A 72,089-nucleotide genomic window follows, 5' to 3' on the forward strand; every position below is an offset into this window, starting at 1 on the left:
TTAATGGAGATTTACATATTGTTGCTAATGTGGAGTTTTTTATTGCTGGTGTAGATTCACTAGTTGTTGTTGTGAATGCGGATTTAATGTTGAAGTGTTATGTTTAGTTTGTTCTTGGGAGTGAGCATGCTAATTGGATGGTTGAGATTCTGGTGTTTGATAGAATGATGTAGATGTGGATGATGTGCAGATTGGTTTTCTTGTCCTTGTTGGAGTGGAAGCCTTTAGTGAAGATAAAGATGGTTGTTTATCTTTCTTGGGGCATCAAAGTGTGGGACACACTTTTCTATTTACCTAGGGAGTCTGATTTAGGAGCATCTTGGGTTGACATGTTATCTTGCTCATTTGTGTTCGTTTGACCATTTGTTGTCGAGATACAGTCATTGCCAAGTTGCAAAATTTTTTGAGTGCTAGTAATTTTGCAGTATAAGATAAGTTGAAGTTATCCCATGTCATGTTAACAATGAGGTTAGCATGTTATCCCATCTCACTCTACAGTGTGTGCCGAGTAATCCTTCATGTATCGAGTGTTCCTGTTGATGCTGAGTGTCAGCATTTTGGACACATGTTCTATATTTTATTTCTTAACACAAGTTGATTTACGAGATTAATTTTGATCATGATGTTTATGATTAGATCTTGTCTTGGGATGAGTGTAGACCATATTTGGGTCAGCCTTTCTATTTTGTAATGTTCTAGAATGTTTTGTAAGTCATTTTGGAAAGTATAGATAGGGGGTCTTGTGAGTATTTTAGTAATTCATTCATTTTAAAGGAGTCAGTTTGGAGAGTAGATGAAGGGTGAGTTTTCCTGAGTCTATGGATAGAGTGCCGAATGTGAGGCAGTTTACAACAAGATTGTAGTAGAGTTGTGAGTTTGGATTAAGGAATTAGTGGCTGTAGTTTAGAAACAAGGAGGTTTCTTGGTGTCTTGTGAGCACAAGTTGAGATCTTAGAGGTTTCTACCAAATTTCTATTATGTTATAGATCTGGGCTAGCTTGGGTTTGGATTGGATCTTGAGGGATCTGTAGAACTGATATTGTAATTGCTGTTGTATTTGGTCATAACCTGGAAGGCCTTACAACCAGGCATATTGCATGTAAATAGTTATTATATAAATAAAGAATTGTGATTTGGTATTGGATCTTACATTTGTCTTGCTTTGTTGTTGTGTTTTTGCTGTGTGGTTATTGGTTGGGGCTAGGACATCTCCTTGGGGGATTCTCATGCCTTGCACTACATTAGATCTAATAGTCTCAAAATATTTTAATAGAGTAGACCCCTTACAAGGCATATCATTAGATATGGTCAAACATTGTAACCCTAACAGGTTAACTTTATTACTATAGTGGTGAATATTTGTGGGTGTCATCGCCACCCCAATTTTACCTCCATTCTAAAGTATTTTTGGGTAACCAAAATCTTTGTGCCATTTGATTACTTTTCATGCATGTGAATGATAGGTTAGATCTATATACTATTATAGTTTGATTTTATAAGTTATGCATGCATAAGAAATTGGATATAAGATGAATGTGGTGAATGCATTATAGAATTGTTGAAAAAGCTAAAGTGTTATAGATCTTGATTCCCTCCCCCCCCCCGCCCCCCTCTCAAAATCTTGGTGTCCAATTAAGACTTGTAGAAATTGGTATTAGAGCTAAGTTCTCTTGGAAAAGCTCAACAACTTGGAGTTTAGATCTTGGAAATGGAGGCTTTTAGATTGGACAAAACTATTGACAATCAAGTGATTGGCATCCAATTCATACTATAGAAACTTGAAACAACAAGACAAGATTTGAAGAAATCCCTAAAAAGGAGAAAGGAATTGGCTATTTAGGATAAATAGTATCATTATGGGAAGTTGAAACTGAAGGACTATTTGAAACAATTAATTTAAATGACACAACATCTATAGATCTACTAGAAAAGAGTAGACTCTTGAATGAAGAAGTCAAAGGACTAAAAAAGGAACATGAGATTCAATTAGTAAGGTTATGTGAATTAACTAAGGAAAAGAAGAAAGGTGAGGAAGACAAGGTTGTCACTAAGAAAGACAAAAGGATAATGTAAACTAGACTTGAATAAAGGATATCTGATGTACAAATGCTCACAAACACTCAACTTAACATGATGAATCAAATAATGCTTGCAAATTAAGAGTTGAATAGAAAGGATGTGGAAATAGAAAATCTGATATCACAAAAGGACTTACTGAAAAATAAATTAAAAAATGGAAAAGAACTTGTGAAAATATTCAACAAGCCAAATAGAGCAATAAAATACTTTGAAGAACTTATGAGGTCATTTGGAAACCTACTATAATAGGGCATTCATTGACTGAGGAAGGAGAACCATCCAAGAGTGGAGAGATGAGAAATGAAAAGACAAAAGACAAACCCACATGTTATCACTATGGAAAACTTGGTTATATTGCAAACATCTTCCAAAGCAAAAATGGTATGCAAAGTCCTAAACTTAAGTTTTCTAGTTATTGTTTTTACTGCAAGAAGAAAGGACATCAAATACATTAGTGTAGGTCAAGAATGAAGAATGTATCTATTACACCAAGATTTGAAGCTATTGTTACAATTTTCAAAAGTATGGACATAGAGAATATGAATGTAGATCACATAAAAAACCCTACTAGACTAATCAAAGGAAGAACCATGAACCTAACAATGTATGTTCCAAATGTCACAAGTTTGGACATTCAAGAAAACATTGTAGAACTCAAGTGCCAACAAAAAATCACAACACCAAGGGTAAAGGAAAAATGGACATTGATTAAACAAGGAAAGAAATGAATCAAACATGGAAGAAAAAGACAAAACATTACAACATTTGGGGTCATATTGTGATGGCGGTGTAATTTGTGGTGATTTTTATTTTTTTTTGCAAATGTCCCCAACACTATCAGAATACCGACATTAGTGTTGTGATTGCGATGCCCACATGAGTATAAAAAAAAAATAGAAAGTATGACATAAACCATTCCCCATTTATTTTGATTGTGAGAGCTGAGTGAAAAAGAGGGTGGAGAGCTCTGAACGTTGTCATGTCCTTGTGATCGGTGTATTTTGTTGTTGTGCCCTTGTGATCTCTACATTTTGTTGTCATGCCCTTTCTCTGTGATTTCATTACCGTGCCATGCCCATGTGATCTTCATGCCCTTGCTCTATGATTTTCTTCAAGTGGCTATGTAAATTTTCTTTTCTTTTCCTTCTAAACATGTATCTCTTAATATTTCCTTATAAACATGTATATCGTTATATATACATATTAGCACAACAAAATTGATCTAGTTGCATACATATTCCATAATCCAAATAATAAAACAACAAAACTCACTCAACCCACGCTAAGGGACTTACCTTAAGATCATGTACAAAAATAATGCAGACTAGGAAAAATGGGCAGAGTTCACAAGATATTTTACTAAAACATATCATAGCAGATATTTTTAGAAAGAAACAAGCCATAACCCAGTTACATGGGCCTAGTTGCTAATTAGCTGGGCTGATTAAAAATTTCTATAAAATTATCATCAAAATAGGTATAATAAAATGAATAATCAACTATTCCTAGCTAGAAAAATAAAATACAGTTTTCAAATGTGATAAATTGCATATGCATATGCATGACTTGCATGCCAAGCATGAAGAACATTCTTCAATTTATAATGAATGGTTGGATATAAAGGATCCATACACTAACCCAACAATGGTAGCCAAGGATGTAAGCATCCACGTATTGGTACACTCTCCCTGTGAGGATCCCAAGTATCTACTATTGTTATTAATTTGGGAATCACTGTATGATCTAGAATGTTATGAAGTATTGAATCCGGTAGTAACTTATCCCATGTCTCCAAAAAATGTAGCATAGGTTTAGTGTCGCTTGGCTCCTTGAAATTTGTAGAAACTATTCTCACTGCTAGGAGAATAACACTAGTGAAGAGTTGAGTGTAAGGAGTTGAAGAAGCAAGTTTTGATTCTCTATAAATGCCATAATCATGAGGCTCATTCCCTTACAGAAGCCTCTGCCACAATGAAATTACCTCTAAACCATGCAAAGCATGTTGAAGTGGTTCCCAACCTTGAAACACTCTTATAAGAAATGGATACTTGGGATCATCACAGGGAGATTGTGCCAATATTTGAAACACTCTTATAAGAAAATGTAGATGCAATACATGAAAAATTGCACAACTTGTAGTCCTCCCTATATTTGGACTACAAATTCTAGAAGATACTTGCAAGTGATTCCAATGTCATAGTACCTACCGTAACACTTTCTTAGATTCTATCTAATGGCTTCCATAATATCCTCTATGTTGTCTAGTCTCTTTCTAAAGCCACTCCTTCTCCTTTTGGCATATTGCCACAGACTCTCTCTCATACCTTAAATTTTGATTATCAAACTTCTAAATAGCTGCCTCTACCATATCTAAAATCAACTTCACATTGTGTTGTGACTCTGGCATGGGTGTTTGATTATTGGTAGATTTAATTTTAGTATTCAATTTTTCAAGATTGGTCAACACCCTCACTTGCAAATCTCTCATGTCAAGCACTTTCTATGTTGTTTCAACACCTTGTTCTTGGTTTTGAGCTAACAGTTCTTCAGGTGTATTTTCTTGTAAAACATTAATTTTGTTGAACAATTGTAAACTCTTAGAAAGTGCATTATTTTTTTCATGTATGTATGTATATATGTATGTATGTATGCATATACACACATGTATATACACACACATATCTCTGTATCTATGTATATATATATAGAGAGATCTTGTGGATTGTGGATTATGGATTATTAAAAAAAGCACAACATTAATCATTCTCCATTTGTTTTGATTGATTGTGGAGAGATGCGAGAAAAAGAGGGTGGAGAGATTCAAAAATTGGTGGAGATCAGTGGAGATCTAGGATTTTATTGCCATTCCCTTGTGATTGTTGCATTTCATTGCCGTGCCCTTGTGATCTCTGTGCCCTTTCTCTACGATTTTGTTGTCGTGTTGTGCCCTTGTGATCTCCATGCCCGTACTCTATGATTTTGTTTCCATGTCATGCCCTTGTGATCTCCATGCCCTTTCTTTGTGATTTTCTTCAAGGGGAGAAGAGGTACCTATGCAAATGTTGTTTTTTTAAAACTTATAAACATGTATCTCTTTATATTTCCCTTAGTAAGGGAATAGAGAAGCTTCTCTTTATGTATATGTATACATACATATACACACATACATGTGTGTCTATGTATGTATGTATGTATATATAGAGAAGGTTCTCTTTATGTATATGTATGTGTATATATACATACATACACACACAAACATGTGTGTCTATGTATGTATGTATGTATACATATAGAGAGATCTTTCTTAAGGTTCTTATTACATCTTAGCACAACAAAAAAATTGATCCAACTACATACATATTCTAGAACCCAAATAATAAATCAATAAAACTCACTCAAACCGTGCTAAGTGACTTACCTCAAAATCCTGCACACACATAATGTAGACTTGAAAAAATGGGCAGAGTTTACAAGAAATTTGACAAAACATATCATAGCAGATAATTTTAGAAAGAAATGAGTCATAACCCAATTAAATGGGTCTAGTTTCTAATTAGTCGGGTTGATTACAATTTCTTGTAGAACTGTCATCAGATTAGGTACAATAAAATGATCAATTAGCTATTCCCAGCTAATAGGATGAAATATAGTTTTCCAAGGTGATAAAATTGCTTATGTAGATGCATCACTTGCATGCCAAGCATGAAGCACATTCCCAAACTTATAATGATTGGTTGGATATAAAGGATCCATACTGATGCAGAGGTAAGGGTGGTGGGAATCAAAACTAAGTTAATTCCATTTAAACCTACAAGGGAAGTACAAGGTTCCCCAAACCCTCTACAAAGAAAAAAACACACAAAGATCTCCAACAGCTCCCCAATGATTAGAATGGGTGCCTTAGGAAAAATAAGGTGAATTCAAAAGGTTCAACCAATTTTTAGTCCTCAAGTAACATCCAACACCCAAATCCCTCAAACTATCCTAGAGGCTTAATGGATTTCGTTGTAGCCCTACAATGACACAAAAGTGAACATTCCTCTCAAACTTTCCAAAACACTCCCCAAAAAAATGGTGGATTTAGATACCCATTGAGCCATACTACAACATATCGGAAGGGTTCCATGTGTGCCTTTGGACCATAACCTATTGTTACCATATTGTGGCTCAAAAATGCATGAAAATAGGACAATTTAATAAAGCAACTACAAGTTTCTTGTATTCCCAAGACCCCAAACTATGTATAATCTCTCCTTATGTTGTAAATGTTCCAAATCCAAAAGGAGTTAGTCCCAAAACTTTTGTAACCGCAAAAGCCCCAAATTAGTCTCAAAGGTAGGGTTTTCTAAATCTCTACCTTCCAAGCACCTTTATACTCAATTGAAGGTTGTTTCACCTTGCATAAAAAATATGAAATCACTTCCAATCATTAAACAATGACCTATAATGTCCATAACTCCTACTGCTGCTCCATAACCATGAATTTATTGCTCTTTACTTCACAAACTCCAATGGTGATAATCAATCCTTAGAAATTCTTATCAAAACATTGTTAGATATGATTTGTACACACTATCACAAGATCATTCCAAGAGAATCAAACTCCTACATTCATGGAATGATCAACATTTCAAGTAGAAACTCAAACTTGTTAATGAAAACAATGAAACCATTAAAGCAATGACAACAAAATTGAAAGGAATGAACTCACAAATATCAGTAGATTAGGAATTGATCAAATAATATGAAAAAAGGATTATGAGATCATTAGACTACAAGAAATCAATGATAGTCAAGCCACCATACATCAAATGCTTGAAAAATGAAGTTTTTATTGGCTCTCTTTACACAATCTATACAATTGATCAATCCCAATATTGCTCTCTCCACACAATACCTCAAACTTGACTTAATAACATTCCTTACTATGTCCTTGACTCCATGAAGAAGTGGTGGAGGTATGTTTAGAAAGCTGTTATCAAGTACATAACTTTGGACCCTAGGTTTGATAGAGCTCGTACCCACCACTTTGTTATTTTGGATCATTTCTGGCATAATGCCAAAATTTCCTTTCCATATTATCTTTTAACCTCCATGAGCAAGGCGGTGCATAGCTTCAAAAAGAAGCCCATTGCTAACCCAGCTCTGCATGAGGGGCTGCTGCTACTTATCCACGAGCACTTCAAGGCTCAAACTATAAGCATCACCCCCCCTTAGGTAGAGAATGTGGAGTCTAGTAGTTCTAGTTACTCCTCTGACTCAGATGAAATATAGAGCCTCAGCTCTGAGAAAGGAGGGATCTTTTCATTGGGGAAATCTGTGACTTACCAAGCTAAAAAATTGCCCTCCCCCATAACCCCTAGTAGAAAAAGCCCTAGGAATCTCAGGTAGAAGCCTCCAGAGAAGGCTACAGAGGGAGACAATGATGATGATGAGGAGCCAGAGTCTGAGGAGGTGGTTAAGGAGACGCAAGAGGAAATTAAGGAGGAAAGTGGAAGGAAGAAATGTAGGAGGGAGAGTTTGGAGGAAGTGCACTCTCAATTTGAGGAGGCATCTGTGCTGCCCCTTTCTCCTGTCCATCTCCATCCTGAGGAGCAGAAAGAGGAGAAAGTTGGGTATGTGAAAGGGGAAGTGTAGACCAATGATAAGAGGAAAGCATGGATAAACTTCAATGTCAAGACTTCGAAGATGGGCATCTTCAGGGAGGCCATGAATCCCCAAACAACGGCTAGAAGAACTCATTGACCTGACGATTGTGGCTATTTCGGATAGAGCCAAGAGATAGGGATGAACCTCTTGAATAATGCTCATAACAGTATGATTGACAATTTTAGATCAATCAAATGGCTTTTCCATGAGCTGGAGGAGGTCAAAGATCAAGTCAAACATATTGAGGCAACAAGAAAAGGGATGGATTCTAACAGGAGGATGAATTCGATTGACAGGCTTAGTCTGGCAGAAAAAAGGATAGATAACCTGGAGAACTACAACCACAACCTTGCGAATTAGATGTTCTCTTTGATAAGCTCCATTAACAACAACATCATCTCTCTTATGGGCTAGATCAAAGACAGAGAAATGCAGGAAGATCAGGAAGGCAAAGACAGGGTTGGAGCCAAAATAGAGGATGACTCTGCAAAGGACAACTCCATTCCTGATCAAGACCAAGGGAACCAAAGGGTGCAATAGCTGGAAGTCAAGGAGAATCAACTGGCCTTTGAGGCTGCTTAGGTTATGCAAGAGTTGGAGCAAAAGAACGAGGAATAACTCTCGCCTACTCTTTTGTTTCTTGTTGTCTTTTGGCTTTTTGTTTTGGCTTTAGGCCGTGGCTTTGCCTATCTTTTTTCCTGGTCTTTTCTAAAAACTCTACTTTTGTGCTGGGCTTTATACTTATTATCAACCTTTGAACTTATACTTTTTTGGTTGGGCTTTCATGCTTATTATTAGCCTTTTATGTTTTAACTATTAGGTTTCAGTTTTCCTGTAAAACCTGTTTATCTAATAAAAAAAATTCCTTACAACTATGTTAACATATTTGGATCAATTTTAATGCCTAGTTATGCCTAAAACTCATTAAATCTAATCTCCCCCCAAAATGGAACTAATAGTTGGGCTTCAAATATTTGAATTCCCCAACTTACAATTTATTGAATAAAACAACTAATTAACCCACTAAACTTTCCTATTAGGTCCTCCAGACCAATTTAACCAATCCTAAACCTTTCTAAGACTCCTAAGAACCCAGTTAACTCTAATATTCCATTATGCCCATATTTCATTATCAAAGATCCTAAGGTTCTTAGCAGGCACTTTAGGATTTATTACATTTTTATCATCTTTAAAGCCTTTTAAGGCCACGATTGGCTTCAACAAATGCCAATTGATTGGTTTAAACTCCTCCTTGCCTCTGATCCATCTTCTTTTTTCCTCTTTAGGGATCCTCTCATTTCCTAATTCTCTTGCATCACAAATGTTGGCCCAACAATGGAAGCCAAGGATGTAACCATGCATGTATTGGTACAGTCTCCCTGCAAGGATCCCAAGTATCTATTGTTTCTATTAATTTGGGCATCACTATATGATCCATAATGTTATTATGTACTAAATCCAGTAGTAACATATCCCATGTATCCAAAAAATGTAGCATATGTTTAAGGTACCTTGGTTCCCAAGAATTTGTAGTAGCTATTCTCACTACTAGAAGAATAACTTCAGTGAAGAGTTGAGTATAAGGAGTTGAAGAAGAAAGTTTTGCTTCTATGTAAATGCCATAATCATGAGGCTCATTCTCTTGCAAAAGCCTCTTCCACAATGACATTACCTCTAAGCCATGCAAAGGATGTTGAAGTGGTTCCCAACCTTGAAACACTCTTATAAGCAATGACAAAGAAAATGCAGATGCAATACATATATTACTATTATTTATGTATATGTATGTATGTATGTATGTATATATATAGAGAGATCTTGGCACAACAAAAATATTGATCCAACTACATACATATTCTAGAATCTAAATAATAAAACAATAAAACTCACGTAACCCATGCTAAGTGACTTACCTCAAGATCTTACACAAAAATAATGCAGACTAGGAAAAATGGGTAGAGTTGACAAGAAATTTTTCAAATTAGAAAGAAACATAGCATAGGTTGTTTTCATGTATTTATGTATATATGTATCTATGTATGTATGTATGTATATATATGCATATATATTCATACACACACATATCTGTGTATCTATGTATGTATACATAGAGATCTTGTGGATTGTGGATTATGGATTATAAAATAAGAAGAAAACATGCGATTAATCATTGCCCATTTGTTTTGATTGGTTGGGGAGAGTTGCATACAAAAGAGGGTGGAGAGCTCTAAATGTTGGCGAAGATCGATGGAGATCTATGATTTCTTTTCCATGCCCTTGTGATTGTTGTATTTCGTTATCATACCCTTGTGATCTCTACATCTCATTGCCGCACCCTTGTGATATTTGTATATAGATGCATATATATATATATATATATATATATACATATGCATGCATGCATGTATGTATGTATATACATATGTATATATGTATGTATGTATATACATACACACACACACACACACACACACACACATATATATGTATATGTATATATGTGTATACATACATACATACATACATACTCACATATATGTGCGTGTCTATGTATGTATGTATGTATATAAACAAAGAGATCTTGGCACAACATAAAAAAAACAAAACTCACTCAACACGTAGCATGGCTATAGATGCGATGACAATGACTATTGGTAAGTAGATTCCTTTTTCTCTCCCTCATTTTTCATGTTTTTATTTCACTTGAACTATTATTTCTTATGGGTCATTTTGTAATATTATATTCATTTTATATAGTAGGCAATGAGGAAATTCTTGGATGTGCCTATGTTAGATGTACATGAACACTAAAGAATTTTGATGAATTGCTCATGAGAAATGAAGATAGACTTCCCCTAAGAGTAGCCCAACTTCTAGGTACTTTAAAGATTGATCCTTTCTTAAAGATCTTATATGTTATTAGGGAATTTCGATGTTGTTGGGGGGGGGGGGGGGGGGGGGGGTTCGTTCCAAATGAGATTCCACCTTCACATGGTTGGCCCTGATTAGTAGAGAATATTAAACTATTCTCAAAACTAAGTGAAGCTCAACATTAACCTATGATTGCATGAGAGCTAACTATGTGAATCTCTTGGTTTTAGGCAATGCAAGAGGAGTCCATAGTTCAATATGCAATCTCAATTCATATGCATACGACATTAAGTGGAGCTAAAAAAACAATAGGTTTTCATTTTTGTTAGAGGTCTTCAATTAACTATTTTAAGTTATAGACCATCACCAACATTGTAACTTTGACTCTTGCAACTAGAGTCCTAATGTTCATGATGGTCTATAATTTTAAAAAATTACTAGACCTATTAAATAAATATAATCATGCTGCATTTATTTAGTTCCACCTATTGTCCATGCATATAGAATGTAGCTGCATGTGCATTCTTGATTTAGAGTGGTAAAATCTAATTTTGGATGTGATGAAAAAATGACATGCACTAGAAGATGGGAAAATAATGTCACTTTTGTAGGTTTGGAACTTTCTTTTGTACTTTAAAGATTGATCCTTTCTTAAATATTTTAGATGTTGGTTGGGGGGGGGGGGGGTGGGCAAATGAGCTTCCACCTTTACACAATTGGCCTTAATTACTAGAGAATATTACACTATTCTCAAAACTAAGTGAAGCTCAACATTAACCTATGATTGCATGGAAATTGACTGTGTGAATCTAGAAGATAAAAATGGTTTTAAAATATAACATCTCATTCAAGCGTCATAGCCATCACTAAAATTGGGGTCAGAATGGTTGAAATACATGTTAGGATTAGCCTATGGTAGCTGCCTAAGATAATCCCAAATTTTGTCTCTCTCCCCTGTTGTTTTCCACGTGCTTCACAACCCCCTTCAAAGTAGAAAAAATGCAACACACTACCTCTGAATAAACATTTCAATCTATGCTTTTGATTTGTCTTTCTCTGAATCTAGATGGCGATAACATTTTACTCAAAATGGAATTGTTGTGGATGATATGGGTTCTTCATATATAGTAATTCTCTTTGCACACACACTAGTGAAAGAAATGTTTTGGGTTTATGATTCTTGTACACTAGCTTGGAAGGTGGTAATTCTTTGAGATAATGGTGTTCCTTTTAATGGTCTTAATCAAATTATGTCAAGAATTTTTTTGGATGTGGTGGTTAGTTTCCAAGGAAAAGGAAAGGAAATATAGCGGCATAAGATGTTTGATAGGTACATATGGCTCTCCAGTAGCAAGAGGACAAAAAAAGGCTTGAACATGTAGCCATCTCACTATAACTATCCATTCCATTAATTAGTACCTTGATATAATTGGTCACTTATATAACTTCTTGTTGTTTAACTTCTTGGTCACATCTAGTAATCAAATTCAAGGGTAAAACATGAATTTATAGTTTAAAAAAAAACAATTCAGTTATCCATTGTAATTGCGATGACACATTTTGACAACTAGCCATCACTTGGATGACACAACGATCACAATTACAATAGCTAGTTTTGACAGTTCAACATCACTTCCAAATCACAACTATTACATGGATGTTGCAATTGTGATGACATTAGTATGACCTCTTGCCCCTTCCTTCTTCTAATTTATGATAGTTTTATCCATCACAATTATAAGAGATGCCCTTATCGTTAAAATTGATGACAACAAAAGTTTGATGCCCATCTAATGGGAGCCAATTCATGGTTCTATCACTTGGATGATGGGTGACCATCACAATTGTGATGTCCTACCATTGTGATTTGGGTCCAAATGTAGTAGTGGAAGAAAAGGAGGTAAGATTGCCCAATCTAATGGAGAAGGTGATCACATCATCTCAAACCAAATGAGAAAGGTATGAATGGAACTATATATCTTATGATAAATCTTACATTAGTTCCTAACATAAAATATGCTAAAGTTAATTTTTGCATAAGTAAAGGTGCATAAGAATAAATTTATGAAAGGATTAGTGAAAAAATCCATTTGTACAGTTAGTACCAAAAATTAGTAAAATTGTTTATATTGACCAAACATTACAATATAGACCAAGTAATTATGAAGCAACTAATGTATAGGTTGAGTTAGATGGAAGAGACCGAGTTGTATAGTAAAGATCTAGTTTGAAGGCACAATGTCAACTGAGACAGTTAGCTTCTACCTACCTTAGTACATAACATTAATGGAGAACCCAAATCAAGAAAAATGAAGTATATATCAAAATTTGAAGGCATTGTCTCATACCTTTCATATAGAATTTGAGAGCACATACTGATTTGAGAAAAAAAAAGACCCTAAGGAGATTTAGGAGAAAATCTAAGACGAGAAGATTGATCGAGTGAAGATCTAAGTTGTACCGATTGATCCAGAGGAAGAAAGTCTTTGAACCTTAACAAAGAGAAAATGGAAGATCATCCACAAGAAAGAGTCAAGGAGTATAGGTTAGTAAGATTCAATTGGTGAGGAGTGACGCTTGTCCTCCACCTAAATTTCATGCTATTCTTGAGATTGTAATGAAAGGTGACTCAATGGGCGGATTATCTTCGATACTAGCCAAGGTAATCATGAAACACAATGTGTGGAGTTGCTTCATGTGTAAGATTGGAGAAGTAGGTGATTATGAAATTTGAGAAGCTTATGAGAAATTATGCGACATAGGAGTTTTGAGGGAGGAATTCAAAATAGTTGAGAGAAAAGGGTTAACTCGTGCCCTAAAGTTTCCAAGGAATTTCAAGATCGAATGGATCAGGGTTGTGTTGAGCAAGATCCATGATATGAAGTTTGGATACACAATGGACCATTTGAAATAACCAAGAAAATGATTCACAAGGTTACTGGCTATCCTACACTAGACAAGAAGAAGACAATGAGAAGTCTGAGTTGTGAAGAAGTTGAAGCAAACATAGGTGCCAAATGGAATGGATGAGGGTTGTCCATCACAAACATTCCAAATCCATTAATTGAATTTTTAGTGAGAGTTATTTCTCACAAATTATATCAATTAGTATGGAATATAGTCATAAAAATCATGAATATGATCTTGTCAAGTTACAAAAGCAACAATTAGTAGAAAACTTGACAACCATAAAAAGGAAAAGAATTCAATGTGCAAGTTTGGTTTAATTACAATGTGTATTTTATTTTATGTTAAGAAGTATTTTCTTGGTATTAGAAACATCATTTGGGAGCAAGGAAAACTAGAAATAAGGTGAATCAATGAGTATATAAGTCAATTAGGAGAGAATTTTAAGAATATCATGGATACATATTTTGAAGAATTTAGACAGAGAATGAGGATGAGGACGAGGATAACAAAAGACTTGATAATGAAACATTAAAATGATGTATGTTTCTTGGTAGACATAGATAACACATATGTGCAAGAAGTTAAGTTGAGTCATAGTGAATAACATTCAATTAAGAAAAAGAAAGTGACATAGTTAATGCAAACATTGTTGCATGATTGAAAGAAGAAATTGACAATAAAGTAGAACCTTTTGGTAAATATGAAGAATCTAAGGAAATAATTACCATAGATACCGAGATAGCTTCCAAGGTAAAGAAAATGAAGAAAATAATTGAAGACCTAGAGGCAAAGCTAGGCACCCAAGGCAAGAGCAATGAACCTCTACAGATTACACAAGGTCTTCGAGAAGATAAAGAAAAGGATAGTGGTGATAAGGAAGAGGAAGACGAAGGAATCAAGGGTAAATCCATAGTTTCTATCAAATCACCTAGCAAGAAGGCTAAAACAAATGCAAAGAAGCTAGTGGTGACACCCCTCTCTCCTCCACCACCTAACAAACCAAGAACTAGGGCAACAACTAGTGTCAAGTAGTTTGCAAAACAAAGAGTAGTAGAGATTACTGAGTCTAGCAGATCCAAACCAAAAAGAAGAAGATTGGTTAAAGGACCACCAACAGGGAGAAAACAAACCATTGATGAGGTATGTGCTGCCCTAAGAAAACCTTTAGGCTTAGCTAGTTTTAGATTCATAAAATATGACACATTGGATAATACCAATAGAAAAAAAGTTGAGGAGATCATGATAGATATGAAAAAAAATCATAAGTTAGCTCCAAATGAAGTAGATAAGAAGATACCTATAGATTTATATAATAGACTTGTTAGAAGGTGGCAATGTGTAGAAGAAGAAGAAAAAAACATTAAAACTAACACATTAGCCAAGCTTATGCCTGATCTGTCACAAGAATAGAAGGATACTTTTTTGGAGAGATACAAGAACAAATTCATTGGACTAAATTCAAAATCTTTATGATACTAAAAAATAAGAATGAGGTTGTAATTCATCAAAATGAGTTATTTTGGAAAAGTATTTTTGGTCTCATAATAAAAGAAAAGATATTGAGATAGTTACTATACAATATGATGAGAGTGATGAAATGAGTTTAGGTGTAGCAAGTCCAAAAGGCAGTATGTCACCAATTCATGCTAACACCCTTGACACTCTAGAGATGCCCTCAAATGTAGACAAGGATGAACAAGAGGAAGAAGAAACATATAAAGAAACTAGTGTAGACATTCCTACCTGATGTGATTAACAATTTTTATCCTATTGAAGCTGATGACAGATCAACCCCACAACTCCCAGGAATCACCTGCATGCAAACACTTGTCATAGAAAGAGAAGCAAAAAACTATGGAGGCTAGAATTCCTAGATCCACAGATGAGACATTCTTGATGAGAAAAAAGGAGATTGCTACTATCAAAACTAAATGAATAAATTATAGAGAGATCAATCCTTATAAAAGGGGATTAAAACCCTAATAGGGTAAAACCTAGGTTGTATGATAATAATTAATAAAAGAATTAATTATTATATGCCTAAATTTTAGCTTAAGTAAACTAGAGATAATAAGTGACTTAATAAATCAATATGATTTAATTAATAAGAAAATACTTTAGTACTCTAATAGCTCTTTCCCAAAGTTATCTCAAGGTCTCCTTAGTTAATACACTTGACCAACTAGGGCTTTTATCTGTTGGAGTTGAGGAAAGCCAACTCCGAAGACGCCCAAAATCACCTGCATGCAAAACCTGTCAAAGAGAAGCCATAGAAGGGGAGGAGCATGGAGCACAAGCAAAACCCTAAACGGACATGAGAGACACCATGAATGCAAACATCGGAAGAAATGTATTTACAATGAGAAATGATATGATGTTGTTATATTACAATGAGAGAGAGCCCGAATATAAAGAGCTCCAAGAAGCTTGTAGAACAAGCTGGAAGGAGGTAGAGGACAAAAATGACAACTCAACACATATCCACAAAAAGTGGAATATGCTAAAAAAGGAGCAAACTCCCGAGTTGTCAACAACTAACCACTACATGCATTAAATACAAAAGTATTAAATAAATGCATGACCTAAGTAAGCTTAAGAAATAGAATAAATAATTAAATATTAATTATTTACTCTAACATTATCCACCCTAGGCTTCTTAGGACTCTAAACAATAGCTCCTAACCATTCAATTGGTTCACATCAATAAGGTAGAACAACTTGCTTGCTAATCTCCATCACCATAAATAACCTTAAATGCTCATTTTGACCTCCAAATGGGTGGATGGATACCTTGAAATTTTTTTTGATTCCCTTCAAGCTTCCAAACCAAAATCTACACTAAAACCCAAATCGAATTCCAATCTACAAGTGAAAATGCACTCAATTGCTCATAAAAAGACTCCTAGAATTAGCCCTCCAAATACACCAAAACTATAATATCTTGCAAAAATACTTAATAAAGGGTAAAAAAACCACCATTCTAGATACCCTTTTCAGATACCTTAAGGATTTTTAGGGTCAAAGATTACCAAGTTGTCTGTACTGTATAGGCACAAATTTAGCCTAAAATCAAGGGTTGCAAGGGTTTGTATGTTGTTTGATGGAAAAAAATGATTTTCACCCCTTAGGGCATCCACCAAAACTTCCCACTTGGCTTAGGGTTCCACTGCTCCTTCCTTCAACACATTTCATGCTTAGGTTTAAGTATCGACACATTCAACCACACCTATCTGCTTTGCAACAACGTGTGATGCCTAACCAAGTTGCTCGGACTTGCCTAGGGCATCACTACAGTAGCAGCTCTTAAAAATTCCAAGGCCCCATCTCCATTTTACAAAATATACATGGAGTTATGTTCCAAATCCCAAGATACTGTACTATACCGATAGTGGGAGATGGCCCTATGACTCCATTCTTGCAAACAACCTATTTCAAAATAACAGACTAGTAGAAACCAAAATAATTATTTTAAGCACACCAAACTCTGTAAAACAAGAAAAAATGTAGAAAATCTTAAATCAATTACCCCTAATTCTTCCAACACAAAAATTAATGAATCTAATATGTACACATGTCAAGAACACTCAAAACTCAAAACTATTATTGAAAACATGTTTGCTCAGTCGTACAGTGGCAAACCTACTTTCTCCAACCCCTTGGATAGGTTGAGAATGGCCTTATATAGGCTTCCTATGAGTGCTCCCAAATATTTCAGAAATTTGAAAAAATTTAACTAAAAAATTTCTCCATTGTAAGAAAAATTGTCAAAAAATTCTCAATGACAACTTTTGCAAGTTTGAGCAATTTTTGCAATTCTAAGCATTTTCTGCTCAAACTTGCTCCAAATGATACCAAAACATGCAAAAGGATTTAAATGATTCAAAAACATGTAACATGGTCCTTCAAACAACTATTTGACCTTTCTATCCCACAAAACCCAAAAATGCTCAAAATAGGCTAACTAGCAACATTGAGCAACTTTGTCTATACAACCCCATTCGAGGGTAAGATCACCCCATGATTCACCTTGTGGTGTGGCTAGCATCACTATAAGACAAAAACTAAAAGGGAACCCTAGGTCTTTCTTAGGAAGCTAGGTTCCCCTACACCACTACCAAAGGCGAAGGAGGACCAAAAATGTTAGAACCTCACATTGAGATAAATAAGGAGGAAAATAAAACAAAGTGAAGTGCTACTATTGTTGTCTCTATAATTGAAATACAAAAATGATCGAGTGGCAATACCCCCTAACCATCTCCCAAAGCAGTGTAGAGCAACAACATTTCTACACCTCACACAATGAGAGCAATAAAGGACCTCTCTCCAAATATTGAATTTAGTTTGGATGAAGTGATTGAGATGCCACAATTAGATTTGGAAAATATCAGTCTTGAGAAAATAATTTTGTTGAAAGAGATTTTGGCAAAGAAGAAGAAATAGGAAGAGCCAAGGAGAGAACATCAATGAAAGTAGGTACTACATGATGTTAAAGACATTTTTGTTGAAGCATTTGATATTCAAAATTTAGATTGACAGGCCCCAATAATTTCACAAATTCTAAATATTATTGAAGAAATAAATGTCAGAGATATTACATCCAATTAGAAATTGATGGATTGGTCTACGAAGAAATTTGAGAATAAGGTTGTAGACAAAGTTTATAAAACAATTGTTGAGCATAAAATTCAACTGTATGAATGTGTACAACACACAATAGAACTAGTTCATAAAGTACAACATCTATAAAATATTTTATGTGATGTGCCAAGATTCACTAGTGGTCTCCTAGAAAACATCAAGAAGATTTAGGCTAACATGAAGACAACAATAAAAACTATTTTGCAGCTAGATGGATCTAGCTCCAAACACTATAATAAGTTATTGAATGATCAAGGAAAATTGGTCAAGCTTCAAGTAGCTGACAACAACACGAGATCACAATTGATCTCCATTCAATCCAAGTTGATACCTCATTTGGAGGTTATGAAGAGAGAAATCAAAACAACCCAAAATCTTATCAGTGAAGATCATAATCTTTTAGTGGCTGAAAGTGTAATTGGTTTGGTAGCTAGGCTATAGTTGCAAAATCACACTTTGGAATAAGAAAAAACCACTTGGGATCATGCCCTTGCTATGATCACTCAAATGCACAAACCTTTTATTGAAAAATATGGTTTGAATCCACCTGTTAAACCCCAACAATAGCCTTAAGTGACAAAAACAAGGGGAAAATGGAATTGTAATGATGATTACATATCTTGAATGATGAAACTAAGAAAAGAACAAGGGAATATAATGATAATAAAAAGAGTTTAGAAGGAAATCAGAGTGTAGAAGGAAAATAGGGTATGACACTGAATGAATCAAATTACTTAGATTCATGTATATACATTGTTCATTATTATTATTTTTTGACATAAGACAAAGTTTTTGTAGTTCTATTTTGAACTAAGTCATAGGATTAGGGGGAGTACTCATATTTGTAATGATGTAATCATGACAAAGTATTTTTCCCACTAATTTCAAAGGGGGAGATTGTTAGTTTCCCTATATATTGTTATTTATTAGTGTCAATAACTTAGTCATATACTAGGTAGAGTTAGATGGTCATCACTACGATTGAGCTACTCTACATAGGTTGAGTCACATAAAGACTTATATATAAGCTTGTACATACTGAGCTCTATAGTAGCTGAGTAAGTTTATGGTCACTGAGTATTCTCAATGTAAGCCAAGTCTAATGTTAACTAAGAAGCTTGAGCATATGCACGTTGAGCTACATAGAAGGTACCAAGCATAATAAAGATCAAGAATTAGCAACATATACAATGAGTGCTGAGTGTCAGAAATAATAATTACTGAGCAACATAGAATTTACATTCAAGTTAGGAATGATACAAACTTTGAGGTAAACCATTTCAAGCTGACATGAACGTGATATTTAATACTTGTATTTCTTTTTTTATAGATAATTTTACATTTTTTATGATGTGGATCATAGATCCTTATGTTCTATGATGAACGAATTAGATGGAGAGGTGAAACAAGGAAGCATCTAGAAAACTCTTTATAAAATCTTTAAATAGGGAAGAACTTAACACGATTTTGCATGACATGTATAGTATGGCGAGGAGTATGATACAAAGGAGTATATAAGCTATTCATGTGATTCAAGTGTGAATGTGAAAACATTGCAAAAGAGGCAAAGAGTTATGTTATTATAGAACAAAGCAAGTGATGTAGTTGAGCAGTAAAGGATAGAAAAGATTTATTAGATCATAGATTAGATCAGATTGGAAAGAGGAGATCCAACATTAAATTTTTAGATAAAACCAAGGATCAGGTATTGAATTAGTTTTAATAGATTGAGTCAGGAAAAATCTCTTAACAAAGTGGTCTTAACAAATCTTTGCAAATCTCCTAATAGATTCCTTACTTTATTGTAAGTGAGGTCCTCTAATAGGGTGAGATCTAGAAGTCTGAAAAATCTTTTAGTAGGATAGAACCCACACAGGGTAGATCATTGGATATGGTCAAACACTGTAACCCTAACAGGTTAACTCTATTATTGCAATAATGAAGATTTGTGGATGTCATCCCCACCCCCATTTTTACCTTCATTCTGAAGTGTTTCTAGGTAACCAAAATCTTTGTGTCATGTGATTACTTTTCATGCATGTGAATGATATATTAGATCTATATGCTATTACAATTTGATTTTATAAGTTATGCATGCATAAGAAATTGGATATGAGATGGTAAATGTGGTGAATGCATTATATAATTGGGGAAAAGGCTAAAGTGTTAAAGATCCTGATTCACCCAAACACCCCCCCCCCCCCCCCCCCCCCCCCCACAAGTATCTTGGTGTCCAATTAAGACTTCCAACAATTTACTTCTTCCATATGATCATTCATGGGATGGTCAATGGAAAGTGAATTATGAGTATGTGTATGAGGAAAATAATTATTCTAAGAGGCTAATTCATGGGCTTTAGGATGATGCTTCTAAAAATGATTACAAGCATGCCATTTATATTTGGTTTTAATATATAGTTGAGGTGTTAATAACATCAATCAATGTTGGGTCTATTTGAAAATTATTAGTAGGATTAGATAGAAGGAAGTGTTGGCATAATTGACTAGTAGACTCAATTATTAGAAGTGTTGTCATTGATGTCAAGGCACAAGATGAAGCTGAGACTGATAGAGAGGACCAACTGGACAAGTGCATAAATATGTGACTCTATTTCAAAAGGGTGATCAAAGAAGAGAAGAAGTATGTTCCAAATAGAGGCAATGAATGAGGTGATAAACCTTAGAAAAAGTATGCTAAGTGAAATTCGCATGAGAAGAAGTATGCAAAGTAGAAGGGAAAGCAAATAGACTAATGAGTTAGTTTGGACAAGTCAATAAGGTGAGCATGGAGAAACATACCCATGACTTCCTAGTCATGTAGAGGGTAGTAGTGCACTCAATGTTGCATTCACTACAACAATTTGGGGTCAAATTGCAATCATAATTTGTGATGATGGTGTTTCGTATTGATTTTCATTTTTTTTTCAATTCTCTTCGATCTTGTCGCAATGATGATGGTGGAGTCACCCTCACGATGCCCCCACAAGCATAAAACAAGAAAAAAGAAAAAGAAAACATGACATATATCATTTTTCATTTGATTTGATTATGGAGAGCTACACATGAAAGAGGTGGAGAGCTTCGAATGAGGGTGGAGAGGTGTGAATGTTGTTGTGCCCTTATGATTGGTGCATTTGGTTGTTGTGCCCTCATGATCTCTGCATTTTTTTTCCATTCCCTTGCTCTATGATTTCATTGTCATGTCGTGCCTTTGCTCTATGATTTTATTATCATGTCATGCCCTTGCTTTGTGATTTCTTTGTCGTTTGTGCCCTTCTGATCTATGTGCCCTTTCTCTACGATTTTCTTCAAGGGGCAAGAATGGGTACATATGTAAATGTTTTTTTTCTTTTCCTTGTAAACATGTATGTCTTTATATTTCCTTCTAAACATGTATATATTTATATTGTCAAATAGATCTCTTTTAAGGTGCTTATTACATATTATCTTACAATAGAAATAATGATCCAGCTACATACATATTCCAGAATCAAAATAATAAAACAATAAAGCTCACTCAACCTATGCTAATTGAATTACCTCAATATCCTGCACAAAAATAATGTAGACCATAGAAAATGGGCATATTTTGCAAGAAATTTTACAAAAACATATCATAGCAAATATTTTTAGAAAAAAAAAAAAGCCATAACATAGTTGAATCAATCTAGTTATTGATTAGCTAGTTGATTACAAATTCTTGTAGAACTTCATTAGATTAGGTACAAATTCTAGAATCCAAATGATAAAATAATAAAACTCACTCAACCCGTGCTAAGTGACTTACCTCAAGATCCTGCAAAAAAGTAATGTAGACCACGAAAAATGGATAGAGTTTGCAAGAAATTTTACAAAAAACATATCATAGAAGATATTTTTAGAAAGAATCAAGCCATAATCTAGTTGAATTGGTCTAGTTGCTAATCAGCTAGGTTGATTACAAATTCCTGTAGAACTATCATAATATTAGGTGCATATTCCAGAATCCAAATAATAAAGCAATAAAACTCACTCAACTCATACTAAGTGACTTACCTCAAGACCTTGCACAAAAATAATGCAAACCACAAAAATTGGGTAGAGTTTGCAAGAAATTTTACAAAAACATATCATAGCACATATTTTTAGAAAGAAACAAGCCATAACCTAGTATAATTGGTCTAGTTGTTGATTAGCTGGGTTGATTACAAATTCCTATAGAACTGTCATCAGATTAGGTACATATTCTAGAATCCAAAAAAAAAAGAAAGAAAAAAACTCACTCAAACCATACTAAGTGACCTACCTCAAGATCCTACATAAAAATAATGCAGGCCATGAAAAATGGGTAGAGTTAGCAAGAAATTTTACAAAAACATATCATAGAAGATATTTTGAGAAAGAAACAAGCCATGACCCAGTTAAATTGGTCTAGTTGCTGATTAGTTGGGTTGATCACAAATTTGTGTAGAACTATCATCAGATTAGGTACAATAAAATGAACAATTAGCTTTACCAAAAATGATCCAGCTGCACACATATTCCATAACACTAGCCTCTACATCATTTTACTTAGGGCCAATTTGGAAACGGGAATACAACTGGAATAAGCATCTGTCTATTCTTGAAATCTCTAAATTCTCTGTTTGGGTGCAACAGTTAGGAATTGAGAATAAGCATACAATAGGAATACATATTCCATTTGTGCCCAAAAAAATAAGTATCTCAATTCCACCTAAATAGGTGGAATTGGAATACTTATTCCTATTCCACTTTTTTACTTCGTTAAAAAACAAAAAAAAAAATGAGTCCATGAAAATTGTGCTGCTCATTTTCCTCAATATTGGTGCTCAAGCTTCCACTCATTTTCCTGATACTTTTAGAACATCACATGGGTTATCACTTGCATTGATGTTGAAGCTTTACTTTGGGGTCAAATTCGCCATTATAGGTCCTGAGATTTTTTCTTCTTGTTTGATACTAAAGATTATTGTTTTTAAGCCCTAACGATATATTTGAATTGAATGTTGTGAGGGTTTATTGCTTTTCCAATTTGAATGGATTGGTGGAAGTTTTAGGAAGTACCAATAAGTCCTCTTTGGGCGTGGACTACATGCTAATTCTAGATTAACGTATGTAACTATTTTTGTTGATTTCAGAGTGTGTATGTAATTAAAAGGTTAGTAAATTATACATATTGTTCATGTAAATTTTATTTGTTGATACAAAATAGGAAAGTTATTTGTTTCCATCTATGTAAATAATTATAATGTCATAACAAATTTTTAAATTAATGTAGTTCTTGTCTTTGGAGCTACCACACATACATTTAAATTAGATATATTAAATCCAATTGTAGGTGAGGTAATAGGATTTAATTTTAATTGTGGTGACTAATTATGTATGAAATGATGAAGAAATAATACTAGTTTGATAACTATCTTCTTGTGTGACTAATTATGCATAAAATTATGAATAAATAATACTAGTTTGATAACTATCTTCTTGTGTGACTAATTATGTGATAATTATAGTGCTATCCACATTTTGTGCAATCTAGTGGAGCATCAAAGGATTAACTATATTCAAATTAGCATGTTCACTATATTTAACAATTGATTTGAGATGAGAGGATTTCATTGTGCAAGGGTACCTAAGAAGGTATTTTTTTGTGCAACCACTTTCCTTAGTGTTATCCTAAGATGATATGGGCTTTTCTATGCATCATAAAAATGTGGAGAAAGAAATTGAAAATCTATTCTACAAAATATAACAATAGAGAATCAATACATTTGGACGAAGCAAGGATTTAGGTTAGTTGAAGGATTTAGGAGTGCATCACTTTCATGTCAGGCATGAAGTGCATTCCCCAACTTATAATGAATGGTTGGATATAAAGGCTCCATACATTGACCCAGCAATGGAAGTCAACAATGTTGAAGAATAAATTCAGTGAAGAGTTGAGTCAAATTATCTCTAAACCTCTAAACATTTTGAGAGCCATTTTGTGGTCAACATTGAGGCCCTTTCAAATGATGATCAAATAGGGCCCTAAGGCACAAATGTCTTGGAAATTAATTTGAGCACCCAAGATCATGATTAAGGACTTCAAAGTCATGAGGATGAACTAGTTGAGATTACCTCCCTAACATGGCTATCAAAGTGAATGTGATGGGGGGAAATAATGATAGTCCAACCCATTAGGAGTTAGCAAGATAGATCTAATATCAATACCATGTTCTTGCTTCTGAGTTAACAATTCTTCAGGTACATTTTCTTATAAAATATTATTTTTTTGGAACAATTGTAAACTCTTAGAAAATTCATTCTTGTTTTCTATTACCATTGATAGGCTTCCCTTGAACAATACAAAAATGAAGATGCATAAATACATCAATTTTTCTTTCAAAACCATATGTGTAGATATAAACATTAAGTATACCATGTCCAATATTTTGTCAAATATACACATTAATTACACCAAAATTTTCTTTCAAAATCATATGTGCAGATATAAACATTAAGCAAATGATGCTCCTGATGCAAATGATGCTTCTACCGATCATGATGATCATGCAGAGGAGGAGGATGATGATGATGATTATAAAATTTTACTATTTATAATTCATATGTGATGCTAATAGTGGATGTAATTTTGAGTATATGTATCATGAATTTTTTAGCTAACATAAGATGATTGATTTACTATTGCAGAAACATGAAGCCCTTTCATGAGCATCACACATTGGCTCATGGATCATCAAGTAGAAATCAATACACCCCGTAGAGATTCAAGTCTTTTACTATTTGTAAAATATACATCTCTCTCATTGCCACCTATCTCTCTTATTTTGTGGAGTCTAGGTACTAGTGAATAGGTATTTGTTAGATTTGTCTTCCTCAAATAAGGAAAATGTAGGAATGGAAGAAGATTGTGAGAATTTTAGTATGTCAAAATCAAGGTGATTGACTCGAGGTCAAAATATCAAAAACAAATTCAATAAGCACATGAAATTTTTTCATGTTCTTATGATGACGGGAGTGAAGGCGACTTTAATGTGCCCTTTAGGTACAAACATCTACAGAAATAATGGCTCCTCAATGGAATTTCTCCAATAAACACTAATTTTTGTGTTGGAGAGAGGATATATCACATAACACCATCCTAATTACATGGTTTAGGCCTATTTTCCATGGATGGCATAAAGGTCTCTTACAAAAAGGTTGTTGAATTAATGGAGTATGTCAGACCTTGTTATGATTACAGTAGTTGGATGCATATTGTTAGATAAAAAAAAAAGTATGTGTAGGTATACACTTGTAGTAAATTATATACAACACAAAGTTAGTGAACAAAGTAAAACAATAGCTATATACATTGATGGAAGGTTGAGAGCATCAAGCAATATTATAGGTTTATAAATAGTACACAACCTGCATCAACTAAGAAGCCACCCAATTGAATACTTGAGGCGTGCGAGGGAAATCACATATTTTTATGTGTCATTAAATAAATACGTGCAAGTGAAGACCTTTTTATTTATTACAATTTTAATTGCATAGATACAAACAAAGCTACTATCATGGGAGAGGTGGTACATACTATGCACATTTAAAATTAACTCCAAGAAAAAAAAGATAAACACACCATTAAATTTGTATTTTTTTTTGCTAACTTAGAATAATAAAACTATTGGAACAATTGATTAATTCTCAATTGTCTTTGATGTTACACAAAATGCCATATCATCACCAGTCAGTGTATGTCAAGCTCACTTGAGCATTGTAGATAGTTCTATTGTGTCTGTCGAGCATTCCAGAGTTTGCCTAGTTTAGAAAATAGTATCTACCAAGTCCACTTGGGCATCAAAGAAAAGGCTTGCAAAAGTTGAGTGTTAATCAAGCTCACTTGGTTAATGAAGGAAATGTTGGGTGAAACTAGTGTTAACCAAGCCCACTCAGTTACCAAAGGAACTTTGCGAATATGTAGTGTTGATTGAGTTCACTTGGTTAACATAGGAAAGTCATTTCTAAGTTAGTGTCCACTAAGAAGGGTCGACTAACAAAAGATTTTATTGTTTTGGCATATTAAGTTCAATTGATTTATCTATTGGTTCTATCTGACTAAGGAGATGAATATTAATTAATCTAAGTTATATTCTAGCTGACTTGATAATATGAAAGATATAAATATAAGGTCAAGTTGAGAAACAAAAAGTGTGAATGCATGGAAGATAATTGAAGATTTAATGATGCTAAGAGAAAGAGAATCAAAAGAATAATAAAAATATCCTTGTGAAGCTAAAAAGATATATTTGATCAAGAAGGATCAAGTATAGAAGCCAAAATTGAGATATTTAAGTAGTAATTCAGTTGCATCAGAAGTTAGGTCATGTCATTATTACTCTCTAACCATTATAGTAGTGATCTAAATCTGTTAACAGAGTTGTCTAAACAACTATTTATAAATACTCTAACAAGGTGACATTTCTATTGAATTGTCCAAAGACCTCTAACAAAGCCACTCCTAATAGGGTGATTAAATCCTCCAATAGGGTCACACCTAACAATGTGTTTTGTAACCTTTACTAGGGTTGGCTCCTAAAAGGCCTCACTTCAGAAGAGTGAAAAATAGTAATTAGTTACAATTGGTGGTTTTTCCCAAATTGGGTTTCCATGTTAACTCTTGGTGTCAAATGTGTTCATCCTATTTTTCTTATATGTTTGTACCTAAGTTAAAATAATAGTAAACACAGATAATATCTTAAGATTTGCATGTTAAGTATTTGCCGAGCATTTTCAATGTTTATTGAGTTACAACATTTTCTTTGTGTTTGTCAAGCTTCAATAGAGTTTAGTCTTTAGAAGTTATTTTGTACTGACATCCAAGGGATCTAGGATTTATTTTAGTAGTAACTGATTCACCCCTCCCCTCTCAATTACTCCTCTTATATTTCCAACAATTGTTATTAGAGCTTTTGGTGCTTGGAGAGAAGGTTTCAAGGACCTAAGCTAAAGATTAGGATGTCTTACAGAAGAGAGGTTCCCAAGTTGAATTGAGATAATTTTGTAACATGGCAATGACTTATGAGGTTACATCTGGCAACTATAAGTGATTTAGGCTGTAAGTATCTTGATACTAAATAGAAATCTTGTTTTATGGCTAAAGATTTTCATAACAATGAGGATGAAATGGTGTATATTGCTGTAAAAGATGAATCTGATGATGAAGGAGATGAGATGGCACTTATCTCTCATGTTAGCAAAAATGATACATGGATTATTGATAGTGGCTGCTTACATTATATGATTGGAGACAAAACAAAGTTTTAGCACAAGGAATATTATGATGGTGGTAGTGTGAGATTTGGAAATAATGAACTTTGTTACATAAAAGGAAAAGGATGTATCTCATTGACCAATGAACTTATATGTGATAATGCTTATTGGGTTGAAGGACTAAAACATAATTTACTAAGTGTGGCATAGTTTAATAACATTGGATTCAAGGTAGAACTTATGAATCAGAAGGCCAAACTATTGGATGGAAAAGGAAATCTGATTGGATCTAGAAAACAAACAAAAGGTAACCTATTCTATCTAGATCTCAATGAAAGTTCATGTTTTATTGCTCAAGTAAAAGAAAGATGGTTATGGCACAAAAGATTATGTCATGTAAAATTTGATAATCTAGTTAAAATAAGTATAAAAAAAGAGAGTAAGAGGTATTCCTAGCTTGAGGAAATCTGATATGGGTCTATGCAGAAGTTGTCAATTTGGTAAGATGGGAAAAACTAGTTTCAAAATTAAGAACTATCATTCTTAGAGCTTATGCATACAGAATTATGTGAACCTATTGGAATAGAGAGTTATAGTGGAGCTAAGTTTTTCATTCTTTTTTTTGATGACTATTCTAGAATGATGACTGTAATGTATATAAAAGAAAAATCAAAAGCTTTTCAAAAATTCAAGTGGTATCTGACAAGAGTAGAAAAAGATACTAGAAAGAAGTTGAAATGTTTGAGATCAAATAGAGGTGGTAAATTAATTTCCAATGAATTCAATGAATTTTGCATTGAAAAAGGAATTAAAAGACAAGTATCAACCCTTGGTACACCTTAGTAGAATGGTATATCTGAAAGAAGGAACAAATCCATCATGGATTGTGCAAGAACACGAATGATAGAAAAGAATGTTGCAATCAAATACTGGAAGGAAGCAATCAACACTATTACATACTTTGAACAGAGTACAGCTAAAGAAATACTCAAACCAAATACCTTATGAACTATGATATGGATACAAACCTAATGTAAGTTACTTGAAAGTATTTGGTAGAAAATGTTATATCTTGAAAGAATCTAGAAAAGGTAAATTTGATTTCAAAGGCAATGAAGGCATATTCTTAGGGTACTCCTATAGAAGCAAAGCTTATACATATTTGAATTTGTCTACTCATAAAATCAAAGAAAGTACACATGTGATAATTGATGAGTTTGCAAAAAAGAGTGAAGAAGAAAGTAAAAATGAGCTTGAATATTAAATAAAATTTATTTACTATGAATTTGATACCCTACTAAATCTATTTAGTAGACAAGAAGCTTTACCTCCCAAGTCCCCAAAATCTCCAATAGGGACCGAGTTGCAGACAATACAATTGGAGTCATAGTCTGAAGGATTTGAGTCACAATTAGAGGCTAACGAGCTATTATTAGAGAAAACCAAGTCTGATGGACCCAAGTCATAGACAAAGGAACCCAAGCTTAATACTGAAGTTCATGAAGAAATTAGTGAAAAAAAGCCAAATCTAGAGAACTTGTGATAGCAAGATATGTCAGAAGGCATCATGCACCTGACCAGATCATTGGAGACAAATCAGATGGAATAATGACAAGAAACAAATTGAAAGGTATATGTTTGCTTGTTGAATTTGAACCTAGAAATGTTAAAGATGCTTTGGATAATAAAAGTTGGATTGAAGCAATGAATGAGGAAATAGAAAAAATAGAAAAGAATAAAACCTAGACTCTTATTCCTAGACCTAAGGATAAAAATGTAATTGACACTAAGTGGGTATTCAGAAATAAGCTAGATGAAAATGGAAAAGTTTTTAGAAGCAAAGCAAGGTTGGTATGTAAAGGCTATTCTCAAGAAGAAGGTATTGACTATGGTAAAAATTTTACTACAGTTGCAATATTAGAAGGTGTTAGAACTTTACTAGCATATGCAACCCACAAAGGATTTAAAGTTTATCAAATGAATGTAAGATCTACATTCTAGAATGGAATTCTTGATGAGGAAGTCTACATTAAACAACTTGAAGGTTTCGTAGATCCTAGCAAAAGAGACATGGTTTGAAAATTACACAAGGCATTATATGGTCTCAAGCAAGCTCCCAGAGCTTGGTATGAAAGATTTCATAACTACTTGGTACAAATTGGTTTTCAAAGAACAAATGATAGCAATAGTATGTATATCAAATAAGGATTAGAGAAAAAGATTGTGTTGGTAGAAATATTCGTTGGTGATACTTTATTCACAGGAAATGATGACTTATGCAAGGCATTTTTAGAAGAAATGAGTAAAGAATTTGAAATGTCTATGTTTGGAGAGCTAAAATTCTTTGTTGAATTGTACATCCAATAGAAGAAAGATGGTATCTACATTACTCAATCTAAATATATCAAGGAGATACTTAAAAAATTTGGAATGGAAGATTCAACACCAGTTGAAACCCTTATGTTTACTGGACATAAACTTTCCAAAAATGATGCTTCCAAAGAGGTAGATTAGACTACATATAGATCAATGATTGGAAAATTGTAGTATGTAGTGCATATAAGGCTTGATATTGCATTAGCAGTTGGTATGGTGGCAAGATTTTCAACAAATCCCAAAGAAATTCACATGATGACAGTCAAAATAATCATGAGATATCTAAAAGGTACTGAAGAATATGGTTTATGGTACAATATAGGAGGTAATTTAAATTTAAAAGCATTCATAGATGCTGATTGGGCAGGGAGTATTGATGAGAGAAAAAGCACTAGTGGTGGAGCATTTTTCTCGGTAAAAGACTAGTGTCTTGGACAAGCAAGAAAGATAATTGTATCTCTCAGTCCACAATAGAGGCATAATATGTGGCAATAAAAATCAATTTTTCTAATATTGTTTGGTTCAAACAATTGTTGGTAGGTATGAAGATAGAGATCAAGGATCTAGTAGTTATATACTATGATAACACTAGTGCAATCAATATACCAAAGAATCCAGTAATGCAAACCAAAATGAAACACATTGCTGTAAAATATCATTTCTTAAGAGAATTGGTACAAGAGAAAGAAGCAAGGTTGAAATATGTGAATACAAAAGAACAAATTGTAGACATATTCACCAAGTCATTACCTAAGGATGCATTTTTGTATCTAAGAGGTAAGTTAGGGGTCATTCCCCTATTTGAAGCTCACTTAATGAAGTTTAGTGATGCATCAACTAGAGCATGTTGAAGATCAATTAGTTGGTGCAATATTGACAAGGGCATATTGCAAATGAATCAGTACTTGAGGTACATTGATATTCACTGAATATTGTCTTTGACATGAGATGTCAAAGAGGGAGAAGTTTTCTATCATATCTCATAGAAATTTTGTAAACAGAAAGAGATAGAGATATAAAAAGGGAGAATAAACTTGGTTTGATACCAAAGAAAGAGTTTTGTATGGAAAGAAGTTGTAGCAAAAAAAAGTTTGCTAACAGAGGGGGAAACTAAAGGCAAAAAGAGTTCACACTGATAGAGGGAGTTCTCATGGATGAGAATAAAAATAAAAAATAAGGATAATTCCTTACTTTATTTTTGCCTAAAAAATATCATTTTATTATGACATGTTGTGTTGCCATCAATGCCAAAGAGGGAGATTTTTTGAATAACTGATTAATTGTGTATTACCTTTGATGTTACACAAAATGTCATATCATCACCAGTCAGTGTATGCTAAGCTCACTTGGGCATTGAAGAAAGTTTTCTATGTTTGTCGAGCATTCCAAAGTTTGCCTAGTTTAGAAGATACTATCTACCGAGTTCACTCGGGCATCGGAGAAAAGGCTTGCAAAAGTTGAGTATTAACTAAGATCACTCAGTTAATGAAGGAAATATTGGGTGGAAACAATGTTAATCGAGCCCACTCAGTTACCAAAGGAACTTTGTGAATATGCAGTGTTGATAGAGTTCACTTGGTCAACACAGGAAAATTGTTTTTCAGTTAGTTTCCACCGAGTAGGGTTAACTAACAAAGGATTTTCTTGTTTTGGCATATTAAATTCAATTGATTTATCTATTGGTTCTAGCCGACTGGGAGATGAATATTAATTATTCTAAGTTATATTCTAGCTGACTTGAAAATATGAAAGATATAAATATAAGGTCAAGTTGAGAATTAGAAAATGTGAATGCATGGAAGATAATTGAAGATTTAATGATGCTAAGTGGAAGTGAATCAAAAGGATAAGCATAATATCCTTGTGAAGCTAAAAAGATATATTCAATCAAGAAAGATCAAGTATACAAGTCAAAATTGAGATCTATAATAAGCAATTTAGTTGCATAAAAAATTAGGTCATGTCATTGTTACTCTCTAACCATTGTAGCAGTGACCTAAATCTCTTAATAGAGTTGGCTTAACAACTATTTGTAGATCCTCTAACAAGGTGGCATTTCTAATGAATTGTCCAAAGACCTCTAACAAGGCCACTCTTAATAGGGTGATTAGATCCTCTAACAGGGTTACACCTAAAAGTGTTTTTTGTAACCTTTAATAGGGTTGGCACCTAAAAGGGTTGGCTTCAGAAAAGTAAAAAACAATAACTAGTTGTAATTGGTGGTTTTTCCAAATTGGGTTTCCACATTAAGTCTTGGTGTCAAATGTGTTTATTCTATTTTTCTTATATGTTTGCACCTAAGTTAAAAAAATAGTAAACACAAATAATATCTTAAGATTTGCATGTTAAGTATTTGCCAAGCATTGTTAGTGTATATTGAGTTACAACATTTTCTATGTGTTTGTCGAGCTTCAGTAGAGTTTAGACTTTAGAGGTTATTTTGTATTGACATCTAAGGGATCTGGGATTTACTTTAGTGGTAATTGATTCACCCCTCCCTTCTCAGTTACTCCTCTTATATTTCCAATAAACACGTGTTTTTAACATGTCTCAATAATTTTTTTTGAAATGAAAGGGTACGACATGGATCAACACCCACAAGATCTACATGATGATGATGGTTCTTCTTCCTGATAGGTAACACTCACTATTGTTGTACAAATTAGATACCAAAAATATGTTAATGCGTATTTTATATATAGAAAAAATAATATTGCTCTCACAAATCAATGTTAATTAGGACAAGGGAAAGGAAAAAGTAGTCTATTGCCCCACTTTTTACCCTATAACCATTTTTCAAAAGTGGAAAATTTTGTGTCTCAGTTAAGCCTATGTATGTCTAGGTCTAGTTTTAATTCCTCTTAGGTGAAAAGAGTCTCAATTAGATTTTTCATCTTTCCCTTCTCCCATATTTTATAGTCGGGTGGTTTTCTTTGATGTTGTGAGTTTACGGGTAGCTTAGTACCTAATTGGATGGGAATTCTTACAACATGAAAAAGTTATTCACAAAGCTAGGCTTGTTCGTGGCTTATCATGATTTTGATGAAAGAAGGAAGCTTGCAAAAAATTGAGCATCACCTTCTCCTCGGTGGGTTTTCTACCCATGAAGGCAATTTCTCATAAAAAGCAACAAACGAGGCTCATGGATCGATGTAAGAAGATAATGAGCTACCTTATCGAAAATCCCTACTTTCACTACAATATTGTACCTTGGGAGACATTCAAGATTCATCATAGCACTTAAAATCATCTTAGGTGAAAAACTCAAAATTGACTTCTCCTCGGCGGGCTTTTGACCCATGAAGTTTGATTTTTGCCAAAGGAAATTGTAAAGTAAAGGAACAAGAAAGTGGGCCCCTTTTCAACTTTCATAGTCCTTTTAAGCCTTTTTGAACCCAAAGGAAATATTAACTCAAAAGATAAAGTTTAAAGGAAAGCATGGGTAGAAAAATGAGAATTGTCTTCTCCTTGGCAGGTTTTGTACCCATGAGGATGATTTTTTGCATTCAAGAGAAAATCAAATTTGTAAGTGGACTGGGCCCAAAAATTACACAAAAAACATCTTAAGATGATAATGGAAACAATCTAACCATTGTGGGAAAGGTATACTGAGCAGAATTTAATTAGGCGGATATTTCCTTACAAGGTACTCTATTCATAATTCTACGAAACTTAATGGGAAATGGAAAAGTAAGTATGAAAGAAAGGAAAGTTACCATTGGGCCAGTGAAAATAGTGAAAAGACACCAAAATATATGTTGGAGCTCCCACATTTACTGTTTCAATGGATTTATCCTTTAATTCATTTGTGTGGAGCGAATCCTGAAGATCAACAGATGAATTGAGACTCCTATATAGATGGATACATAACAGTTGTTCAAAAGACCACTTTTTCTTGAGCTATTATTCTATTGAATTGCACAACACTTTCAAATAGTTTGTATTTGTGAATTCAATATCTTGTTCTTCACCTAGATTCAAAATTTCAATTTACTTCGTTCTTAGATAGAATGGAAACTAGGTTTGTGGCTTTTGATGGGCTAAATGGAATCAAGTCCACATTGCAAAATTTCACAAATACTTCACTCCATTTTTATGATATGCAAGATTTACAAAGGAGGCTAAAGTTTGAGCTAATTCATCTCATAATTGAGAAGCTCCAACAAAGTGGACTAGTAGAGGCAGCTAATTTATTGGTGGTAGTCTAAGCTCCAAAATTGATTTATGAATGCATAAATCACTACAATTTGGATACTAGACAAATTTTGTTACCTGATCATATAGTATTAATCTCCATTGATAGGAAAACTATGGTGAATTGCCTCCAAGTTCTAGAATGAGAGGATTTTTTAGACTTGACTGTAGGAGGAGCAGTCTCTAAGTTCTCTACAAAGAAGATGGTGTGAAGGAAGGAAATTATATAATCCTCATTTCAAAAACCATGGAGCATGAAGAGTAAGGTCCCCAAAACTGTATTTGGTACTAATCTCAAAATTGAGATTGTAGATATTTTGGTTCTCCTACATAGATTGAAAGGTGAGTTAGAGACTCTAAATCTCATTATAGAGTATTTCTTTTTGGTGCAATTTATTTGTTTAGATACACAATATATTGATTGGGCTCATGAGGTAAGTAAAAATCTTTCTAATGCTCTCAGTGCCACGAAGTTCTACAACACTTTCTATATGTCTTCCTTTTTTGATTTACATGCTAGCATCTCTATAGTTATGGCCAGGCCTTCCAAGCATAGAGAACTTTCCTAATTATGTGAAGTATTATGATTTCTATCCATGTTTGCAATTGCAAAATATTTATGCAAAGTATATCAAATTTAATGATGCATTCACAATGAGAATTTGCAGGGAACTCAAGGGAAGCCCAGAGAGGAGATTCAGTTTGGAGGCAATGGTGGCTATTAGTAAGTTTGAAAGCTATTTTACCCATTTCTCATCTTTCTCATATTTGCATCTTGTAGCTTTTGATGGATTCCCCTTGAAGCTACCTAGGTATCTAAGGGACATGATCATGCTGATAGAGATCATGAGGTAGGCAGTCCAGGTGAATGTGCTAAGCGAAAGCTTGAAGAAGAAGGGATATGCGATCCATATGAAAGTAGGAGCTTTCAGTTGTGAGTCCTGATCTAATGCAAAGAATATGCTCAAAGTGTTCGAGATGAAATACAAATTGGAGATGTATGAGGTCTTGAGACCTATGTTTGATCCAAATAGATATCATGGGGAGGTTTTGTAGATTGGGAGTGTGATCAAACACATTACCACTATTGAAGATTATTGGGTGAATTGTAAAGATGAATTTGAAAATTGAGATCGTGTTTTCATCAAGCTCATAGCGGAGAAAATAAAAACATATAATATGAATCTTAATGTTGAAGGCTTGGAGGATGATGGGCAATATATGTTTAGTAATACATATCTGACTAAGCTAAGAAACACTCCTATTAGTTCAGAGCCTTATGAGAATGTGGAAGAAGATTTAGACACTATGATGGCTTGAATCATCAAAAGAACTGGGAAGTGGGTCAAATGGATAGCCAAAAAAAGCTTGAGTAAGGGCACAATCACTCAAGCTTCTCCAACAACTACAACTCCCTCTTCCTCCCAGAGTGCTACACTAGGTGTACCACTAGCTATCACTCAAGGACCAGCTCAACCTTCAAGAGGAGGTGACCAACCTCTAGACAAGAGAATCCTCATAGCTAAGACGTGTCATGATGGCTCCCTCCCAGTTATTTGAACCCAAACTGATGCTGAGGAGAAGAAGATAGAGGAGCAAAAGGATAGTGTTGTTACCTTAGTTCCCTCTCATCATGTTACACCAATCCCCTCTCCTCATGTCACCCTAGTCCCTTCACCTCATCATAGCCCAGTTTTGCCAGTAAGTGCTACACTTCTGCAACTAAGTGGCTCCACAGTACAGATAATAGATTTAGGAGATGGAAAGAGTAGTAGTAGTGAATCTACTAAATCTAATGAGGCAACAAAGATAACCTCAAGGGTGGATAAAGGCTAGAACTCTTCCAAGCTCATTTCTCAGGCCCAAAAGAATCCCTTCTCTTCAACTACAATGACAATCACTCTAGTCAAGAAGAAGATGTTTAGGATAGACTCACTTGGAACAACCTCCAAGGTGATAGGCACCGATTCCTAGTCAAAGGATACTTTGGAGAGAAAGAGTAAAATGAAAGATGAAAGGACCCCCTCCAAGGATACCATATCCCCTACAATTTGTTCTAGATCTACATTAACCAAGGTGAAGAAAAAAAGGAGATTATTTATACTTGGGCAAGATCTAGAAATAGGACACCTAACAATGGAGATAGCCAAGCCCAACAAAGAAGGAAGAATTGAAGATATGACTACTGATGATTTTACTCTACATTTGGTGGACCTTGGAGAGGCCAAACATGACATCAAGGTTGGTTTGTAGAATTTAACCAACGAAGTAATTGAGGGACAATTGGAAAACCTGAAGTTGTCAAAAGTTAGGATGAAGGCTGAGATAAAAGAGTTGAATAGATTCATTAGAAAATTGGTCACTCCATTGGCAACTATCTCCAAAGTATCAAAAATAAGAAATCCTACAACTGCCGATGTTCAAGCCCTTATCTCTCAACTTGAAGAAGATAGGAACTTTGGCCAAATTGGTAAAGACTAGATTGGGAAGCTCAAATTAGAGGGAGTCTCTATTATAGAACAAATTGGCAATGTTATCTTAAGATTAGAAATAGAGAAGGATTACATCTTAGAAAATAGTAGTACTTTGGCCAAGGAAAGAGTGAAGAGCGATGATTGTATCTCTCTTCTGAAGATGATCATTAAAATGAAGGCAAAGTAAGCTATTGAAGAAAAAGTCTTGCCAAAGGTAGATCAACCTCTATTTGAATGGCTTTAAAGCATGCAGTTCAAGTCAAAAATGATCTTATTAGTAGAAAAAGGACTTAAGGAAATAGAGGATAAAGTGAAGAGGACCCAAGACAAAGGATTTGAACTCATGAGGGGACTGCATATAGATTCACAGACTAGTGGCCAAGGGAAAGTACTCATTGGGATAAATGTCATGAAGGAGAATTTCTCTAAATTCTTAAATAGTCTAACTAATGTATCTTCTAGTAATCAAAATAGAGTTGTTGAACTCCAAAAACTAAATGGATGCATACACATGGCCACAGAGGAATTGCCAAATCAATTGAATGCTATGAAGGAGTTGGACATGGAGCATTCTAAGTAGCTCTTGTGATACACCAACATACACGTGCCTAGGCATGAAGAGCTAATCCCAATCATAGATGCTACTAAGGCCTATAGAACAAAAGTAGAAAAGGGGAAGCAGACAAAGTGATTCACATTCTGCTCCCTTTTCACTTTCTTATGTAATTATTGCAATACGATAAATTAGTTTCTTGACATTTGTCATTCTTTGAGGAGATGAATTGATTTGATTGAACTTCTTTTGTACAGGTTATCTCTGAATCCCATATGTATGAAAATGAAAGATTAATAAAAGGTCAATGAATTTTTGGTCTGAAGTACTTGATGTTGTAGAGTCAATTGAATGGTATTTTGTATCAACTATTTTCTGTTCCATTTCTATTAGTTGTTAGTTATATGGTTTCTCTTTTATCTAGATTGAAGCAAGGAAACAACCAAGTTTCATTCCCTTGTTTTGAGGTAGCGAATGAATGTGATAAATAGTGTCATTGCATGTTCAAAGAGGAATCTCTTAATTTTTTTTCCCTTTTAGTTAATTTCTTCTTCTCTGTAGTTTAGATTCTAGTTAATTTAGTTCAGTATTAGTTGTTATGCTACTTTAAGTCATTAAGCTTTGTGAGTTCATAAGATGTGTGGGTTCATAAACTTAATCAATTCTTCAAAAATTTTTTTTTCCTGAGCTAGATCCCATTTAGGTCTTGGTCAATTTTACTTCTTCTCTTCTTGGGTCAAAAATACACCCCCATATTAATTTTATGAATAAAACATAATTAATTGCAAATCCACCATAGGGAGTTGTACCTATTAATTCAAAGAAAGGCCAATCTATCCAAAAGTGGCTTTTCAACTGCTTGTAATAAGATATTGTTCATAATTTGGGCATTCAAGAGTCATAATAAAAAAAGAACAAATCTGTTTACAAATAGATTTTTGGTGACTTTGTTAGGGATACGTATAGTCTCTTGACTAATAATCCTATATCATAAGGAAAAATAGTACTACCTCATGTGAATATTTTTCTAGTGCTCCAACCTAACCTTGGTTTTCAAGATGACCAAGAAGACATAATTTCATCCTTTAATACATTTGTTTGGAGACATAGGAGGTACATTGAACATTACAGGAACGCTAGCCAAGTATTGGAACAGGAAGAAAGAAGAGCCAAAGCTTTAGAAAGAGTTGTTCAAAGGAGGGACATACAAAGAGAAAAAAGACAATTGAGACATGAATCTCAAAGAAAAAACTAACCTAGCACCCTGGAACAAACAAGGTTCCTCAGAAGTACCAAGGAACAGGGTGGGCAAGACCCTATTTTTGATAAACTTATAGAGCTTGGTTTTCCCATCCTAGACTTTCTAAAATGGAAAGGTGAAAAGAAAAGTTGAAGTAGACCACCTTCCCCTATTAGGAATCAAAGAGCTTCAAATACTACGTGCCAGGTATTGGCCCTACACAGAATCATTGCTCTCCCAGTTATCAATTTCCTGCCATACCTTGCCAAAACATTTATGGTTGCTCCATGGGATGCAACAATAGGACCATCAGCACTAACAACTTATCATCCACTCCTAGCTAGTTCAAGGAAGAATTTCCCTAAATTTTTAGGTGATGGGAAGGTTTCACATGAGGATTTTTTCGTAAGATTATTTTTGTAAACCTTGATAGAAAGTGCACCAGACTGGTTCTATCATCTGGATGATGGCTCGATCACTAATTGGGATACAATGAGAATGGCCTTTGAGACAAGATTTAAGATTGTGGAAGATGAATATGTCTTGTTAACATAGTTGACATCCATTAAAAAAAAACCTACCATGAGTATGAGGGATTTGGTTACTAATTTCAATAAGATTACTAGTAGAATTCCAACTATTGACAGGCCCATAGCTGATAATCTGAAAACCTTCTTCATAAGTGTGATACCCCTAGATTTCAATTATGACTTGAGAAGGGAACATCCCACAGACTTAGCAGACACACAAAAGAAGGCAATTGAATTTGAATATGGTTTGATTTCTATAGGAAAATGCAAGCGAGAAATTCAAACTAAAGGAAGTTCCAATAATACCACATCATCTGATGAAATGATTTAGAAACTATCAAATGAGTTGGTAGCAATAAAAAGGAAATTACTTGGATTCAACAATTCCTACTAGTGGAAGTATCAAAATTTGCCAGGAAGGAACAATGATGGAAAATATCCGCAGCTTATAGGCTCACAACCCAGGTTGCCAATTGAAGTAGCACCAAAGAATGGTAATATGTGTGTCTTTTATTTGACAACAAATCATGATAGTGAAAGCTGTCTAGAAACTACTCGTATGATGTAGTTATTATCCACCAATGAGCTGAACATTGTAAGTCCTTGTCCAAAGTTAGATTCGTACTCATATGTCAACTTTGGAAATTTATTTTTGGAATATGAGTTAGATTCTGAAGAAAAGGGTGAATGCTACACAACTATTGATGGAACTTCATACACAGTATTGAATCAAGGTCAAAGGCAAAATAATCAATCCTTAGTCCTGCTTACAAGAATGATCCTAGTCCTTTAGAAAGTAATGTTCATGTTCATCAAGGAGTATCTACATCTCAAATAGGTAAGGATAAAATGCCCTCTAATTTCATTCAATTATGTGAAGAATCAAAAAATTCATAATTTTCCCCATAGATTATTTGAAGTCTCATCCCTTTGAGTTGAAAAGGCTAGTAGATGATTGTAAGGGGAACGCTACAAATTTAAATCAAAATGTGACCACGAAAGAGAGGGATGAAACTTTGACATCAAACTTGTTTAATCAAGAGGATTCTACTATTCTAGCAACCTCTCTTGGGAAAAAACCCAACCCATTCTATATTTCATTGTATATCAATGGACGCAAACTAAGAAATTGCATAATAGATTCAGGTGTGTTAGACAACATTATGCCTTATTCTGTAGCTAAGACCCTGGGTCTCAACCTCACTAAGGTGTATGGTGTATATGAGCAATGCTAGTATGCTAATAGAAACCAAATTTAAATAAAGCTTCTGCAAACTAAAAAAAATTCATAAACTTCAAGATAGACTAAGATGATCTCTCAATTGAGAATATGAGCCATTAATGGACTCTCTCAATGAGAAGCTCTCTTTTTGAGTGGCTTTGTCTAAATAGATAGGATGCATGCTCAAGCTTATGCTTCAAAAAGGGCTTCAAATGGAGTTGGAATTTGGGTGTGAGTGTATGGTTTTGATGTAAAATCTCTTCTTAAAATGGCATTATGACTTTACTTCATGGATTGTGTTAAAATGGCTTAGGAGAGGATTCCTTAAATAGGCAAAGGGCTTGAGGGATCAAGGGCTAGGATGCAAGGATGGGAAAAAGCTTATGGTAGGTTTAGATTGAATGAGAGGAGAGCACATGGATTGTGCTTCCTTACAGCCAATCAGAGAGTGACACATGTCACAGGGTGAGAGGATGGAAGAAAGGGGAATGATGAGTCAACAAAGGAGGCTCAAGGGATAAAATCTTCATAAAGACCCTCATAATGGCTTGTAAGAGTAATGAAAGGGCTTGGAAGAGTCATTTATGGCCTAGTGGGCTTCATTAAGTTTTATGGTTGGGATATTTTGAGGGAGATGAGAGGAATTTCGACTTGGGCTTGATTAGAAAGGTTTTAAGCTTGCTTAGGATTGTGAAAATGATTAGAGGATGGATTAGGATGGTTTAGGATTAGCTTAGGGATAGGCGAGTGGATGGCATTTAATGAGGGTGGGTGAAGCAGGAGATATTTGTTAACTTTGGCTTGGGTTAGTAAGTCTTAACCCATGTTTAGGGAATGTGACAAGGTTAGGAGGGGATTAGGATTAGGTTTAAAGAAATCTTCTAGAAGAGTCTAGACTTTGGATGAGGATAAAGACTTTCTAGAATAGTCTAGAACTTCCTAGGATGAGGATGAAGACTTTCTAGAAGAGTCAAGAACTTCTTAGGATGAGGATAAATTAGATTTTTAGGAAATAAATAAAGTTTTATTTGTTTCAAGGGTTTGGGTTGAGGAGATATTTATTAAAACTTTTTTAATAAACATGAGGATTAATATTTAATCTTAATTAAATATTTTGAGTTGGGATTAGGGGTAGGAAATGATGGGATTAGCCTTTAATCAAAATTAAAGAAGGATTAGAAGATTTTGGGAGAGGTTAGTGGTCTTAAGAAAATTGGCCAAGTTTTGGGCAAAAAATAATTTTTTTATTTATTTTGGGTTTTTTGGTCAATTTATTAATTAAATAATTAATAAATAAGGAAATAATATTTAAATAAGATTTAAACATTTTTGGGAGGGATTCCTTAATTAAATATTTTTAATTAAGATAAAGGGATTTAATGGCATAAAAATAAATAAATAAATAAAATAAATAATTAATTAATAAATGATGATGTCATCAGGAATTTTTTCAGAAAATAAAAATATTTTATTTTCTAAAGGATTTAGGTGTCTACATATGGAAGAAGTTATTCTATGGATGCCAAACAGGTTCCTTTGCTTGGACAAATTAAAGATGCTCAAGTAGCTTTAGCTTCTCATCCAGAAAAGAAACTCTTATTGACCATTCTAGTGGTAGATATTCTAGCAAGTTATGGGCTTCTCTTAAGTAGGAGTTTTTGCCAAGATCTAGGAGGAGAAATAAAAGTAGACTGGTCCCAAGTAGTCATACCCATAGGGAATAAGAAAGTTAAATAGGAACCTAAAGAAAAGGCAAAATTTACTATGTTAAAATTAGATGACCTGAAAGCTCAAATCCTCTACCAAGAGCTAGAGTTCAGTAATTACATGTTATTTACTAAAGACATTCTAAATGAGCAAGAAACTAAAGATTCAAAAATGAAAGCCTTAACTAGTGAAGAACAAGAGTCATCATCTATATGGACATTGGAGTTTGATGGAAGTTGTCTCATCAGGATTTGGAGTAGGTGTAGTGTTAATACCCCCTAAAGGAGAACCTGAACCCATGGCCTTCAAAATGGAGTTTGGGAATACAAATAAAACTATAGAGTATGAAGCCCTACTTCTAGGGATAGTGGCCATGAAAGAAAAAGGAATAAACATCCTGAAAGCTTGAGGTGATGTAGAGCTCATTGTAAGACAATTTAAAGGGCAATAATCTATGAAGAATCACAAGTTGAAGAATTATAGAAACAGAGTTTGGGATGAAATACAAAGCCTAGATGCTTTTTATATTGAAGTAGTGCCAAGGGAGATGAACACCAAACCTGATTCCTTAGCAGTTTCCACTTCTATGCTACTACCCCATCCAAAATTCAAAGATAAGTAGTACCAAATTGAAATTGTGTATCAAGCCTCTATTCCAGATAATATAGAATCCTGGGAAGTCTTTGAAGATGACAAGAGCTTTCAGTTGTTCGTAGAAAATGACAAATCCAGTTTTGAACATGAATTCAATGATGATAATCATGAAAAATTTGATGTTGAGAGGAAACAGAATCAAAATGATGAAGTTCAACTGCGAGGTAATATCATTCCCCCATACTTTGTGTCTTTGGAAATTTTTTTTAATAGACATGATGCCTACATAAAACAAAAAAGGATAGAAAAAGATCCTACTACTAGTGAGTATGAAGTGGTGAATATTGGAGATGCTCATGAGCCCAAAATGATTAATATTAGGAAATGTTGTTTGTCTAAAGGGAAAGAAGCTGTAAAAAAACTCTTCATAGAATATCAATATGTTTTTGCCTAGAGTTCAAAGATTTGAAAATCTATAGAGGTGGGAAGAAAAAACATCAGATTCCCCTTAAACCTGATGCAGTCCCTTTCTGACAGAAATAGAGGAATTACAATCCCAAGGTAGCAGATGCTATATTTCGAGAAGTCAACAAGATCTTGAAGGAAAAAATCATCTATCCCATCCATCACTCCATTTGGATAGCTAATATAGTACTAATCAAAAAGAAAAATGCAAAAATAAGGATCTATGTCAATTTCCTGAATTTGAACCAGGCATCACTGAAAGATAATTTTTCGCTCCCCAATATGGATTACTTGCTGCAAATAGTGCTTGGAGCTAAAATGATGTCCATGCTCGATGAATTCTCATGTTATAATCAAGTTGAAGTGGAAGAAAAGGATTAGCATAAGATAGAATTCACCACCCCATGGGGTACGTTTGCATATCATAGAATGCCCTTTGGGCTCATCAATGTAGGTGCTACATTTCAAAGGTGTATGAGTAAAACATTTTTTGATCTAAAGGATCGGATTATAGTTATATTCTTGGATGATCTCATTGTGTTTTCAAAAAAGAGAAAAGATCACATAGAGGATTTGAGGAAAGTATTGCAAAGGTGTCGGGAACATTGAATCTCACTTAATCCCAAAAAATCCATTTTCTGTGTGATAGAGGGAAAGCTCCTTGGCCATTTAGTTTCTCAAGAGGGTATTAGAATTGATCTTGAATGAGTTGAAGCCATTCATATATTGAGCTTGCCATCAAATAAAATAGGAATTAAATAATTCTTTAGGTAGGTGAATTTCCTCAGAAGGTTTGTACCAGATTTTGTAGAAACCACTAAGTGTATTGTGGACATGATGAAGGAAAATTCAAATTTCAAATGGAATGAGGTAGGAAAATAGGCCTTTTAGAATATAAAAATTTCTATTACTAATGCTCCAGTATTATGTCACCCAAATTATAAGCGAGATTTCATCATCTACTGTTACACTTTCAAACACACTTTATTGGCAATACTTATGCAAGATAATAATGAAGGGATAGAAACCCCAATAGCTTTCATGAGCATACCCTTGAAAAACCATGAATTAAAATTCTCACAAATTGAGAAACATGCTTTTGCAGTAGTCAAAGCACTTAAATTTTTTTGATTTTACATCTTGCATTCACATTCTATCATTTATGTCCTAGATGTAGCGGTAAAAAGTGTGTTAAGAGAGCAAGATGTAGGTTGCAATGTCAGAGGAACATGGATAGCAAAGACACAAGAGTATGGTATAGAAATTAAACCTACCAAGCTAGTAAGGGATAATGCCTTGTGCAAGGCGATTGTAGAAAAGAAAATTGCTAAAGAACTAGAAGAATTGGGAGAAAAGAAAGTACTAGTTTTGACTGTAGGTCTTCATGATCAGTGGTTTAAAAATATTACTTATCTGCTAACATATGGAGAATGTCTAGAGGGCCTAACTACAAGACAAAGGAGGGATCTTAAATTGAAAGAAACTAAGTATGTAATTTGGGATGGAAATTTTTTTTAAAAGCCATAGATGGCACTTTCCTCAGATGTGTAGACAAACAAAAACAAGAAAAGTTATTGAAAACATTTCATGATGAAGCCTGTGGAGGACTATTTTCATCCTTAATCATAACTTTCAAAATATTAATTCAATGCTATTACTAGCCTAGAATGTTTAAGGATGCCTATTCTTGGGTGGCAAAATGCAAAAAATGTAAGATGTTTATTGGGCGTCCTCAATTAGCTGCTCTGCTGTTAAGACCTTTCATCATCGAGGGACCTTTTCAAAAATGGGGTCTTTATTTCATTGGTTCAATTAATCCAACATCTAGTGCCAATCACCAGTATGTGATAACTATGACTAATTACTTCACTAAGTGGGTGGAAGCCAAAACAACTAAGAAAACTACTTCGGAAGTAGTATGTGAATTCATTAAGAAAAACATACTCATTAGGTTTGGTGTTCCCATCAAATTAGTGATGGACAATGCAGCCTATTCCTCTTCAATTGAGATTACCAATTTTTTCTTTGAGCATGGAATCACAATCAGTCATTTTTCTAATTATTTCAGACAAGGAAATGGTCAAGCTAAGTCCAATAACAAGAACTTGATAAATATTGTCAAGAAATTGGTATCAGATAATCAAAAGACTTGGCATAAGAAAATTCATGAGGCACTATGGGCAGATCGAGTAATACCTAAGAGGGAAATTGGCATATCTCTTTAATTAGTCTATGGAACTAAGGCTAATCTCCCATTACTTTTGGAATTGTCTACGAACAAACTTAGAATAGTGATTGAAGATGATATCTATAAAGATGGTTTGGAAAAGAGGATTTTGTACTTAAACAAGCTTGAAGAGGAAAGAGAAGAAATTGTAGATCACATCACACAATACCAAATGCAAGTAAAGAATCTGTTCAATAAGAAGGCAAGACCATGGAAATTCATGGTAGGAGATAGTGTGTTACTCTGGGATAAGCAAAGTGCTCCAAAGGGCATGCATAAAAAGTTTGATACCTTGTGGAAAGGTTCATTCCTAATTCATCAGGCGTTTGAGAATAATTCTTTCAAATTAGCTTATCAAGATGGTGAAGTGCTACCTCTGACCTATAATGGTCAAGACTTAAAGCTTTATCAAATTTCAAATTGAGAACAGAAAACCCTTGTATTATGTTATAGTTACATTTAGTTCCTTTCCGTGTTTTCCTAGTTAATTTTTCTTCCTTGAGTTTGCTTTTCTTTTTTCCCTATTTTAGTTTTGTTGTGTTGGCTCCTTTTATTTTTGCAAAACAAAAAAAATTTAGTTCCTTACTTAGGTATAGTCTACCCAAGTCCCTAGTCAGAGCTAGTTGTTGCCCTAGTTTTCAACCTATAACCATTTTGCAAAAGTGGAAAATTTTGTGTCTTAGTTAAGCCTAAGTATGTCTGGGTCTAGTTTTAATTCCTCTTAGGTGAAAAGAGTTTCCATCAAATTTTTCATCTCTCCCTTCTTCCATATTTGATGGCTAGGTGGTTTTCCTTGATGTTGTGAGTTTACGAGTAGCTTAGTACCTAATTCAACGGGAATACTTACAACATGCAAAAGTTATTCACAAGCAAGGCTTGTTTTTAGCTTATCATGTTTTCGATGAAAGAAGGAAGCTTGTGGAAAATTGAGCATCGTGTTGTCCTCGGTGGTTTTTCTATCCATGAAGGTGATTTCCTACAAAAAGCAACAAATGAGGCTCATGGATTGATGTAAGAAGATAACGAGCTATCTTATGTAAAATCCCTATTTTCACTACAATATTCTACCTTGAGAGACATTCAAGATCCATCATAGCTCTCCAAATCATCTTAGGTGGAAAACTCAAAACTGACTTCTCCTCAGTGGGCTTTTGACCCATGAAGTCTGTTTTTCGCCAAAGGAAATTGTAAATGAAAGGAACAAGAAAATGTGCCCATTTTTGACTTTCATAGTCCTTTTAAGCCTTTTTGAACCCAAATGAAATATTAACTCAAAAGATAAAGTTTAAAGGAAAGCCTAGGTGGAAAAATGAGAATCATTTTCTCCTCAATGGGTTTTCTACCCATGAGGACAATTTTTCACATTCAAGAGAAAATCAACTTTGTAAGTGAATTGGGCCCACAAATTACACGCAAAACATCTTAAGATGATAATGGAAACAATCAAACCATTGCGGGAAAGCTATACTGAGAAAAAATTAATTAGGTGGATATTTCCTTATGGGGTACTCTGTTCATAATTCTCTGAAACTTAATGAGAAACAAAAAAGTAAGTATGAAAAGAAAGGAAAGTTATCATTGGGCCAAAAGAAATAGTGAAAAGATGTCGAAACATCCATTAGAGGTCTCGCATTTACTATTTCAATGGATTTATCCTTTAATTCATTTGTGTGGTGTGAATCATAAAGATCAATGGATGAATTGAGACTCCTATAAAGATGGAAACATAATAGTTATTCAAATTACCACTTTTTCTAGAACTATTATTTTGTTAAATTGTACACCACTTTCAAATAGTTTGTATTTGTGAATTCAATATCTTGTTCTTCATCTATATTTGAAATTTCAATTTACTTCATTCTTAGATAGAATGGCAACCAAGTTTGTTGGTTTTGATGGGCTAAATGGAATCAAGTCCACATTGTAGAATTTCATGAATACTTCACTCCATTTTTATGATATGCAAGATTTCCAAAGGAGGTTGAAGTCAGAGCCGATTCATCCCATAACTAAGAAACTCTAAGGAAGTGGACTAGTAGAGGTAGCTAGTTTCTCAGTGGTAGTCCAAGCTCTAGAATTGATTTATGAAAGCATAAATCACTACAATTTAGATACCAATTTTTTTTTTTTACTTGATCATACAGTATTAATCTCCATTCATAGGAAAATTATGGTGAATTGCCTTCGAGTTCTAGAATGGGAGGAGTTTTCAGACTTCATAGTAGGAGGAGCAGTCTCTGAGTTCTCCACAAATAAGATGGTGTGGAGGAAGGTAATTATGCAATCCAGGTTCCAAAATCCGCGGAGCACCAAGAGTAAGGTCCCCAAAACTCTATTTGGTACTAATCTCAAACTTGAGATTGTAGACATTCTAGTTCTCCTGCATAGACTGAAAGGTGAGGTAGAAGCTCTAAATTTCTTTAAACAATATTTCTTTCTTGTACAAGTTATTTTTTTAGATACACAAAATATTGATTGGGCTCATTAGGTAAGTGAAAATCTTTCTAATGCTCTCAACACTGCAAAGTTGTACAACACTTTCTATATGTCTTCATTTCTAATTTACATGCTAGCATCTCTACAGTTATGGCTAGGCCTTCCAAGAATAGAGAACTTTCCTGATGATGTGAAGTGTTATGAGTTCTATCCATGTTTGCAATTGCAAAATAGTTATGCAGAGTATGTCAAAGTTAATGACACATTCACAATGAGAATTCGCAGAGAACTCCAAGGATGCCCAGAGAGGAGATTTAGTCTGAAGGCAATGGTAGCTATTAGTCAGTTCGAAAGCTATTTTATCCAATTCTCATTTTTCTCATATTTTTGTCTTCCAGCTTTTGATGAATTCCCCTTGAAGCTGCCTAGGTATCCAAGTGACATGATCATGTTGATAGAGATTGTGAGGTAGGTGGTCCAAGTGAATGTGCTAAGTAGAAGCTTGAAGAAGAAGGGATATGAGTTCCCTATGAAAGTAGGAGCTTTCAGTTGCAAGTCCTGATCTGATGCAAAGAATATGCTTAAAGTGTTTGAGATGAAATAGAAATTGGAGATGTATGAGGTCTTGAGACCTATGTTTGAACTAAATGGATATGCTAGGGAAGTGTTGTAGATTGGGAGTGTGATCAAACACATTACCACTATTGAAGATTATTGGGCAAATTGTAAAGATGAATTTAGGAGTCTAGATCATGCTTTTTCCAGGCTCATAGTGGAGCAAATAAAAACATATAATATGAATCTTAATATTGAAGGGTTGGAGGATGATGGGAAATATATGTATAGTAATACATATCTAACTAAGTTAAGAAACACTCCTATCAATTTGGAGCCTTATGAGGATGTCGAGGAAGATTTAGACACTATGATGGCATGAATCATCAAAAGAACTAGGAATTGGGTTGAATGGATAGCCAAAAGAAGCTAAAGTAAGGGCACAACCACTCAAGCTTCTCCAAAAACTACAAATCTCTCTTCCTCCCAGAGTGCTACACCAAGTGTAACACTAGCTATCACTCAAGGACTGGTTCAACCTTTAGGAGGAGGTGACCAACCTCTAGACAAGATAATCCCCATAGCTAAGACGTGTCATGATGGCTCCCTCCCAGTTATTGGAACCCAAACTGATGCTGAGGAGAAGAAGACAAAGGGGCTAAAGGATAGTGTTGTTACCTCAATTCCCTCTCCTCATGTTACACTAGTCCCCTCTCCTCATGTCACCCTAGTCCCCTCACCTCATCATAGCCAATTCCACCAGTAAGTGCTACACTTCTACAACCAAGTGGCTCCCCAGTACAAATAGTAGATTTGGGAGATGGAAAGAGCAGTTTTAGTGAATCTACTAAATTTGATCAAGTAATGAAGAGAACATTAGGGGTGGAGAAAGGCCAAAGCTCTTCCAAGCCCATTTCTTAGGCCCTAAAGAATCCCTTCTTTTCAACTATGATGATAATAACTCCAGTCAAGAAGAAGATGTTTAGGATAGACTCACTTGGAATGACCTCCAAGGTTATAGGCATTGATTCCTACTTAGAGGATACTCTAGAGAGAAAGAGAAAAAGGAAAGATGAAAGTACCCCCTCCAAGGAGACCATATCCCTTGTAGTTCATTCTAGATTTGCATCAACCAAGGTGAAGAAATAGAAAACCTTGTCTATACTTAGGCAAGATCCAGAAATAATGCACCTAACAATCGAGATAGCTAAGCCAAAAAAAGAAGGAAGAATTGAAGATATGACTATTGATGATTTTACTCTACACTTGATGGACCTTGGAGAGGCTAGACATGACACCAAGGTTGAATTGTGGAAGTCATCCAATGAAGTAATTGAGGGACAATTGGAAAACCTAAAGTTGTCAAAAGTTAGGATGTAGGATGAGATAGAAGAATTGAACAGATTCATTAAACAATTGGACACTCCATTGGCAACTATATCTAGAGTATCAGTAACAAAAAATCCTACTGCTACCAAAGTTCAAGCCCTTATCTCTCAACTTTAGGAAGATAGTCACTTTGGCCAAATTGGTAAAGACTAGACTGGGAAGCTCAAATTAGAGGGAGTCTCTATTATAGAACAAATTGGCAATGTTATCTTAAGATTAGAAATAGAGAAGGATAAAATCTTAGCAAATAGTAGTACTTTGGCTAGAGAAAGAGTGAAGAGCGATGATTGTATCTCTCTTCTGAAGATGATCATTCAAATGAAGGCAAAGGAAACTATTGAAGCAAAAATCTTGCCAAAGGGAGATGAACCTCTGCTCGAATGGCTTTAGAGCATGGAGTTCAAGTTAGAAATAATCTTATTAGCAGAAAAAGGAGTTAAGGAAATAGAGGATAAAGTGAAGAAGACCCAAGACAAAGGATTTGAACTCATGAGGGGACTACATATAGATTCATAGACTAGTGGTCAAGGGAAAGCACTCATAGGGATAAACGTCATGAAGGAGAATTTCTCCAAATTCTTAAATAGTCTAACTAATGTATCTTCTAGTAATCAAAACAATGTTGCAAAAAACCAAAAACTCAGTAGATGCATATATGTGGCCATAGAGGAATTGCCAAATCAATTGAATGTTGTTAAGGAGTTGGCCAAGTAGCATTCTAAGTGGCTCTTGAGATACACCAACATACATGTACCTAGGCATGAAGAGCTAATCCCAATCATAGTTGTTGCTAAGGCCTATAGAACAAAAGTAGAAAAGGGGAAGAAGATGAAGTGATTCACATTTTGACCCCTTTTCACTTTCTTATGTAATTATTGCAATATGAAAAACTGGTTTCTTTCCATTTATCATTCTTTGAGGAGATGAACCAATTGAACTTCTTTTGTAACAATCATCCTAGAATCCTATATGTATGAAATTGAAAGATTAATAAAAGGTCGGCAAATTTTTGGTGTGAAGTACTTGATGTTGTAGAGTCAATTGAATGGTATTTTGTATCAACTATTTTCTATTCCATTTTTGTTAGTTGTTAGTTATATGTTTTCTTTTTTATCTAGATTGAAGCAAGGAAAAAATAGAGTTTCATTCCCCTATTTTGAGGTAGTGAATGGATGTGATAAGTAGTGTCATTGCATGTTCAAAGAGGAATCTCTTAAACATTTTTCCCTTTTAGTTAACTTCTTCCTCTTTATAGTTCAGATCCTAGTTAATTCAATTCAGTATTAGTTGTTACGCTATTTTAAGTCATTAAGCTGTGTGAGTTCATAATATGTGTGGGTTCATTAACTTAATCAATTCTTCATAAAATTTTTTTTTGCCTGAGTTAGATCCCATTTAGTTCTGGCTCGGTTTTACCTCTTCTATTCTCAAGTCAAGAACACATCCCCATATTAATTTTAGGAATAAAACATAATCTAGAAGTGGCTTTTCAACTACCTGTAATAAGATATTGTTCATAATTTGGGCATTCTAGAGTCATAATAAAAAAATAACAAATTTGTTTACAAACATAGTCCACGAGGACAAGGAGCTATGCAATGATGAGCTATCTAAATTTACTATTGATTTTAATCTATCCACTTGTCCTGTGGTTATTGTTGTCACAATAGTCTACACCCTTTCTTGAGGTTTCACCCTTAAGTAGCCTTGTGCAACATGGAAACAACCTCCAAGTGTGGGACTTGCACTCTGAGGTTGAATCTCTAGAGAAGGCTAACTTCCTTTGTTATCAGGGTGCACCTAATCTACTGCTCAAGAGGAAAAGAGAGAATGATACTGAAATTAAGATGTAAAAATTGAAAGGAAGGTGATGCATCGAGATGGAATGGTGGTTACGACTCTATCCACATATGCACAACACATCAATGAAAAGTTTAGAATACACTAGTCTCAACTCTATTCCATCTCCAAGAATCCACATGCACGTTTGGAACTAGTTGAAGTGCTAAAAGGAAGCACATCTTCACTTATACAACAACCTCAATAGTTTGGACACGACATACAAACCATTAAAAAATAGAAAGAAAGCCGACCAAAAGGAAAAGCACGTGTACGTTTGAAAAATGGAAAGAAGAGGCAAGTAAGGAAATCTGTTTCATTAATGGTAGGAAAGAAATTACATACTGTTAGTAAACAAATTTTCTCAAATGGTTTTACATTCAAAATAGAGAAAAATGTCTACCAAAAAATGAATTCCTATAAGGACTAAGGAATTCTCTACTTAAAGTTTCCTCAATAAAACATGCACAGCTACCTTTATTGCAAATAATGATTTTTGATGTTTTAACTCAATAGAAAGATCTTTTCAAAATACAATTTTTTGACAATGTTGAATCAAATTATTCTATCTCATCAATATAAAATAGAATTTTTATGCTAAAGAACCACTCAATTTTAACTATCAATATTATCCACATAATTGAAAATTAAGTAATCAAGTAGGAAGATTCAATAAAACTCACTTCTCACAACTTCCCAACTTTTGAATTGGCAATTTCAGAATTGGCGACAAAAACAACTAAATCTTTTTATATAAATAGTATCTTTAGAAATACTGATTCAAACAAGTAAATAATAGTATCTACTTCCAAAATATTTTAACAAAATCAAACTGCAAAGTTTTCTTTGTATTTGCTGAAATCTGAAATGCTACTTCTAAAACTTAATATTAAACTTGAAACTAAAATAGTTTTGTTTATCGGTCTATTGGAGATTAACCCTATGCCATACTAATTATTACATATTTATAAGGCATGGGGTTGGATAGTTGACAAAATTACCATGCCAAGAGTAAAATAGTCTTTTGGTTAACACAACTGTGCTAACCAAAATACAAGAAAAGTAAAACAATGGAAAGGAACAACTAAGTGGCTAAGTATAACTATATCTTTTGATCGAGTAGCACCATCCATGCCAGCCACGTTTCTTGCTTCTTTCCACACTTCATAAGCAGTTGAAAAAGTTGAATAATAGATTGATGGGGTAGACCAATGTAGGCAAGCTGCTACTTCTAGATTTCTTTTTCCTTGTTCAATTCTGCTATCTTTTCTTGATGCATTTCCAAGTGTTTCAGATTAATTATCAGCATGGCTTCAGTATGTGCTACGTTTGAAAAGTCTTGCTTAGTTGGTGTGTTCTTGTCTTGAAGTTCATGGAATTTCTTCTAAACCTCTTTGAACACTTCCTCAGATTGGGCAACAGAGTCTTCTTCTTTACCTGTGAAATGTTTGACAAACCATTTGAGGTCCCCCTGAATTATTTGGTGTATGACCTTAAGTTCTTGTAGGGTTTCTCTAATTTAAGTTAGGCCTTGTATTAATTCTTCATTCATCCATTCAATAAAATCCTTTATTACATACAAGTCTTTCTCATCCAAACCTACCATAGGACATTCTGCTTGAAATTTTTGAAGCCCAAACTCTTGGATATCTTCCAGGTATACCACTACCTTTGCCCAATTGTTTCTATCTTTCTCATATCCCTCATTGCTCAGCTCCACCTTTTTAGTGATGGTGGAGATCTCTTTCAAAGCCTTATCTAGGAGAGCTATGTGTTTTACAGTGTCATCTAGGATACCTTGCACTCATTTCCCTGCTATCTTTGTGAATACTTTGCACTTGTGCAGGTTATTAAGAGATTGCTAGTTGGTTGTAGAGGACACATCAACAATTGTTGACATCTTGCTGATAAGTTTTGCTTCAAGATGAAGGATGGCATTGATATATTGTGCCACTCTTTATTGTCTCCTTCATCTCTTGTTTATCTTGTCCATCCTTCCATACCTTGTGTGCAATTTTCTTATTAGAGGCTTCAAAGAATTCCATATCCACTTTACGGTTTCCTTTTCCCAAATCTACCTTTGTTATCTAGTAGTCCTGAGTAGCCAGGGATTCACCTAAGCTTCCATCTAGTGGCATGGATATTTTAACCAACCAATGCCTTGAGTTTTTATCAAATCTGATCCTTGATTCTCTACTTGCTTTCTTCACCTTAGGTGTTTTTCCCAAGCATTTATTGACTAAATAATCAATTGGCATGGAAAGGGGAACCATGCTCTACTTCTTTTACATAGTGTTGCCCCACTTGTCCACCATATACAAATTTTTGCAAAGTGGAGAGTAAACTAATGTTACATTCTGTCAAGTCGGGTCACTAGGTCTTTCTTCTTAAGGTGCTAAGTTTCTCCATTGGGTTTTCATCTTTTCCTTTCTCCCATATCACATTTAGCCCGGGTGGGTATTTCTTGGTTGTCATGAGTCTTAGGGGTAGTTTAGAGCCATCCTCAATGGAGATTCTTGATTTGTGCTACATATTTTAATTTCCATGCAGATCATTTGATCTAGAGTTAAAGAAAATTGAATTGGCAAAAAATCAAGCTCCAAGTTCATCTCGGCGGGTTTTCGCACCCCGAAGGCAAATTTCCACAAAGACTGGAAATGCTATTTATAAGCTTCCTTGAAGAAAAGTGAATCATGTTAAGAAAAGATCATTCAAGTGATATCATGATCTCACAATGAGAACCATTTTAGAGCTTGAAAAATGATCGAGATAAGCATCGGCAGAAAATCAGAAAAGAGCTTCTCCGTGGTAGACTTCGAAGTCAATAATCAATTTTTTGAAAAGCTATATGTAAAGGAATTGAGAAAGCCAATGGGCCCCACCCCTCAATTTTGAAGTCATTTTTGCATTTTCTAGAGGCTTAAAATAAAGTGAATAAGGTGAGTGAAGTAAAACAATGAGTATTGATAGAAAAACAAGTTTCTTCTTCTCCATTGCGGGTTTTTGCACCTAGAAGGTAAAACTCCACAAAGATCCATAGATGCTACTGGTAGGCTGAAACAAGGGTATGTAAGCTACATAATGGTTAGATCATTCAAATATCATCGAGTCTACATATCAGAAATTATTCAAAGCTCATTAAGATGAGCGAGATAAGCATTGGCAGAAAATTCAAAAGTGGTTTCTCTTCTGGCAGATTTTGAACCAAGAGTTAAATTTTCTACAAAGGCCCAAATGGAGAAATAGAATTAATAAGTGGGCCCCATTTTTTGCCAATGAAGCCTCTTTTATATTTCTAAAAAGTTTTTATTAAAGTGCTTAGGGTTGAAAGGTAAAAGCGAAAGTTAAAGGGGAAAATCAAAAATCTGCTTCTCTATTGCGGGTTTTCTACCTTTGAAAGCCATTTTTCGCACTTTAGAGAAAGTCATTCCTGCAAGCATGGTAAGTATGTCATTCGGTTATAGATTATTTTGGGTGAGTAAATAGAAGCAAATCAGTGGATTGATTAGGTTTTTGCAAGTAGAATTGACCTAAGCACATTTAGTCCAAGGGAGTACTCCATTCATGTTTTTCGAAAGACGAATGAAATGAGAAGTAAATTGGTAATTAATGGGAGTTACCGTTGAGCCAACGAAAATAGTGAAAAGACAAAGATAAATTTGTTAGAACCTTTACATCCACCTACCCAATGGATTTACCCTTAATTTCACTGGTGTGGCACGATTTATGAAATTCAATAGGCAAATCTAGGGTTATTTTATAAAAAGGCAAGTAACAGATTTTCAAACTCCCCTTTCACTATTATACTGTTATACTAAATAGTGCTTTCAAGTAATTTTTGAGTTATAGAGTTTGCTCCTTGTATCAACTACAATTGCTTGAACTGTTGCTATCATACATCAAATAAAATGGCAAGAAGATTCACAGGCTTCGATGTATTGGGCGGTATTAAGTCGGCATGGTCGACTATCATAGATACCTCACTCTATTTCTATGATATGGAAGATTTTCAAAGGAGATTGAGAGCAGAGCCAATCCATCCCATAATAGAGAAACTTTGGGGAAGTGGATTAGTGGAAGCAACTAGGTTTCTTGTGGCAGTGCAAGCCTTGGAGTTGATTTTGGAATGCATCCATCATTACAACCCAGATACAAAGCAAATTATGTTGCCTAATCAAACAGTGTTGATTTCAATTGATCACCAAGCTGTAGTGAATTGCTTACAGATTCCAAAATGAGAGGAGTTCTTTGATTTAATGAAGAGTGGAGCCATGTCCGAGTACTCTTTGAAGAAGATGGTTTGGAGGAGGGAGATCATGCAGTCTTGGTTTTAGAAGCTAAGGGGAGCTAAGAGTAAAGTCCCTAAAACTCTTTTTGGCATGGACCTCAAACCAGAAATTGTTGACATATTGGTTCTGTTACATTGACTCAAAGGTGAGGTAGAAGCTTTTAATTTTGTAGACCAGTACTTCTTTTTGGTGCAAGTTATTTGCTCAGACACACAGTATGTTAACTGGGTGTATGAGGTCAGTGAGCATCTTTCTAGGGCTCTCAGCGCAGCCAAGTTTTATAATTCATTTTATATGTCCTCTTTCTTGATATACATGTTGGCTTCTCTTCAATTGTGGCTAGGACTCCCTAGAATTGAGATTTTTCCTAATAATGTAAAAATCTATGAGTTTTATCCATGCTTGCAATTACAGAATAGTTATACAAAATACATCCAAGTAAATGATGCATTCACCATGAGGATTTGCAGGGAGCTCCAAGGGTGTCTAGAATGGAGATTCAGTCCAGAAGCAATGGTGACCATTAGTCAATTTGGTAGTTATTTTATTCAGTTTTCATCATTTTCTTATTTGCATCTTGTAGCGTTCGATGGATTCCCACTGAAGCTTCCCAGGTACCTAGATGATATGATCATGCTTGTGGAGATCGTGAGGAAAGCAGTACAAGTGAATGTGTTGAGTGCTAGCCTAAAGAAGAAAGGGTATGAATTCCCTATAAAAGTTGGAGCATATAGTTGTGAAACTAGATCAAATGCAAAGAATATACTCAAAGCATTTGAGAGTAAATACAAATTGGAAGAGTATGGAGCAATAAGGCCCCTGTTTGATCCTAACAGATATGCCAGAGATGTGCTTCAAGTTGGAAGCGTAATCAAACATGTAACAACCATGGAGGATTATTGGGCAGATTGTAAAGATGAATTGGAGAGTCGAGATCGTGCCTTTGCTAGATTCACAATTGATCAGGTAAAGACATATGGTATAAATTTAGACGTGGAGGGACTGGAAGATGGTGGTCAAAATATGTACAGCAATAGATATTTGACTAAGTTGAGGAATACTCCCATAAGTTCCAAACCATATGTTGACATAGTAGAAGATTTCCTTGTCATGATGGCAAGAATAATCAAAAGGACTAGGGAGTGGGTTGAATGGACAGCTAAGAAAAGCTGGAGTAGGAGTAAAACTACTCAATCTTCCACATCCGCAGCTACCATATATTTCTCTTAGAGTGCCATTCTCGGTGCTACTACCACAACTGCTCAAGCTCTAGCTCAATCTGCAGGTGGAGGTGATCAACCCCCGGAGAGGAATGTTCCAATAACCCCAACCTATCAAGGGGGATCACTACCAGTAATCAGAACTCAAGCTGAAGCTGAAAGAGAAACAGAGGAACAGAAAGATGGATCTCCTGCTCTAGTATAAGCTCCACATGCTACTCTTCCCCCATCTCCTCAAGCTTCTCCAAATCCATCTCTTCATGCTACCCTTGTCTCATCCTCCCGTTGCAGCCCTACTCCATCCGTAAGCACTCCTGTTCTTAAGCTTGCTAGTTCTCCTATTCAGATAGTAGAAATTGGAGATGATAAAAGTAGTACTAGTGAATCCACTGAGTCTGATGAAGCTGCCCAAAAATCTAAGGAAGAAGAGAAAGCTCTAGGTTCATCTCGACTCCTTTCTCGAGATCCAAAGACCCCTTTTTCTGCAGCTATAGTAACAACGACTCTAGTAAAGAAGAAAATGTTCAGCATTGAATCACTCGAAATAGCGTCCAAAGTGATTAATATAGAGTCTTGGCTTGAGGATACTTTGAAGAAGAAGAGGAAAAGAAAAGAGGAAAATTTTTCTTCAAAGGATGTTGTTTCTCAAGTGGTTCGCTCAGGATCTACCTTAGTAAAAACTAAAAAGCAGAAGACCTTATCAATATTGGGATGAGATCCAGAAATAGGGCACCTAACTATGGAGGTAGCAAAACCAAACAAGGCAAGGAGAATTGAAGATATGAGGCTAGAAGATTTCACTCTGCACTCAATTGACCTTGGGGAAGCTAGACATGATACAAAAGTAGGCCTATGGAAATCGAGTAATGAGGTGATAGAAGAGCAACTGGAGGATCTCAAGTCATCAAAGGTCAGAATGAAAGTAGAAATAGAGGAGTTGAGAAGATTCATCTGGCAATTAGTTGTTCCATTGGAAACTATCACTAGTGTGCCTGCCACTGAAAATCCTTCAGTAGAAGAGGTGCAAGCCTTCATATCACAGCTCCAGAAAGATAGACATTTTGGTCAAATTAGAAAAGAATGGATTGAAAAACTTAGTACAGATGGAGCTATCCTGATTGATCAAATTGGGAATGTTATCCTTTGGTTAGAAATTGAGAAGGATAATATCACTTCCAATCACAAACTTTGGCTGCAGAAAAGGAAAGGTGTGACGAATGCATTTCTCTCTTAAATATGATCATCCAAATGAAGGTGAAAGAGGCAGTTGAAGCAAAGATTTTGAAGAAGGGAACTGAGCCTCTATTCGAATGGCTTCAAAACATGCAATTCAAGCAGGAGATGATTCAAGAGGAAGAGGAAGGACTTAGAGAAACAAAGGAAATGGTGAAGAAGATCCAAGATAGACCATTTGAGCTCATGCAAGGATTACACACTAACTCACAAAGTAGTGGGCAAGGAAAGGCTCTCATTGAGATAGAAGTAGTGAAGAATAATTTCTCCACATACTTGAGTAACCTATCTGGGATGACCTCAATCAGTCAAAACAAAGTGGTAAAGTTGCAGGCACTGAGTGGACGCATGCATGTGGCAGCTGGAGAGTTAACAAGTCAGCGGGGTGCAGTAAAGGAGTTAGCTCGGGAGCATTCAAAGTGGCTCTTAAGATTCACCAATGTACATGTGCCTAGTCACAAGGAGATGATTCCAATTATAGTGGCTGCCAGAACATATAGGGAAAAAATTGAAAAGGGAAAGAAGTCTAAATGACTTATTCAATACTCCTTTTTCTATTTTCTAATGTAAATGTTGCAAATTTTTGTAAATTTTGAAATCTGACAAATTGGCATCTAGCCATTTGTCATGTTTAGAAGATGAACCGATTGAAATTCCCATTGTAACGGTCATCTCTCAAAACCTATATGTATGAAATTCAATGATTAATCAAAGGTCGGCAAGTTTTGGTATGAAGTACTATCTATTGCAGAGACAATTGAATGGCACTTGGTTTCAATCATTTTCCGTTCCAGTAGGTATTGTAATTTGTTAGTATTTCCTTTCTATATTACAGAGAACTAAGAAAGAATAGAGTTTCATTTCCCCTATTTTCTAGAATTCAAATGGATGTAATAAGTATTGTTATATTTCATTTGATGAAAGGATTCTGTTAGTTTTCCTGATTCATTAGTTGTAGTTCAGATTTAGATTTCAACTTATTTTACTCTTGCGCAGATGGATTTATGAATTCATAAGAAGTGTGGATACATAAATCTATTTCAGTATTGAGAATTTTTTTCTTGCCTGAACTAAGTTCTAGTTAGGCTTAATTTGGTTTGCCTCTCCTGCTCTTGGGTTAAGAGCATACCTCAATTTTGATAAGTAGAAACAAACATAATTCATTGAAGACTATTCATATAGGGAGCTGTACCTACCAATTCAGAGAAAAGATGGTAACCATAAAATGGCTTTTCAATTGTTGTGAATAGATATTGTTCATAATCTGGGAATTAAGAGTCATAATTTCATGAAAGATAAAAGAAAAAATCTATTTACCAACACATAGAAGTATCTAACCATTTAGGTGTGACTAGTTCTTTATCGGTGGTAGGGGAGAACTTGGCCAAGGCAAGATTACTCTATTGGTCCTCAGTATTCACTGGTGACTTTTGAGGTTTAGGTACACTGTTTGCCATAGGTGGTTCTTCTGCAACCTCAAGATCAATTGTCATTGTATTCTTGCCTTGGTTGTTGATGCCTTCTTCATGCTTGAATAGGTCACCCTTTTAGCTTTAGGGGTACCTACTTGAACTTGAAGTTGAAGTGATTGTGGAACTGCTCCAACTTCAACTTCAACCGAACTTGCAATAGGACCATGAACATCTTGATTAGTGATACATTTTTGCTTTTGAGGGGCCTTTTTTACTTCTAGTTTTTGAAGACATCCCAGTTGGGTCAGGAGTGGCAATTATTTTTTGATTTTATCAATTTTTCAGTCCTAGGTAGCACATCCTTAGTGCAAGAGAATATATCATCCTCTTCTCTTCTTCCCCAATCAATTTCAAGAATAGGCATGCACTAAATTTGGTCAATGTAAAGTGGGTCAAGCACCTCTTCTAAATCTTCCTCCTTTAGCCCGCATGTATCAAGATCCACATTAAACATATTGATTTGTTTAACTATTAGTCTTGACCACAATCTTTTTCTTACTTCAAACTCATTAGTGAAATTCGTCCAGTAGTCTTCTAACTATGGAATATGAATGAGAGAGAATGCATTCTTAACATTATTCTTGACAAACCATGCATAATCAAAATCTTCCCAAGGGGAGAAGGTTTTAAAGCATAGATGGGTCAATGATACTTTTGTTAACATGGCTTGCTTTAGACTAGGACATCTATAGTTGCCAATTTTAATAGGAAATAATACAGAAGAAGACCTCTTAGAAATCTCAAAAGACTCTATCACAGAGACAAATTGTCTGCACATTTTAGATAAAAAAATAGAATCTATGTAGTAACAAGGAAACTTCAATGGTTCACTAGAAAAACCACCCATCCTGAGATATGTGAACCTAGGGAACTGAATATAAAAGTAGCCATAGACTTGTATAGCTTGCATGACTTCTTCAAACACACTATTGTTATCATAACCTTGAATTTCAAAGAGTTGCCTTCCTAGAAAGACATCATTTACCCTTCTGAACTCTTTACACAAAGTATCTTCTTAAAGGTCACTGTAATATTGGTAAATGGGTATTTCATCTATCCATGGTGAATGTAGGAAGTTTTCCCATTCTTTAGACATTGCTAGGACATAAATCAAAAGGGAGGACAAGAAAAATGAACCAAAGTTTTTGATGACCACTAAACCTTTGTGCAAATTCTCAGCAATTAGGTTAGCCTAGTCAATGAACTTATCTCCTTCAACAATCTTTTGGATGAAGAAATACATCCATGTCTCCCAATGAAATGCATGTACATTTCCCTTAATTCTATTCAATAGAAGTACAATGTCTGCAATTTCCTTGATGAAATGCTCAATGGTTAATGGTTTAGGATACCTTGAACCACCCTTTTCCAGTTTTAGAAGCTAAGACTACGCTACTTTATTATGATAATTGCTATTTCTTTTGGCATATAGGCATTTTTCTTCCTCAAACATCCATGGTTCATAGGGTTCTTTGTGAAGGATCCTAAAGGCCGAATAAACACTAGTTCTATTGATCTTAACTATCACTTCCCCAAAAATTTTCTTGATACACCTTGTGCTAGGATCATAATGATTTGTGCACTCAATAAATAGCTTTGGGCATGCGATTGCTGCAAGAAAGGCGGTGGCTTCAAGCAACCCACTATTAACTAGTCTTTGGTATATGGGGCCTGACTGGGTGTTTTTGGCTATTTCAATGACATCAGTTAAATTTTTATTAACCAAAAATGTGTCACAAATTTTAGGCAAAGAGCTAAGGAGACATGGCTTTTCAAATTTGGGCATTTTGGGGTGAAACAAAGTCATGGCTTGCTATGGGATGACAAGGTCTAAGAGATACAAATGGAAATATTTTAAAATCAAAGCAAGCACAAATAAAATTGCAGAGGGTAATGGTGGTTTAGTTACAGTTTGACAAAGCTATATCCTGCGACTCGTTCTCCCTACCAGATGATGCTAGAATTTGTTTTGCAAATTTTAGAATGAGTAGTGAAATGGAAAAATAAATGCATTTAAGGGATAACTTACAAAGGAAATTGTAGTACAGATATGACAAGTAAATATAATAATTACTATTCCTATGTTGCGCATCAGAAAAGACCCTCTGAGTGATTTGTTATAAATTCCCATCAAATTTGCATGCCTATTAATGCTCCATGTCATCATGAAATGACAAATTTTTCTTTTTTCCAAATCTTGCCATATCAGAACATGTGCCACCTTAATGTTCTTATTTATTTTCTTGCATGCCTTGGGAAGTGTCTTTATTGGGACCCACCTCACTTTTTAATTCAAAGATTGAATGCCTACATTAAAACATAATGCTAGTATACAAAATCGATATTGAAGTTGAAGTTGAAGTTTCAGATGATCGGTTTTCAGCTATGACTTTGACCTCACCATGATTGACTTGGGTAGAGAAAGTGGACTTTGTCATGTGGAAGATAGAAGGAAGCTTGAACTTGAACTTGAAGTTAGTTGAAACTTAAAGTTCAACTTCATGATTAGGAAATGACTCACGACTGAATTGCCCTAAGACACGAGAAAAATATAAGTGGTAATAATTGGTTCTGACTGGGGAATGAGATTGGAAGGATCATAGATGAACTTGAGATCTTTGGCTTCGCAGACCGACTCAAAAAAAACAAAAATAGAAAATCAAAATAAGGAAATAACAAAACCCAAAAAAACAAGATGATATTTACAACGAGACAGAGAACATACTTAAAATTGGTAGAGCTTGAGGTCCTGCCTATTATAGGATAGGGGAAGATCATCTCCATTAAGATATTATAGCTTGAAGGCATTTGAGTGCAATTCCTCAGATATTACAAATAGGCTTTTCCATAAGCTTTCAAATTTGGTGTGAGCTCCTTTCGGTTCCTTCCTCTTTTCCCACAACAGTACCTGATCCCCTTCCATAAATCTTCATGGCCTTGCTTTTTGATTGAAAATTATTTTGACCCTTGCTTGATGGTTGGTGATATGATCTACCAACTCCCTTCTTTCTTCTTCTATTTTCTAGAGATAGAGTATTCTCTTTTCAATCGGGGAATGAAACATGTCATCTTCAATTTTTTTTTGTAAATTTAAGGTAGCTAGTTCTAGAGGTAGGGGCAATTGTGCTTCAACTCCATACACCAGCTCAAAAGGTGTCATGCCAATGGCTCTTTTGGAAGAAGTTCTATCAGCCCAAATTTCTTTGTATAACTTCTTATGCCAATCTTTTCCCTTTTCATCCACTAAATTTTTCATAATATTCACCAAATTTTTATTCGTGGACTTTTCCTATCCATTGCCTTGGGGAAAATAATTTAAAGCATGAGATAGTTGGATACCATGATCATAGCAATACAATTGAATTTCTTGAGAAGAAAATTTTTGTGCATTGTCAGTCACTATTTTGTTAGGTGTACCAAAATGGGTCAAAATATTTTTGGTTAAGAATTTACACACTACCTATGATGTTGTTGCTTTAACAGGAACCTCTTCAACCCATTTAGTAAAGTAATTAGTTGCAGTGAGGATGTGTGTATGCCCTGCACTTGAATTCAGATTGTTAGGCCCTATAAAATCTAGTCCCCACTGTTGAAAGGGTTCTTTTATAATCATAGGTTTTAGAGGGAGAGTAGATAATTTTGGTTTTCCAGTAAACAATTTAGATTTCTCACAATTTCTTACCCAATTGTAGGCAGCCTTGAACATACTTGGCCAGTAGTATTCAATTCTGAAGATTTTGAAGGCTGTCGCCATTGATGAAAAATGTCCTCCACATACCCCATCATGAAAGGTTTTTAGTAGTTTCTCCTATTGGTCAGTATCGACACACCTTAAAAACATGCCATCTAACACCTTTTTGTATAAGATATCATCAATGATCATAAATTTGGCTGCTCTGAGTTGAAGACTCCTTCGATCCTTTTCTTTTAAATGATTTGGACATCTCCCATATGTCAAGAAATAAGCTATGTTAGAAAACCATTCATCTTTCAAGCCAACAAACAAACAATTGGGATATGGTTCTTCTTTTTCTCCTTCTATAATAAGTTTACACAGTCCTTGCCCTCAAACTAATTTAGTTGGTTGAATATCTAGGTCAAACTCTTGCACTTTTGCTACCCAAGTTGCTCAATTATTGACTACTACATCTTGTTCTATGAGGATACTCTTGACTACAGTGGATGGTACATAAACTAAAGAATGTGAATGCAAAATACAGTACCAAAAATATTTCACTACTTTCACAACAACAAAGGTTTGTTTTTTAGACAGGGAGTAATTTAGCTCATGTTTCTTCAATGGGACACTCATAAAATTCTTTTGAAGAAATATTTATGACATGGTATGTTCTAATGCATAGCAGTACATTATAAAATCTTTTTTGAAATTAAGATTAAAAAGTGTTGGAGCTTTAGCAATAACTTCTTTTACCTCTTTGAATGCTTTAGATGCTAGTTCATCCCATTTGAAATTTTTCTTCTCACTAAGCAACCTAGCCATTGGTTTGACAATCTCTGCAAAATCAGGCACAAATTCTCTAAAGAAATTGAAACCATGTGCCCAATAAAATTTCCCTTTGTCATAGCAAAAATTGATTTCTTAGGGTTCAACAAAATTCTGTGTTCCCTACATTTTTCAAGTACTTTCCTCAGATCTTTTAGGTGTTTCTTTCATCTTTTGGAAAACATTGTCTTGTCATCAAGATACACTCTGATACATCTATCCACCAAATGACCAAAGGTCAAATTCATTGCTCGTTGAAAGGTGGCACCTACATTTATTAAGTCGAAAGGTATCCTTTTATAAGAAAAAGTGCCCCAAGGTGTTGTGAATGCAATTCTGTATTGATCTTCCTAGGAAACTTCTATCTAATTATAGCCTGAGAAACCATCTAAAAAGGACATCATCTCTAAACCAGCTACAATTTGAAGGATTTGATCCATTATAGGTAAAGCAAAATTATCTTTCAAGCTTGCTTGATTAAGGTTTCTAAAGTCAACATAGATCCTTAGCTCTCCATTCTTCATTCTGACTAGCACTATATTTTGCACCCAAGTGGAATGATGAAATGGAAAGTTGATGCAAGCTTTAAGCATTTTTTCTATTTCCTTGAAAATTGCATCAGAAACCTTTGGATTGTATGTTCTCAACTTTTTCCTAAAAGGGGTAGTACTTTCTTTTAGAGTGATATGATGTTTGAACTATCCATTTCTAAAAGTTTTTAAGTCTTCATAAGACCAAGAAAAGACATCAAAGAACTCTACAAGAAGTTTGATGAATCTTGATTTCTCATCTTCTTTGCAACAGGTTCCCAAGTTGATAATTTTGGGATCATGTTTATCTCCCAAATTGACTTTTTCATAATCAGCACTTGGATCTTCTTTAGGTGATAAATTTTGGGCCAGGAAAGCATCTCACCCATCAAAGAGTTTTTCAAGTTCTGCTAGGCCTTTTGGTATCACATTTCCTTTTAACTATAATACATCACTAGATCTTTCATCAAGGAGATCAGGACAAAACTCTCTACATTCAAAATCTGAACCTTCAAAATAATTAGTAGAGAATTTTTCAATACTTTGTAAAAAAGAATTAATGTGAGCATCATCCTTAAATACTTGCCATGAATTGTTATTGTCTAGGACACTTGGCCTATGAATGATCTCAACTAAATATTTTTTATTTATAAAGTTTGGGTGAGGAATCAATAAAGAGGTTGATACCGCTAGAGAGTCTGCTTTATCATTTAGTTCTCTAGGAATTGCTTTTATTGCAAAGGCTTGAAAATCCTCAATCTCATCCCACACATGATTCCTATAATGTTTCAGTCTTTGATTCTTTATTAAGAACATGTTTCTAACTTGCTTTACTATTAATTCAGCATCTCCCATTGCCTTTAGCAGCTTAATATTTCTTCTCTTGGCTTCTTCTACACCTAAGAGTAAGGCTTCATATTTTGTTGTATTATTGGTGTTTTCAAAAGAAAGTTTGTAAGAGGAAGGAAAATTTTGACCATCAAGAGATACTAGAACTATGTCAGCTCTAGATCCATTAGAATAGTATCTACCATCAAACTCTAAAGTCCATAGTGAGTCTTCAACTTCCAATTTCTCACCTGTTTTCTCATTTTCAGACAAAATCAAATAGTTAACAAAATCAGCCTCTTGATAAAGGATTTGAGATTTGGGATCATCAAATGGAAAGATTGTGTATTTGGACTTAGCTTTAGGTAAAAAAGTTACTTTTTCTTTCCCCATAGGTATGACAGCTTGAGGCCAATCCATTTTAACTTCCCCTCCTAGGTCTCGGCAAAAGGTTTGACTAAGAAGAATGCCATAACTGGTAGGAATGTATGCTACTAGGATAGTAAGATTAATTCTCTTCCAAGGATAGGCTGCTAAAGAAACTTGTGCATATTTAATCTGACCTATTAAAGGCACCTACTTGCAATCCATGGAATAAAATTTACCAAAATTTTTGGTTAGAGGAAGGTCAAGAGCCTTTGCTACTGCAACTAGCATTATGTTGTCGGAAGCACTTGAATCTATGATACAGTTGTTTAACTTAAAACCACGAAGGAAGAGGGATACATAAAATGGTTTAGGTTTTTGAAGAGAGAAAAATTTAGGGCTAATTTTGTCTAGTTGGACTATCTCTTCCCAGTTATCAAATGCTTGGGTTTCAAGTTTCTTTGCTTGAGGGGTTTCACTTGTTTGCTTGGCAAACATCTCATTACTTCTTGAGACTTTAAATTCATTAATTTTCTTGGTTGCTACATTAGGGGAAGACTGATGAACATATTCAATTAGTTTATTCAACCCTCCAGGGTTCATTCTTAAATACTCAATAGGAGAAATTTGTATTTTGGATGCTTTATAGAATTCAACAATGTCAAATGAAGAATCAGGATCAGACTTTTTCAAGATTTGAGGAGATTTTGTCTGTGTGGGTGATGACTTATTTTCACTTTCCCTTTTTTTTAAAATTATTTTGCCTGAGTAGGGGTTGCATTATTTTTAGAATCATCAGCTTCAGCTGCCCTCTCTGCACAAGTTAAGACTAAACATGCAACTCCTTCTAAGGTTACAAGGATATTACCACTTCTGTCAAAATTAGATTCACATTCAAGGTAATAGCTTATGGAATCACCAGGTTCTTTAGAAGGTTCTTCCTCTATCTTTACGTTAGCTAAGGCCGCTTTTTCTACTTCAAGTTGCTAATATCTTATATTCTCAGGACAAGAATTTCCTCCATGATCATTTGTAAGATGAAAAACACACATGTTATTTTTATTAGGTGGAGCTTCAATCTGCAATCTTTGTTGATTTGGGGGTAAAGTAATTTGTTTTCCTTGAAAGTTTCTTTGACTTGGATACTTTCTTGGAATGTCTTGGTACTGAGTGTTCATCTTAGGAATTTGTTTCTTAATAGTCATCACATCATTCATGAGTTTCTAAACTAATGGGTCTAATTTTTTAGAGGTAGATGGTTGTGACTTTGAATTTTGCATTTCCCCTTTCCACTTTCCTGTGGCTAAAAGGTCATCTTCTAATTCAATAGCTAGCCTTTGAGTAGCATCAACATCTGCTACCCTATCTCTCCTTAAATGAAATTTGATATTTGGAGGCATTGCATTAACAAAGAAACCTTTGTGGTTTTTTGCATTAGGTCTCTTAGTATTAGGGATTTTATGAAGTATTTTATTGAATTTTTCTACAAAATCTCTCATGGGCTCATGTACTTCTTTCTTTAACTGGATTAATTGGAGTAGTAAGGTATGTTCATCATCAGCAGATTTAAACCAATTTTCAAAAGCATTTCGCATCTCACCCCAGGTGGTGATGGACCCTTGTGGGAGATGATGAAACCAATTGACAACATTATCAATCAAAGTTTTTACAATTAGCCTCACAGCTACATCTTTATGAGTGACAACAAGAACCACACATGCAGTGTTGAAGGCATTGAGATGTGCATCAATAGATTTATTCCCATCTCCATTGGATTTAGGCAATACTTCTCTGAAAGCTTTAGGAAGAGGATTTAAGTAGGCTCCAAGGGCTAAGGGACCTACTTGCACACCCCATGGGTTAGTAGCCATTCTTGGTGGGATGAAACTCAAAGGACGAGTGTTAAAATGATAAGGTACTAGTGTCCTTGGTAAGATTCGGGCTTGGGGGCTTACAGTTGTAGGGGTTGGTTTCTGAGGAGATGTTAGTCTACTTTTGCCTTTAACAAATTTTTTGCATTTTTTAGAGAGATCCGGAGAAAAATTAAGACTCTTTACAAATTCGTAAGATTGATCAATAAACCCCTTCCTTTCTTCACTTCGAGTATACTTCCTACTAGCTAGTTTATCACAATAGAACTAACATTCAATATTCAAAATGGTCTTGGAACTAGTCTATCAACCACTGCTTCTTCATTAGCAATAGGTACACCTCTAATGAGTTATGCCATTTCTTCTTCTCTTTTAAGTACTTGATTAACTTGTGCAAACTATTCTAGACTAGTTTTTAGTTTCTAGGCTTGTGCGTTTAGATCTAAAATAATGTCCTCTTGAGTATTGTCAAACCCTAAGCCTGGTTGAATACTGGAAAAATTTTATGATGAGGTAAAACCATTTCTAGTCTTCCCCAGTAAAGTTGCCAAAAACTGTCAGTAAACAATTTTTCACAAATGGTTTTTTATTCAAAATAGAGAAAAATGTATATCAAAAAATGAATTCCTATAAGGACTAAGGAATTCTCTACTTAAATTTTCTTTAATAAAATAGGCGTAGCTACCTTTATTGCAAATAATGATTTTTGATCTTTTAACTCAATAGAAAGATCTTTTCAAAATGCAGTCTGTTGACAATGTTGAATCAACTTATTCTATCTCATCAATATAGAATAGATTTGGGGCTTACAGTTGCAAGGGTTGGTTTCTGAGGAGATGTTAGTCTACTTTTGCCTTTAACGAATTATTTTCATTTTTTAGAGAGATCCAGAGAAAAATTAAGACTCTTTACAAATTTGTAAGACTGATCAATAAACCCCTTCCTTTCTTCACTTTGAGTATACTTCCTACTAGCTAGTTTATCACAATAGAACTAACATTCAATATTCAAAATGGTCTTGGAACTAGTCTATCAACCACTGCTTCTTCATTAGCAATAGGTACACCTCTAATGAGTTATGCCCTTTCTTCTTCTCTTTTAAGTACTTGATTAACTTGTGCAAACTATTCTAGACGAGTTTTTAGTTTCTAGGCTTGTGCGTTTCGATCTGAAATAATGTCCTCTTGAGTATTGTCAAACCCTAAGCCTGGTTGAATACTTGGAAAATTTTATGATGAGGTAAAACCATTTCTAGTCTTCCCCAGTAAAGTTGCCAAAAACTGTTAGTAAACAATTTTTCACAAATGGTTTTTTATTCAAAATAGAGAAAAATGTATATCAACAAATGAATTCCTATAAGGACTAAGGAATTCTCTACTTAAATTTTCTTTAATAAAATAGGCGTAGCTACCTTTATTGCAAATAATGATTTTTGATCTTTTAACTCAATAGAAAGATCTTTTCAAAATGCAGTCTGTTGACAATGTTGAATCAACTTATTCTATCTCATCAATATAGAATAGATTTTTATGCTAAAGAACCACTCAATTTTAACTATCAATTTTATCCACATAATTGAAAATTAAGTAATCAAGCAGGAAGATTCAATAAAACTCACTTCTCACAGCTTCCCAAATTTTGAATTGGCAATTTTAGAAATGGTGACAAACACAAGAAAAGATTTTTATATAAATAGTATCTTCAAAAATATTGATTCAAACAAGCAGATAATAGTATCTACGTCGAAAATATTTTAACAAAATCAAACTGTGGAGTTTTCTTTGTATTTGCTGAAATCTGAAATGCTATTTCTAAAACTTGAGATTAAACCTGAAACAAAATTAGTTTTATCTATCGGTCTGCTAGAGATTAACCCTATTCCATACTAATTATTACATATTTATAAGGCATGGGGCTACATAGTTGCCAAAATTACCCCACTAGGAGTAAAATAGTCTTTTGGTTAACACAATTGTGGTAACTGAAATGCAAGAAAAGTAAAACAATGGAAAAGAACAACTAAGCGACTAAGTGTAACTATATCTTTTGATCAGGTAGGACCATCCATGCTAGCCACTTTTCTCGCCACTTTCCATGCTTCATAGGTAGTTGAAAATGCTGAAATAATGGATTGATGGGGTAGACCAATGTAGGCAAGCTGCTACTTCCAAATTTCTTTTTCCTTCTTCAATTTCACTATCTTTTCTTCATGCATGGCTTCAGTATGTGCTACATTAGAAAAGTCTTTCTTAGTTGGTGTCTTCTTGTCTTGAAGTTCATGGAATTTCTTTTGAACCTCTTTGATAAATTCCTTAGATTGGGAAACCGAGTCTTCTTCTTTACCTGTGAAATGTTTGATAAACCATTTGAGGTCCCCCTAAATTATTTGGCGTATGACCTTAAGTTCTTGTAGGGTTTCTTTGATTTCAGTCACATCGTGTATTAATGCTTCATTCCTCCATTCAATACAATCCTTGACTACATACAAGGCTTTCTCATCCAAACCTGCCACAAGACATTCTACTTGAAATTTTGAAAGCCCAAACTCTTGGACATCTTCCAGGAATACCACTACCTTTGCCCAATTGTTTCTTTCTTTCTCATATCCCTAATTTCTCAGTTCCACCTTTTTAGTGATGGTGGAGATCTCTTTTGAAGCCTTATCCAGGAGAGCTATGTGTTTTATAGTGTCATCTAGGACGTCTTGCACCTATTCCCCTGCTATCATTGCGACTACTTTGTACTTGTGTAGGTTATCAAGAGATTTTTGGTTGGTTGTAGAGGACACATCAACAATCACTAACATCTTGTTGATAGGTTTTGCTTCAAGATGTAGGATGACATTGATATACTGTGCCATACTCTTTATTGTCTCCTTCATCTCTTGTTTATCCTGTCTATCCTTCCATACCTTGTGTGCAATTTTCTTATTAGAGGCTTCGAAGAATTCCATATCCACTTCATAGTTTCCTTTTCCCAAATCAACCTTTGTTATCTGGTAATCTTGAGGAGCCAAGATCCATGTGAGCTTCCATCTCATGGCATGACTATTTCAGCTGACCAATTTCCTCAGTTTTTATCAAATCTAATCCTTGATCCTATCCAGGTTTTTTTCACCTTAGGTGTTTTTCCCAAGCATTTACTGACTAAATCATCAATTGGCATGGAAAGGGGAACCATATTTTTCTTCTTTTCAATAGAAGTCTCTAACCATCTAGGTGTGATTGGTTCTTTATCAGTGGTAGGGGAGAACTTGGCCAAGGTAAGATTACTCTCTTGGCCCTTAGTATTCACCAGTGACTTTTGAGATTCAGGTACATTGTCCACCATAAGTGGTTCTTCTGCAACCTTAAGATCAACTGTCACTGTATTCTTGCATTTGGTTGTTGATGCCTTCTTCATGCTTGAATGGGTCACCCTTTTAGCTTTATGGGTACCTACTTGAACTTGAAGTTGAAGTGATTGTGGAATTGTTTTAGCTTCAACTTCAACCAAACCTGTAATAGGACCATGGACATATTGATTAGTGATAACTTTTTTCTTTTGAGGGGCCTTTTTACTTCTAGTTTTTGAAGACTTTCCAATTGGGTCAGGAGTAGCAATTTTTTTTGACTTTATCCATTTTTCAGTCCTAGCTAGCACATCCTTAGTGTGAGAGAATATATCATCCTCTTCTCTTCTTCCCCAATCAATTTTAGGAATAGGCATGCACTCAATCTAGTTGATGTAAAATGGGTCAAACACCTCTTCTAAATCTTCCTCCTTCAGCCCACATGTATCAAGATCCACATTAAACATATTGATTTGTTTTATTGTTAGTCTTGACCACAACCTTTTTCTTAGTTCAAACTCATTAGTGCAATTTGCCCAGTAGTCTTCTAACTATGGAATATAAATGAGAGAGAATGCATTCTTAACATTATTCCTAACAAACCCTGCATAATCAAAATCTTCCCAAGGGGAGAAGGGTTTAAAGCACAGACGGGTCAATGATGCTTTTGTTAACATGGCTTGCTTTAGACTAGGACATCTATAGTGGCTAATTTCAATAGGAAAGAATATAGAGGAAGACCTCTTAGAATTCTCAAAAGACTCTATCACAGAGACGAATTTTTTGCATATTTTAGATAAAACAATAGAATCTAACCAGTAACGAGGCAACTTCAATGGTTCACTAGAAAAACTACCCATCCTGAGATATGTGAACCTAGGGAATTGAATGTAAAAGTAGCCATAGACTTGTATAGCTTGCTTGGCTTCTTCAAACAATCTATTGTTTTCGTGAACTTGAAGTTCAAAGACCAGCCTTCCCAAAAAGGCATCATTTGCCCTTCTAAACTCTTTACACAAAGTATCTTCTGGAAGGTCACTGTAATATTGGTAAATGGGCATTTCATCTATCCATAGTGAATGCATGAGGTTTTCCCATTCTTTAGACACTACTAGGACATAAATCAAAAAGGAGGACAAGAAAAATGAACCAAAGTTGTTGATGACCACTAAACCTTTGTGCAAATTCTTAGCAATTAGGTTAGCCCAATCAATGAACTTATCTCCTTCAACAATGTTTT

This window comes from Cupressus sempervirens, chromosome 7 (genome assembly GCF_028749045.1).
Source record: "Cupressus sempervirens isolate cs-2001-9-10 chromosome 7, ASM2874904v1, whole genome shotgun sequence".
Lineage (NCBI taxonomy): Eukaryota > Viridiplantae > Streptophyta > Pinopsida > Cupressales > Cupressaceae > Cupressus > Cupressus sempervirens.